We start from the raw sequence: 72089 nt of genomic DNA on the forward strand, positions 1-72089 counted from the left end.
GGGCTAGAGAGATGGCTTAGCAGTTAAAGCATTTGCCATATAATTTGGTAGTATACACAAGATGGGTGAGATAATCCCACTGAAAATAATTTAAAATACTAATATGGTGGCAAATATTTGGCTAACCCAAAAGGCAATTAGCATTCTGCAAATCTGGACATATTTTTTTTTTTCAAACCTGGTTTGCTGTCACTTTTCTCAAACCAGCATCTATCATTTCCATTATATTCATTAATATATTAGCAATATATTCATTATTTTCTATTTCAGAGTCTTTAACAAATCCTGTCCATGCTATGTACTAAATAGTTCTCAGGCCCATGTCTTCCTATCACCACTACCATTATTATCACTACTGCCTCAAATGACAATCAGCTTTTGTCAACACTTCTATAATAACTTCCTGTTGGGCTGCTGAGATGGCTCAGCAGTTAAAGGCACTTTGCTTGCAAAGCCTGTGACTTGGGTTTGATTTCCAAGTATCCATGTAAAGGCAGATGCACAAAGTGGAACCTGCATCTGGAATTTGGTTGCACCATTATGAGGCCTTCATATTTTCCATTAAAAATAGTTTTAAAATATTTAAAAATTAACTTCTGAGCCGGGCGTGGTGCCACATGCCTTTAATCCCAGCACTCGGGAGGCAGAGGTAGGAGGATCGTGGAGAATTTGAGGCCACCCTGAGACTACATAGTGAATTCCAGGTCAGCCTGAGCCAGAGTGAGGCCCTACTTCAAAAAAAAAAAAAAAATTAACTTCCTACTTTCCTTCTTCAATACTTAGTCATTACAACAGTAGCCTTCTGAAAAGCCACTCAGCCCATGCTTCTTACATCAGTTAATCCATTGTTATTCTTAATATAAGTTACTTTAAGTCACAAGATCACCTAATGTGATCTGACAACATCTTCCTTTACTTTCAACTACTTTATTCTAGCTTTGTGTGTGTGTGTGTGTGTGTGTGTGTGTGTGTGTGTGTGTGTGTGTGTATTTTTCTTTGTCATAGTCCAGGGGTGAAAATCAGTGAAAAGGCTGAAAATGTCAGAGCTTGCCTTCCACCTTGTTTGAACCAGGGTCTCTCTACTACTAGAATTCATTGTCAGCCTAGCTGGCCCATGGGCTTTGACATTTTCCTAAGTCTGCCTTCCATTGGCAGACTTGTTGGGTTTACAACTGCATGCACCACCACACCATTTTGTGTGGTTTGTGGTGATGTAAACTCTGTTTATGAGGTTTCCATGACAAGCACTTTCATCCACTAAGCCATTTCCCCAGACCTATTCCAGCTTTGTAGTGAAGATTCCTTATCCAGTGTTTTTCACTCTTGGGTCTCCTCTACTTCAAGTCACATTTAGAACTGTGATATCCACTACCACTCACTGTGCTGGTGATTAAGTCAAAGCTACTTCTCCATATCTCCATCTGGGCTATCTCTTTCCTTTCTATTCTTCATCATTGCAATCCTGAGTAGATATATTTCCTTGCATCTACACCACTCACTCCAGTGGATTATTCTTAGGTTTAAATAGGTTTAAAGAGGAAGGAGGAAGTGGTGACCTTAGAAAATCAATGTAGCCCAGACTTCAGGCAGTCATCCAGTACAGGGAATGTCACAGGGACAAAGCATACATTTTTATGACCAGCTGCTCTCTCAGCTTCTCCTGAATAGGTTCTTGAATCAACATGAGGAAGAGATAGTCATGCTGTGAAGGGCATGCCTCAGCCTGTTTAGGACCTCCTCATGTTTTCCACACTGCTTGCTTTCTCCTGCCAATAGACCATTTTTTCCATGTTTTCTTCCACGTGGGCACTCTTCCCTTCATTCATCACTTCTTACATCACCTTAAATGTTTTCTTTCTTTCACTCACCAAGGCAATGCCTTTTCGCTTAAGCTTTCTCAGCAGGGTGGTACTTATTATGGTGACCTCTTCATAGGATTTTTGTAATGATTTGGATTATTCCCATCTTTTTGACCATTTGAAAAACTCAATGAAGGAAATATCTATGTTAGTTCACCATTAAATCCCAATTACCAGCACCTTGTTCCATCAATATTTGTTGGGTTGAATGAATGAATAAATTATGCCAAGCATTCATGAGTAACAAAGAATTTAAAAAAAAAACTCAATTTCATTTTACTACTTATTACTCCATATACTATAAATTTAACCAACAGAACTCAAAGGTTGGGAGAAAATTGAATGCCATCATATTCACCAAGTATTTTATAGCTCAGACTTTCTTTATTTGACATAGCTCTCCCTACATTTCATAATCACTTCATTTTAATAATTAAATGTGAGGAATGTCACAAGAGAGGTCTAGGGACCACTTCATCAATGGATTCATAAAATATTTGCTACATACCTATCTTGCATTTGGATAAATTGCTTAATTTCTGACAGGTGAGATTTATTTCTTCAGAAATGAAGATAATGCTACATCACACGACAACTCCTGGGATTAAATGTTCCTTGTAGCCACTCAGTGATCTTCCTTTCATGTTTATTATAAACATTTCACCATAGAATATTTGATCTGAATAATCACTAGGCAAAAGAAAGAACTATTTTCATTTTCTCTATTTTACATACCAAAAACTTCTAAGAATTTAAGTAGTTCTCTTACGTCACCCAGAAATTAGAAACAGAATCAAGGATAAAAGTTAGCCATGGACTAGGGAAATACATAATACATAAAGTGCTTGCTCTGCAAACCTGAATACCTTATTTGGACCCACAGAATCCACATAGAGTCCAATGCTATAGCTGCAGCATCTGTAATGCCAGCATGCCTACAGTGAACAGAGAAGTGCTGATAGGAGAAAGAGGACAGGGGCAGAGACAGAAGCATCCTCCCAAAGCTCTTTGGGCAGCTAACCAAGCAAACATGGTGGTGAACAACAAAAGACTCTTCCTCAAACAAGGTGAAAGGTGAGGACCAACACACAAAGTGTTCTCTGACTTCTATCTGTGTGTCATGACAGGTGTAGGCCAGAACTCACATGCATTAACCACAGGCCAAGGCAGCTCTGATACCTTCTCCACTGTATGATGACATGTACCAGGGATACATGGCCAGTGGCAAAAGCTCAGTTTTCTGAATGGAGGGATTGCTGTCCAGTACTATGGACATAAGCATGGATGGAGGGATCATTGTCAAATATGTATGGACATAACCTTTGGGAACAATACACCACTCTGAACTTTGAAATTACTTGGGTTATCACTCTTTTTCTTAATTTAAAAGGTTTACAAATAAAATACCATACACAATTAAACCAAAAACAAATAAACAAAAATAATAACTCTATTTCAGTAGCATGAAGTTAAAAGAAGAAATGTGATGTACTGGGTTAGAGAGATGGCTTAGTGGTTAAGACATACATTGGCAAAGCCAAAGGACCAAGGTTTGAGACCCCAAGAGCCATATAAGCCAGATGCACAAAGTGGCACATTCTACTGGAGTTTATTTGCAGTGCTGAAGGCCCTAGAACAGCCCTTCTCTTTCTCTCATAAATAAAAATAAACTTAAAAAAAATACTGTCATTTACTGGGACACGTTACCCTTAATTCTTTTGCCTTCCCTATTTAGCTCTTGAAATACTCTCTGGTATGCATAGCCATTTTATCCCATACATTTGGTATTTCTTCCATCTGAATGATCTTACACCTCCACATATTTTTGTACTTGCCACCCTCCCACTTTCTACCACTACATTATTCCAATATTGTCTACCTTCCCATTACTTCTCCTAATTTCCTTGGCATCTTCTTTTCTGTGTCCTTAACAAGGAAACTTTTTTGGTTATGCATTTGCTTAATTTATGTATATTTTACACAGCATTCCTAGCCAAGACATCTGACTCCTTCTAGTCATTAGAAACATGAGGGAAAAAAAGAATATTTTCTTCTCAAATCAAAATAACTTAAAGAGCCACAATTTATAAATTAATTGAAAAGTCTCTATTCTTTTCTGTTCCTTTATTCCTAATTTTATACACCATCATTTATTCTCCAGCCTATTTTTTGGCCCTTTCTTCTCCAATGTGAAGAGCTGGCTATGTTCAAGGAACTTGCCTCTTTAAGATTATAAATGCAACAATATTAGATCATAGACAGGTGGGTGGGTAGATGTATAAATGATAGATGTATACAGAGATAGTAGACAAATAAAAGTATGTATATAGAGTTGTATGTGTATATGCATGTGTGCAAGAATTTGCATGTGTGTGTGAGCATTTTCTCTGTCCTCTAAGTCCAGAGACAAACAAATAATTACAATTAAAAATATCAATGAGAATAATTTATACCATTAGGCAGTATCTATTAGGCTGAACCATATGCCATTGCAAATATTTCACTTTTTATGACCACACACAGAAAATGGGCTAATCCTGACATCCAACAAAATGAAAGTATGAAAACTGTTTGTCAGAAAGTGAAAGATGCAGTCCTCCATCTAAATCTATCTTTTCTGTCATTATGAACACAGGTAGCTGAATTCTTTCACTTTTAAAATAAATTAATATAATTGACCTTCTTGGGCTTCCACAGAAACACTTTAATTTAAGCAAACTTTTCTTTCAATGTTATTTTACTTGCTTTTGGATTTTACTTAATATAAAGTCAAATGACAGTGACCCTCTAATTGCCACCCTCTCTTACCTCTCCAAGGGGAGCAGGATACGCAGAACTAGAGTAACTCCACCTGCCTGCTAGTGGAACACACTGTTGCAATCCACTTCAACTCACCCCTATACCTGTCTCTCCTTGCTTCAAGGCAAGCTTAAGGAATGGTTTGCTCTCCCCCTACCCTGAAAGTCAGGAAACATTTATCCTTACCAACATTTACCCAAATCAATACATTTTAATTGAAACTAATGGCAGTTAGCTTAAACCAACAGATTTTTCACTAGACTTAGAACATTAAATCAATGTATTTCTCAAAATTGCTATATCTTATGTAAAACAATGCATTTTCATTTTATCCAGGACACATTTTTATTCTACTCTAATCTGCCAAGAGTCAGACTGAAGCAATAGATTTCTTTTTTTCATACCAGCCCTAAGATCTTGAATGAAAGAATATATATTAATCATTCAGATATATGAATTCGATTTCATTCAGTTTAATGTAACAGACATTTATTGAGCACCTACTGTTTGTGAGATACTATATTTGACATTCTGGAGGGTATGAAGTGATTAAGATAGAGTTCCTGCCCATAGAAGCTCATAATTTAATGGAGAGTACTTCCATGGACAGAATTAATTATAACAAGACAAATAGCTTGGGGCTTGTAGTGAAGGAAGATATTAACTGTGATGGAGGAATTCAGGAGGATATGTGAAAAAGGTGGCATTTAAACTCATTTTTGAATAATGGATATGTGCAGTAATGAGAACATGTTAGATAGAGTAAACAGTACAATATACTAGGTAATATATTAGGTAAAGCCAGGCTCTATAGCCAGTACAATGTGATATTTTTAGTGATTTAGCAAAATAGAAATTAATTTTCTTTATATAGCAATCCTCAATGATTGCTCCTCATTAGAGATTAATTGTCCTTAATTTGATGATTCTATAACAAAGCACCCTTTGACTTTGTGACACCAGCATCCTCTTGGACTGTGTTCATTCTGCATCTTGCTAGAAGTAAAGAGCTTAAAGAAAGCTTGCTTCATAACAGCTGCTTCTAAAACAGGTTGAGAAATAAACCCTTTGAAAACATTTCTCCTATTTCTTGTTGTCTATGATAACTTGTAAAGACAAATATCTTTTGATTATCTCTTTCTCTTTCAGTCCAAATAGAGGCACTTTTACTAGTGTACTTCCATAAACTTTTATGAGCTTCTAATTCATCCTATTTGCATTCACATTAACTCCAAAGTAACACTCACAATGTCTACAGAGGCATCTTACTTTCTCTAGACCTACTTCTCAGAAGATCTGCTTCTGCAGTGCTTTTTATTAGGATTCCTAGAAGCCCTTTTGTTGATTAAAGTGAGTATACTAGCAACTGCCTCAATTCTTTTTTATAAGCACAACCCTATTTCAGTCCCTGGCTCCATGGTGTGTTTTTCTTTAAGGTCCTTTGCCTAAAAAAGAGAGGAGAGATAAGAAAAATAGTTCATTTTCCAGTATTAAAAGCTCCAATTCTGCCTGAAAACTTCCTACAACTTACCACACTCTTCTACTATGTGGTAAGCAAATAATGAGATTAAGGTTCTACTTTTAACATTCTGCATTGCAAGCTATCTGAGATGCAAAAATTAGAGTTGGAGAGGTGACGCAGTGGACAAAGTGCTTGCTGTGCAAGTGTGAGGACCTGAGTTTGGGACCCCAGAAAGTAAAGACAAGTGTGGTATCAAGCACTTGTCATCCTACTGTTCCTATGGCAAAATGAGAGAAAGACACAAGAGAACCCTAAGAAGTTTGTGGGACAGTTGGCCTGGGAAATGTAGCAGCAAACAAGAGATCATCCTTCAAACAATGGGAAAGGTGAGGACTATGACTTTCTGCTGACCTCCACACCTGTGCCATGGCACAAGAACAACCATATTCAAGTACATGCACACACACACACACACACACACACACACACGTGTGACAAAAATGCAAAAATTGATACCATTGTTTCATATCACCATAAGCAATGATTTTGCCAATATTTTCCCAATTACCTAATACAGACAACCGCTTTCCAGCCTTCAATAACAACTCCATCACCTTGTTTTCACATCTGTTTAATCCCCAAAATAACATTGCACATTTCATATTCAATATAGAGCTTCACTGTCTTGTAACACAAAAATACCAAACAGGATTTAATTGGAATAATAGACCCATCATAGCAATAATAGAAATGAGGGATTAACACACATGGAATTGCATGAATTGAAGGTTGGTTAAAAGAGAAGCCAAAGGATGAGAAAAGGTAATGTTCTCTAAATTCTGATTGGCCAAGCACAAATTGCTTCCACAATTAAACAAATAAAGGTCAAGTCACCTATAATACCTACCACCTATGTCTTTACAATGTTAATATTACTCTGTATCAACATATGACAAGCATAATGACTGCATGCTAAGACATATATTCTACACATACATATATAATACAAAACTAAGTGGCACATTTCCCTTGTCTTGGATTTGTGTCTGAGGACAAAAGCTGAAAACAACTTGAAAATAGTTTCCTTGCATTTTCTTGTGTGTGCTTGGGTGTAGTATGTGTGGTAAGGGTGCATATAGTGCAGGCACAAGAGGAACTCTAGGCACATGCCACAAGAGGGCATAAAATGACATTATGAGTCCTCCTCTATTACTCTCCCACCTTATTTCTTGAAACAGAGGTTCTCATTGAACCTGGGGCTTACTGTTTTTCCCCCCTTTGGAAGGCTAATCCAAGTAATTCTCCTTACTTTGCCTGCATCATCACTGTAGTTACAAGCATACAATGCTATATTTATCTTTTCACATAATTTATCAGTTATTTTCTGGTTGCTGAGACAAAATACCTGAATAGAAGCAGCCTATAGAAGGAAAGTGGTTTAATTTGGCTTATAGTTTCAAGAGAAAGTTACATTATGGCAGGAAAGGCATGACAGGAAGAACAGGAAACCCATGTATTGTACTCTCCTCAACATGGAGAAAGAGAAAATGAACTGTACTTGGAGTTAGGTAATAACATCTCAAGTTCTACATCTCAGTGACCCACTATGTTGCAAGGCTCCATCTGCTAAAGGTTCTACAACCTTCATGAATATCACCACCAGATGGGGATTAAGTATTGAAAATATGAGTATATTAGGGGCCTTTCACAGTCAAAGCATCACAGATTGGTACTTGGGTCCTCCAGCCTTGTGCAGCAAGCACTCTTCTCCACTGAGCTATCTCTCCAGTCCAAGTGTCCCGTATTTTAAAAAGAACATCCAATAATTATGCCTTGAATACATTGGCTGAGTATTCCAACAAGATTCCCAAAAGAGAATTTTTTGCAATTTTTTTTTTCTGGTTAAAAATAAGACTGGGGAAAACAGATGTGAAGAGTGTCTAATGTCCCAAGGAATGCAAAGACAATAATTTAGAAAGGAAATACTCCTCCACCCTGAAAAGCTAAGTCATGCTTTAAAGAAGAGAATGCCTCCTTGAGATTGGCAATGTCTGATAAGGAAGAAAAAACAACAACAACAACAACAAAAAAAAAAAAAACGCTTGCATTCATTTACAAATAAATAATGGATGGACTACAGAATAAATCAATGTGGAAATAAAAGAACTTTTGGGGGAGATGGAATATATTCTGAAAGTTAGGGACTTCCACAAATCTAGAGGAGCCTGAGGTCAAGTTATCAGCATATTTCTAAATAGTAGAGACTTATTTTTAAATAATAAGATAAAAAGACAATACTGAACTACTGGTTAAGATGGCAGCTTAGGAACCACATCAAAGCAGCTTATGGGAGAAAAAGCCAAAGAATACCCAGAAAAACACACACTTTTACTAAAAAGTGAGGTGTATAAGAAATTAAAATGGCAGCAGAGAAGTAGGAGAGATCAAAGGCATCCAGAGCCCAAACAGGCAGGCCTAAGGGACTCTGGCAGCTGCAGCTCTGGCTCCAGCTCCCACAACAGTGGCTTCAGCTCTGGCAGCACTTGCTCTGGCAGCAGTAGCAGAAGCGGCAGCTCCACCTCTGGCATTGGCAGCACCAGCTCCAGCAGCAGCAGCAGCAGCAGCGGTGGCGGATCCAACAGCAACAGTGGTGGCTACAGCAGTAGATCCAGCAGTGGCAGTGGCAGCAGGGGCTCCAGAAATGACGGAGCCAGGTCTGTGGGTCCACAGCTGCAAGGCTTGACTTGCCCCACAGGAAAAGCCAGTGCCCAGCTCCAGAAAACAGTGATCCAACCAGTCTACTTGAACCCACAGGGCACCAAAGAGGGATGCATAACTGAGACCAAAATCATACAAAAACGTAACTGGAATTGTACCAGGGAAGGGTCTCATTTGGTCACAAGCTGACTTGGAACCCTCAGCAGACCACAAATCTTAACCTCTTTGTTGATAGAGGATCTGGTTGTTATAATACCTACTTTTGCATAAATACTTGGTACTGTTTTTCATTGAATGTGTACATTGTTTAGTTATATTTTAAGATCTATCTGTATTTTGTTCCACTGAGCCTACTTGAATACTCCCATAGCAGGCAAACCCAACCCCTAGGAACACCTCTGTAGATACTCTGAGAGTCTTAAGAGCCACACCTAATACCTTAAGCTCCTACCAGGAAGATCTACAACATCAGATCAATTGATACAGCTAAGAATACCCAGCTAGCTAGAAAATCCAAGCATTAACTTAATCCAAGATGCAAAAATATATATATTATGACACAAGAAACACTAAAAATCAAGACAATATAATGCCACCAAAAAGTATTAATGTATCAGAAATGACCTCCAGTGAGAATGAGTTTGAGGAAATGCTTGAGAAAGATTTCAAAAGAATGATTGTAAATATGGTCAAAGAACTAAAAGAAGAAATCAAAGGCATCAAAGAGGAAATCAAAGGAATCAAAGAATACACAGGACACCAATTAAATGAAATAAAGAAGTCAAAACAAGACATAAGTAAGGAAACAGAAACAATAAAGAAAAAACAGTCAGAATTACTAACAATGAAGAACAGTTAATGAAATAAGAAACTCTGTAGAAAATCTCACCACTAGAATGGATGAAGGAGAGGACAGATTATCTAAGCTAGAAGACTAGGTGGCAGATCTAATATAGTCCAACAAAGAGAAAGACAAACTAACAAAATGTATGAATGGGAATTTCAAGATATCCAGGACACTATGGAAAGATCAAACATAAGAATTCAGGGCATAGTAGAAGGAGAAGAATTTCACTCCAAAGCCATAGTAGGCATCTTCAACAGAATCATAGAAGAAAACTTCCCCCAAATTGGGAAATTGCCAAGGCAGATACAGGAAGCCTTTAGAACCCCAGCCAGACAAAGCCTGGAAAGAACCTTTGCTTGCCATATTGTAATCAAACTACCAAACACACAATCCAAAGAAAAAATATTGAAAGCAGTTAGAGAGAAAAATCAAGTTACCTACAAAGCAAGCCCATCAGGATTACAGCAGATTAATCAAAACAAATTGTAAAAGCCAGAAGAGCTTGGTGTGATGTATTCCAAGTTCTGAAAGATAACAACTGTCAACCAAGGTTACTTTATTCTACAAAGTTATCCATTCAAATAAATGGATAAATAAGGAAATTACACAACAAAAGCAGGCTAAAGGAGTATTTGAAGACAAAACCAGTTATACAGAAGACAGATTCTACAATTTTTTGTCTTCAAGAAACTCACCTTTCTACAAAGGATGGACATTACCTTAGGGTGAGAGGCAGAAAAACAGTGTTTCAAGCAAATGGGCCTAGAAGAAAAACAGGGGTTGCTATCCTAATATCTGACAAGATAGACTTTAGTCCAATGTTAGTCAAGAAAGATAAGTAAGGTCACTTCATATTGATTAAGGGTACACTCTAACAGGAAGACATTATAATCCTAAACATATATGAACCTAACATGGGGGCTGCCAAATTCATCAAACAAATGCTATTAGAACTAAGATCACAGATAACACCTAACACAGTGGTAGTGGGGGACTTCAACACCCCACACTCATCAATTGACACGTCATCCCAGGAAAAAATAAACTGAGGCATCTGGACTAAATGAGGTCATAGAAGGAATGGATCTAACAGATATATACAGGACATTTCATCCAAATGCTGCAGAATACACATTCTCTTCAGCAGCACATGGAACATTCTCTAAAATAGACCATATAATATATTTAGACACAAAGTACATCTTAACAAATACGGGAAAATTGAAGTAATCCCTTGCATTCTATCTGACCACAATGGACTCAAACTACAAATCAATAGCAAGAAAAGCTATAGATCATATACAAAATCATGGAAACTAAAGGATACACTACTAAATGATGAAGAGGTCAATAAGGAAATCAAGATGGAAATCAAAAGATTCATAGAGTTAAATGATAATGAGAACACAACATACCAAAATCTCTGGGACACAATGAAGGCAGTTCTAAGAGGTAAATTTATAGCTTTAAGCACCTATATTAAGAAATTAGAAAGGTCACAAGTAAATGACCTAATGCTTCACCTTAAAGCCTTGGAGAAAGAAGAACAGGCAAACCAAAAATCAGTAGATGGGAAAAAATAATAAAGATTAGGGCAGAAATTAATGAAATAGAAACAAACAAACAACAACAACAACAAAACTATCCAAAGAATCAATGAAACAAATAATTGTTTCTTTGAAAGGATCAACAAGATTGATAAACCCTTAGCAAATCTGACCAAAAACAAGAGAGAAGAGACACAAATTAATAAAATTAGAGATGAAAAAGGCAACATCACAACAGACACGAGAGAAATTTAAAAAATCATATGGGCATACTACAAAAACATATACTCCACTAAGTATGAAAATCTGAAAGAAATGGATGATTTCCTTGATTTATATGACCTTTGTAAATTAAATCAAGATGAGATTAATAACTTAAATAAACCTATAACAAGTATGGTGATCCGAGCAGTTATCAGAAATCTCCCAAATAAAAAAAGTCCAGGCCCATATGGATTCACTGAAGAATTTTACAAGACCTTAAGTGAAGAACTAACACCATTGGTTCTTAAGCTTTTCCAGGTAATAGAAAAAGAAGTAATTCTACCAAATTCCTTCTATGAAGCCAGCATCACCTTGATACCAACACCAGGCAAAGATAGAACAAAAAAAGAAAATTACAGACCAGTATCCCTCATGAACATAGATGTAAAAATTCTCAACAAATATTGGCAAACAGAATACAAAAGTACATCAGAAAGATCATTCAGCCTGACCAAGTAGGCTTTACACCAGAGATGCAGGAATGGTTTAACATATACAAATTGATAGATGTAATACATTATTTAAATGGACTAAAGCGCAAAAATCATATGATCATCTCATTAGACACAGAAAAAAGCATTTGACAAAGTCCAATGTCCCATCATGATAAAAGTCCTACAGAGGGTAGGAATAGAAGGATCATATCTCAATATAATAAAGGCTATTTATGACAAGCCTACAGCCAACATATTACTAAATGGGGAAAAATTGGAAGCTTGTCCACTAAAATCAGGAACAAGAAAAGGGTGTCCACTGTCCCCACTTTTATTTAATATAGTACTGGAAGTCTTGGCCATAGCAATACGGTAAGAGATGCACATAAAATGGGTCCAAATTGGGAAGGAAGAGTTTAAGTTGTAATTATTTGCGGATGACATGATTCTATATATAAAGGACTCTAAAGAATCTACCAGCAAACTGTTAGAGCTGATAAACACCTATAGCCATGTAGCAGGACACAAAATAAATATTCAGAAATCAGTAGCATTCCTATATGCTAACAACAAATACATAGACAATGAAATCAGTGAATCACTCCCATTCACAATTGCATCAAAGAAAATAAAGTACCTTGGAATAAACCTAACCAAGAAAGCAAAGGACCTCTACAATGAAATCTATACAATACTCAAGCGAGAAATGGCAGAAGACACTAGGAAATGGAAAACCATCCCTTGTTCCTGGACTAGAAGAATCAGTATTGTGAAAATGGCAATCTTAGCAAAAGCAATCTACACATTTATTGCAATCCCCATCAAAATTCCAATGTCATTCTTCAAGGAAATAGAAAAAACAATCTAAAATTTCATTTGGAATCACGAAAAACCTCGAATATCTAAAATAATACTGAGCGACAAAAATGAGTCTGGTGGTATCACTATACCTGATTTTAACCTATACTACAGAAACATAGTAACAAAAACAGTATGGTACTGGCACAAGAGCAAATATGTAATTCAATGGAACTGAATAGAGGACCCAGTGCAAGTCTATGTAGCTAAAACCACCTGATATTTGATTAAAATGCCAAAAATACTCATTGGAGAAATGACATCCTCTTCAGCAAATGGTGCTGGGAAAACTGGATATTCATCTGTAGAAAAAATGCACAAGAAGTAATTCCAAATGGATTAAAGACCTTTACATCAGACCTGAAACTCTGAAACTGCTATAGGAAAATGCAGAGGAAATCCTTTAACATATTGGTCTTGGCAAAGAGTTTCTGAATATAAACCCAATTTCTCAGGCAATAAAGCCACAGATTGACTGCTGGGACCCCATGAAATTACAAAGACTTTTTTTTTACAGCAAAGAACACTGCAAATAAAGCAAAGAGTCAACCTATAGAATGGGAAAAAAATCTTTGCCAGATATACATCTGATAGAGTATTAATATCTAGGATATACAAAGAACTCAAAAAATTAAATAAGAAATCAATCAAGCCAATTTAAAAAATGCACTATGGAACTAAATAGAGAGTTCTCATAGAAGAAATGCAAATGGCGTATAAGCATCTAAAAAAATGTTCTTCATCCTTAGTAATCAAGGAAATGCACATTAAAACTACAGTGAGATTCCATCTCACTGCTATCAGATTGGCTACCATCATGAAAACAAATGACCATAAATGCTGGTGAGGATGTGGAAAAAGAGGAACTCTTCTACACTGTTCTTGGGAATGCAATCTGGTCCAGCCATTGTGGAAATCAGTGTGGAGGTTCCTAAGACAGCTAAAAATTGATCTACCATATGACCCAGCTATAGCACTCCTAGGCATAGATCCTAAGGACTCATCTCATTTCCTTAGAAGTACACGATCTACCATGTTTATTGCTGCTCAATTCACAATAGCTGGGAAATGGAACCAGCCTAGATATCCCTCAACTTATGAATGGATAATGAAGATATGGCACATTTATACAATGGAGTTCTACTCAGTGGTAAAGAAAAATGAAGGTATGAAATTTGAAGGAAAATGGATGGATCTGGAAAGGACTATACTAAGTGAGGTAACCCAGACCCAGAAAGCCAAGCATTGCATGTTCTCTCTCATATGTGGATCCTAGCTACAGATGATTGGGCTTCTGTGTGAGAAGGAAAAATCTCAGTAGCAGAGGCCAATAAGCTAGAAAAGAGATAGAAAGGGAAGAGAAAGGAAGGGAGGGAGATACTTAATAGAAAGATATTGTATATACATAAGTAGAAGAATAGATTATGGGTGAAAAGGCCCAAAATGAGGTCTGGAAAGAGATTGAGTAAAGGAAAGGTGGAGGGACAGCTATTCAAAATCTAAGATGATATAAATAAAACATATGTAATCTTACTTTTTTGGACAATGGAACACTCAGGAGCCATAGATGGTTGCTAGAAAATTTTCAGTGCCAGGAATAGGATACCTTCCACTGAGTTGTTGGCCAGGGAGATCCCTGATGTCCCCCAAAACATTATAGGCCATTGCCGAGGTCCTTGGTTTTTCACCAGGATTAGATGGTAAGACCCTGTTGCTGAAGACTCTATTTACTTGGGCTGCAAGGACAGTGAGAAATCTCACTGGAACTGAGCTGATAACTCCCTCCAAGTAGACCAGCAGACAGAAAGCTAGAAGAAGCTATTCTGCATGCAGTTCAATGGGAGAAAGAAAAATCACCAGTGAAGATACTCATCAGTGGACACTGCAAGCCTTATAATTGGCTAGCCAGGCCAAATGAGCCAATGGGTGCAATAGTGGCATGTCTGTCATGGGGGAAACCACCTGCCCTCTAATTGGACTTGAGGCCTGCTCCATGGGAAGTGAATACATCCCTGATACTGAAAACTTAAAACAGGCATAGTCATGAGCCCTAGGGGTCTAACATCTGCTGCTGTCTAGCCAAATATATATACTATGCTTATCAAACTGCCCAGTAAGCACTTCTGTTAATGTTCACATCCTAATATTAATGTTACTCTCACTTTTGGTTGAGAATCTTCTCTTTTCACATCGCAGTGACCTTGGGATGACTCAGAAGGTATCATGGTGATGGAAAGAAATGACTGCAATATCTGTATCACACTTTCCAAGGCTCAGAGTCTAATGTGGAAAAGGTGGCAGAAAGAATGTAAGAGCCAAAGGAAGGGCAGGACTCCATCCAACCTCCTCCCTCCAGACACAAAATGGCCTGGATATTCATGGCCTCAGAGTGTCTGACATTACCTGCATAAGACCATCATAAGAGGAGGAAAAAATCAAGACAACAAAAGTAAAAAAGAGACTGATTGAGATAGGAGGAGGGTATGATGGAGAGTGGAGTTTCTAAGGAGTAAGTGGGGGGAGGGATGGTGTCACCATGGGGTATTTTTTATAACCATGGAAGTTATTAATAAAAAAATTAAAAAATAAAATTAAAAAAAAGTTTCACAGTCAAAAAAAAAAAAAAGACTTAATACTACCTTAGGTAGAAGATGCATCAACTCCCCACCTCATCTCAGTTGATTAGTCATTTAAGTATTGAGGTATTCCCAATTCCAAAGAGTGCTTTAAGATGGAAGCAAGTATGTTGACAAGCCATCAATTCAAAATGGAGAGAGCATGTTGAAAACATGGGCTGCTTGTAATTTGTAGATGCCGCCAACATTAAATGGGGTAAACCAAGCCACAGTGACATCAGAAAGACTTCATTGCAGCCAACAAATGGAAAGGGTGTCTTTTTCTCACATCTTCCCCTCCTACAAATGGAGAAAGAAGCTTACAAAATGGCCAGGAATTAGTGTGACATGAAAAAGGAAGATGAAAGCCCTTCTAAGCTCAGCACTCTTTGAGCCACAGCTTAGGTGTGAGATGATGGAATAAATTTAACTACCCTGAAGTGACCTAGGAAATGGAGCCGACTTGAGGTTTAGTGACTGACTCAAGTGAGTAGCTTCAAAGAAACACAGCTGGTAGATGATGGTTCTGGAATTCAAATCAATAGACTCTGGATTCAGAATATGTGTGTCTTATAGGCAAGTAAAAAAATTATATTCTGGGCTGAATTTATCATGATAAAAATCTAAACAAATTCTTACCGAAGAAACTCAGAGGTAACTTTGACATGGGAGGTTAAAAGACAGAGTTTCAAGACAAATAAAATCATTGCATGTTGATACATCAGTAAGTTAATTTTATAGACTCTTAATAATGTTTATTTTAAAGCACAATCTATCATCTATCTGTCTGTCTGTCTATCTATCTAGCTAGCTAGCTATCTATCTATTTACCTACCTACCTACTTACCTACTTATCTATATCATGTTAAAAATCGAAGGTTTAAAAAAGCTACTAATGGGCAGGAGAGATAGCTTAGCAGTAAAGGGCTTGCCTGTGAAGCCTAAGGACCCTGGTTCAAGGCTCAGTTCCCCAGGACCCACATTAGCCAGATGCACAAGGGGGCACATGCATCTGGAGTTCGTTTGCAGTGGCTTGAGGCCCTGGTGCACCCATTCTCTCTCTGTCTCTCTCTGACTCTTTCTCCCTCTGTCTGTCGCTCTCAAATAAATAAACAAAAATAAACAATTTTTTTTTTTAAAAAAAAGCTACTAATAGCCAGGCATGGTGAAACAAACCTTTAATCCCAGCACTTGGGAGGCATCGGGCATTATGTGGGTAGTTGGGGAATTGAACATGGACCAATATGCTTTGCCATCAAGAGCCTTTAACTATGTACCCAGCCTCATGTACCCACTGTTTGTAAATAAAGTTGCATTGGAACAGCAAGAAAAAGCAACTAATAAAAGTTTATTATAAAATAACACTTACTATTATAACAACTAATGTTATGTATAGAGTTATATAGTTCCATAAAATTTTTCCCAATCTTTAACAGTAAGTATTGCTGAACATTGAAATTATTGATCATAGCATATTGGATTCATACCTATTTCCATTGTATTTACTGTAATCTTTATTTATTGGCAAAAAGCAAAGAATAAACATAGATACATTTTAAGAAAACTCACAGTTCATTCTTCATATTTATTTCATTACAATGGAAATGGTAGATGCTTGATCACAGGGGAAGTTTAATATTAGATTAAAGGAAATATTAAGAAGTACATCAGACTGGTTATAAAGCAAGTCTGTACTGGCATGGGGAGGGTACTGGTGACATCCTAGGCCTTCTCCATATCTAATTTTGATAATATGATTGATGATGTGATTTCTCCCAAGTGCTGGAAAGAAACAACATCAAAACTAATTACATTATGCTGGCACTTGGAAGTCTAAATAAAAGGTATGTGAACTCATTACAGGAAGATATTTTTTCATTTGAAATTTAAATTTGCCATCCCACCCATATTTGTCTGAGAAACTTATGAATTTGTTTATAGATGAAAATGACCAAAGTCAAGTAATCAGTTCCAACTGATTACTGTTTATGACAGACAGCCCAAGGACTTCCTGGCAGCCACAGTTCTGCCTTTACAAATCTCAAAAACTATATTGGAGAATGTGATGCCCTCCTTCTCTATAACCAATTCCTGGTGGGTCCCTTCAAAGGAATAAGTGACATGCACAGCTCCCCTGTCTGACTGGCGCTGATGAAATTTCTCCCTAAAAATGTAGCTTCCTTGGTGGTTTTAGTTTCCTTTAAAACCTAGAAACATTTAGAAGTATTAAAATAGGATAGTATGCCTTTATTTTATAATATTTCCTCGATATAGTCCTAGCTGTGAGGCAGTCTCTACCAAGGGGGAAATTAACTTTAATAAAAAACATGCACTTGGAGGGTTTAAAAAGTCTATCATTTTTTTTCCAATATGCAGTATTGAAGCCCTACAGTTGCACACCCTACACTTAAGCTATCAAGAAATTTAGGCTATTTGGAAAGTTATTATGTTAGATGGGCAATACGATTTATAGAAGATATAATAAATAGAGGGGGAATTTAGTATGTTTGTTCAATACACAGTAGGTAATTGAAGGACAGAATCCAAAGTAAAACCATAAACAATAATTAGATAGTGAAGATGTGGAGACTTGCCTGTGACCCACATACTAATACAGCTGAGCATCAGCAAAGACAGAAGCTGTCTTGTGGTTGGAAGCAGATGATAAGGGAGTGTATGCTTAATAAACATCTGGAGAAATTGTGATAATATCTGAAAGGGAGCTTTCTGAAGCAGGGAGTTCTCTCAGCTTAACCTTACAATCTCCATTTGTAGAGGAACATATGATTACGTAGATGTTATTATGTACATCTGGAGTGGAGTTAAGTCTAATGCCTCCATCAGCCTTGGCTTTGAGCTAATTGCAATAAAAATGTGTTGTGATTGCTTAGTACATCTACCCTCATGGAGAGTTTGCAAGCTAATTCTCTTTGTGTTTTCTGTGGCATGGAAGTACTTGGGTATAGATAACAGAAAAAGATTCTGTTATAAGAAAAATCCCAAATTATTTGAAGAACTTGAGCAGCTCACAAGATGATCAGGGATTTAAGAATTATGTAGAAAATGGAGCAGTCCGGGCAGGAGAAACATCTTGGAAAACATGTCATTTCAGCTGCATACATGCTCTCTAACCAGTGTCTGCCACATGTTTGAGAGACAGTGTACCCACAGAAAATGCTTGAGTGGGTAATGATGTTTGTGTGTCTTCCAATTATACTGGGATAAGGAGAGGTGGAATATGTCCCATCGAACTTTCCTTAAGAACTGTGTGCTTTTCAGTGCCTAGAAAATATCATGTCTTATATAATAGACACTCTGCAAAGCACTAGAATACAAGTGCAATAAGCCTAGGATGTAACAGTTCTGGATTTTAGGAATTTTTATATACATGAATCTTCGCAGAAGGTATGGAGAGAAAGAAGTACAAAATAACACCTAGAGAAATTGCTAGTATATAAAATGAGGATTTTATATAGCAGGAAAGAGAAGCACATAAGTATAAAATAATGTGCTATGTGTTCTATGACTTGAAAGGAGGGAAGTGAATATCATGACTAGTATGCAACAAGACATGAAGGTGGCCATAACTTATTGACCAAACTAGAAAATGCTTGAGAGTAAAAGAGTACAGTATTAATATCTATGCCAAGACAAGGCTTAAATAGAAGTATGCATGACATAGGAGATGCAATAAGCCAGTGAAGAACAGCATTACATAAATGACACTGTTTACTTGCCTTGCACACACTGTCTCCAAATCTCTTAGAACTCTACCCACCAATAGAACTTTTTACAGCCATCACCTGAGATAGTTGTGGTATGACTATGGCACTATTTTTAAATTGTTCAATATTTAATATTCAAATTTTAAAGATATAAATTGCCATATATATATATATATATATATATATATATATATATATATATATATATCTCCATGAAATATCATAGAAAGGGACTGTGATATTTATCTTGGAGTTCATAGAATTTATACAACTATTTGTAGCAACTCTGTACAAGGTGTTTTATTTTGGAACTTTGGCAATTCAGAAGAGGGCTTAATGATTGCCAGAGATGGAAAATGTTATGCAATTGAAATCAATGAAAAGTACATACACAGCATATTACAAATAATACATACAGAAATACTCTGATATTTATTTATAATTCCTATTTAAGAATCACAAAACAATGGATATCCATAGGTGATAGAGGTTCATGTGGAATTTCTTATTGCTGGTTTTGTTTTTTACTAATCCATGATAGTTGCCTGATCCTGTTTTGAATGCATTGGTATTCTCACCTAGGGTAGAAATAGATGCTAATTGCTTTATCTGGGAGAATTCTCTACTAAAATGATGCCAAAGACCTCAGCTCTTTTTATTTTAGATCAGCTGCTGTGTACGTCTGCCTTTCATCTGTTGCAGAAAGGAGATTTATACCCCATTCCTTGTCAGGAGGAGTTCCCTGTACATCAACAATAACATGGTTGGAAGTACATGCCTAGTGCTAAGCAGATTGTATCTGCAAAGCAATTCAGACCACTACTAGTTGGAAGATTTTGTGAAAATTATTTAATCTCTATAAGTCTGTTTCTTTAAATATCAAACAAAATTTAAAATAAAATACTTTACTTATTATTATGGGACTGGACACAGAAAACATCGAGCACATTTAATACATTTTACAATAATTTAATCAGGAAAATAAGTTTTTCTAAGTCTCTGTCAAATGTGCTATAGGCTAGGCCATGAAACTTACACTTTAGTGGATGATGCTTTAAGATGCAAACCCTTGCTTCTGTAGTGGCGTGTACTACAACTGGGCAAATCAAATTTTCTGAAAAGATGTCAGGACGTCAGCAATGGTGACTTGAAAACTGATGAAGTGGTCTTCAAATTCTACTCGTATCATTTTGAGATCTCCATATATAATCAGGTCCTTGGAGAAAAGGATTCATATTCACAAGTGAATTTAGATGTTTTATTTTTTGTCTTATCTTTCCTTTCACTTTGCATTTTGGATGTTTGCTGATTTTAGTAATGATCAGGTGCATGCCCTATTTTAAAGTGGAAATATTATGAAATCACAAGTATTCTGTCACTTATTTATATATTTAATCACCAAGGATTTACACAGCATCTAAGACATGAATGCAATGGTCTGTATGTCAAATTTCCCTTACATCAATGCTTAATGCCCAGCTGGTGGTGCTGTCTGGTAAGTTTGCAGAGCCTTTGGGAGGCAGAGGCTTGCTTGAGGAGGTGTGTTGCTGGGGGTAGACTTGAGGTATTCTACTCTAGTCTTGCTTGGTGCTTTGGAACTTTCCTTTTTAAAATTTTTATCTATTTGAGATAGAGAGGTAGATATGGAGGCAGAGTGAGAGAATGGGCATGCCAAGGCCTCTAGCCACTACAAACAAACTCCAGATGCATGTAACACCTTGTACCACTGGCTTTATGTAGATACTGAGGAATTAAACCAAGGTCCTTAGGCTCTACAGTCAAGCACCTTAACCACTGAATAAGCTCTACAGCCCCTCCTCTGGTACTTTCTACTTGCACCCTCTTGATGTGAAGATGTGACACAGTCTCTGCTTCTGTCATGCTTGCCCTGTCATGACAGACATGCACTCAAAACCGTAGGCTGAGAATAATCCCTTCTATTCATAATATGCTTCTAGTTGGGTACTTTGCCTGAGGAATGAGCAAGTAACTACTATAGAAACTTAGTACCAAGAAATGTAGTCATTGCTGTGACATTCCTGCATGTAGTACTACTTAGTCTTTCAGAACTTCTTTGCAAGAGGAATATGAAATAATTTTGAGCTTCTTACTAGAGAAGCCATGGAATGTAATAGGCAGAACTTGATGTGCCCTTCTTGTGAGAGTTTAGAGGACCAGAATGCAGAAAGAAATATGGAAATGGAATCTCAGTTAATGAAGACTTTGGAACTAAGGGAGAAGCACTTCATATCACATTTTGGCAAAGAATCAGCCTTTATTTTGCCATGGTCCTAAGAACTTGATTGAAGTTGAATTTAAAAGTTATAGACTGGTGTGTTTGAGGGAGTTAATTTCAAGACAGAAAAGAATATACTGCATGGTTTGACTTCTTTTTGCTGCTCTTATTCAGATTACAATGAAAGAGAGAAACATATAGAGTAGGATATGAAACATACAAAGATAGTCACAGAAAGAAATGTGGGTAAGGATGAGCTTTTTGTTAAGATGGTGGCATAGGAACCATGCCAAAGCAGCCTAGGGGATAAAAATCAAAAAAAAAAAAAAAAATGCACTATTTTACTAAAAAGTGAGGTGTATAAGAAATTACCCATTGTAGCAGAGAAGGAGAGACCCTGAGCACCTTTGGTCCACAGAAGCAGGCAGAAGTGGCTCCAGCAGCGGTGGCACCAGGTCTGAGGAGCCACAGCCTCCAGGCTCGGCCTGGGCTGCAGGAAAAGCTAGTGGAGAGGATTCTCCACTCACACCGGCCTCTTCACAAGCTCAAGAAAAGTGAACGGAGGACAGCATGGAAGAAAGGAGGAACAGCTCATGAGGAAGAGGATCATGTGGGAGACCTAAAGCCACCATCCACAACCTTCCTCCACCACCAGAAGCACAAATGCCAGCAAGCACCAGAGACCTGGGGAAGGGAGCTCACCTGCACAGCACCCAGAACCAGTGACCATAACAATGATCCAGTGACTCAGCCAGTCTACCTGAACCCACAGTGCAGCAAAAAGGGACCCAAGCAGAAGCATAACATAACTGAGACCAAAACCATCCCAAAAGGTAACTGGGATTACACCAGGTCAGTACCCATCAAATAAGTCTGGTAAAAGACTTGAATCAGAAGTGCTAATTGCATGTTCTATGTCAGGATAAATTATATGTTAAATCTAATGGATGGCCAGATTTGCCATTCTTAAAAAAGCTATCTTTTGGGTTTGTCATTTGTTGTTTCCTGATTTGTAGTGGCATTGTTTCCTCTTCTGTTGTTCAGTAGGAAAGGGTTTCACTTGGTCTTAAGCTGACTTGGAGCCCTCAACAGACCAGAAATCTTAGCCTCCTAATTAATAGGATTAAGGATGTGGGGCAACACACATACTAAGGAACTGTGACTTTGTTAGAGGATCTGGTTGTCATAATACCTACTTTTGCATAAATACTCTGTGCTGTTTTTCATTGAATGTGTACATTGTTTAGTGAAATTTTAGAACATGCCTGTAGTTTGTTCCACTCAGCCTACTTGAATACTCTCACAGCAGGCAAGCCCAACATCTAGGGGTCACTTCTGTATATACTCTGAGAGTTTTAAGAACCACACCTAGCACCTTAAGCTCCTATCCTGAAGATATATAACATCAGAATGATTGATGCATCCAATAATACTGTAGCTAATTAGGAAATCCAAGTATTAAGTTAATCCAAAATGCAAAAATATGTAAATTATAACACAAGAAACACCAAAAATCAAGACAATATAAATCCACCAAAAAGTATTAGCAGTGAAATTAATTTAGAGGAAATGCCTGAGAAAGATTTCAAAAGAATGATTATAAATATGTTCAAAGAAATCAAAGAGAAAAATAAAAGGAATCAAAGAAGACACAGGAAACCAATTTAATGAAATAAGGAGGTCAATACAAGGCATAAATAAGGAAATATACATAATAAAGGAAAACCAGTCAGAAATATTAGCTATGGAGAACACAGTCAGTGAAATAAAAAAAAAGAAAAATCTGTAGAAAATCTCACAGGTAGAATGGATGAAGGAGAGGACAGATTATGTAAACTAGAAGATGAGGTGGCAGATCTAATACATTCCAAAAAGAGAAAGACAAACTAATAGGAAAGTATGAATGGGAATTTCAAGATATTCAGGACACTATGAAAAGATCAAACATAAAAATTCAGGGGATATTAGAAGGAGAAGAATTTCACTCCCAAGGCACAGTAAGTGTTTTATAAAAAGAAAATTATAGAAGAAAATTTCCCCCAAATTGGAAAAGAGATGCCAGTGCAGATAAAGAAAGCCTTTAGAACACCAAACAGACAAAACCAGGAATGAACCTCTCCTCGCCATATTAAAATTAAACTACCAAACATACAAACCAAAGAAAATATATAGAAAACAGTTAGGGAGAAAAATCAAGTGACATATAAAGGCAAGCCCATCAGGATCACAGCACATTACTCAACACAAACTTTAAAAGCCAGAAGGGCTGGGAGTGATATATTCCAAGTTCTGAAAGATAAAAACTGTCAACCAAAATTACTTTATCCTGCAAAGCTATCCATTGAAATAAACAGAGAAATAAAGACATTCCACAACAAAATCAAGCTAAAGGAATATTTGCAGACAAAACCAACTATACAGAAAATAATTGAAAGAATCCTCCATGCTGAAGAGAAAGAAAAGCACACATATAAGGAACCGAGGAAAAACAAACCATAGTCAAATACTAGTTAATACAAGACAGTAAAAGGTGAAACTGGAAGAACTACAAAAAGATGGCAAAAGTAAACACACAGCTTTCAATAATATCTCTTAATATCAACAACCTCACTGCCCCAACAAAAGACATAGGCTTGCAGACTGGATTAAACAGCAGGATCCTTCAATTTGTTGCCTCCAAGAAACTCACCATTCCACAGAGGAAGGACAATATCTTAGGATAAAAGGTTGGAAAAGGGTGTGCCAAGCAAATGGGCCTAGAAAACAAGCAGGAGGTGCTATCCCAATATCTGACAAGGTAGACTTCAGTCCAACACTAGTTAGGAAAGAAGAGGAAGGTCACTTTATATTGATGAAAGGCACATTCCAATGGGAGAACATTACAATCCTAAACATATATGCACCTACCATGGGGGGCCCCAACTTCATCAAACAAACACTATTAGAACTAAGGTTACAGATAACACCAAACACAATTGTAGTGGGTGATTTTAACACCCCACTATCATCAACTGATAGGTTATCCTGGCAAAATAAATAAATAAATAAACAGAGAGGCATCTGGGTTAAATGTGGTCATAGAAGAAATGGAACTAACAGATATATACAGGACATTTCATCCAAATGCTGTAGAATACACATTCCTCAGCAGCACATGGACAATTTTCTAAAACAGACCAAATAATAGGACACAAAGCAAACCTTGACAAATACAAAAAAACTGAAATAATTCCTTGCATTCTATCTGATCACAATGGAATCAAACTACAAATCAATAGCAAGAAAAACTATAGACCATACACAAAATCATGCAAACTAAACAATACATTCCTAAATGATGAATGGGTCAATGAAAAAATTAAGAAGGAAATAAAAAAGTTCATACAGTCAAATGATAATGATAATACAACATACTAAAACCTTTGGGACATAATGAAGGTAGTCCTAAGAGGGAAATTTGTAGCTTTGAGTGCCTATATTAAGAAATTAGAAAGGTCTCAAGGAAAAAACTTAATACTTCACCTTAAAGCCTTGAAAAATAAGAAAAAGGCAAACTGAAAAGCAGTAGATGGGAAGAAATAATAAAGATTAGGGCAGAAATTAATGAAATAGAAACCATAAAAAATGGTCCAAAGAAACAATGAAACAAAGAGGTGGTTCTTCAAAAGGATAAACAAGATTGATAAACCCTTAGCAAATCTGATGAAAAGAAAGAGAGAAGAGACACAAATTAATAAAATTAGAGATGAAAAAGGCAACATCACAACAGACACCAGAGAAATTCAAGAAATCATAGGGACATACTGTAAAAACATATACTCTACTAAGTATGAAAATCTGAAAGAAATGATTTCCTTGATTTATATGGCCTACCTAAATTAAATCAATATGAAATTAATTACTTAAATAGACCTATGGCAAGTATGTAGATCCAAGCAGTTATCAAAATTCTCCCAAATAAAAAAAATTACAGACCCAGATGGATTCACTGGTGAATTTCACTAGACCTTCAGGGAAGAAATAACACCAATACTTCTTAAACTTTTCCATAAAACAGAAAAAGAAGGAATCTTACCAAACTCCTTTTATGAAGCCAGCATCAGCATGATACCAAAACCAGGCAAAGATAGAACAAAAAAAGGAAACTACAGACCAATCTCCCTCATGAACATAGATGCAAAAATTCTCAACAAAATATTGACAAACAGAATGCAAGAATATAGCAGAAAGATCATTCACCCTGATGAAGTAGGCCTTATCCCAGAAATGCAGGAATGGTTCAACATACACAAATCAATAAATGTAATACATTGTACAAATGGACTGAGGGCAAAAATCACATGATCATCTCATTAGATGCAGAAAAAGCATTTGACATTTGACAAAATCCAACATCCCTTTATGATAAAAGTCCTACAGAGACTGGGAGTAGAAGGAATATATCTCAACATAATAAAGCTATGTATGACAATCCTATAGCTAACATATTACTAAATGGGGAAAACCTTGAATCTTTTCCATTAAAATCAGGAATAAGACAAGGTTGTCCATTGTCCCCCCTTTTATTTAATATAATACTGGAAATCTTAGCCACAGATGTAAGGCAAGAGACACACATAAAAGGGATACCAATTGGAAAGGAAAAGTTCAACTTATCATTATTTGCAGATGACATGATGCTGTATGACTCTATCAGAAACCAGTTAGAGCTGATAAACCCTGATAACCATGTAGGAAGATACAAAATAAACACACAGAAATAAGTAGCCCTTTTATATGCTAACAAAAAACACACAGAGGATGAAATCAGATATGCACTCCCATTCACAATTGCATCAAAAAAAAAAAATAATAAAGTACCATGGAATAAACCTAACTAAGGAAGTGAAGGATCTCTACAATGAAAATTTTAAAATACTCAAGTAAGAAATAGCAGAAGACAGTAGGAAATGAAAAGACATACTTGTTCTTAGATTGGAAGAATCAGTATTGTGAAAATGGCAATCTTACCAAAAGCAATCTATACATTTAATGCAATACCCTTCAAAATTCCAAGGTCATTCTTCACAGAAATAAAAAAAAAAATCCAAAAATTCATTTGAAAGCACAAAAAGTCTCAAATATCTAAAATAATATTGGGCAACAAAAATAAGGCTAGTGGTATCACCATACCTGATTTTAACCTATACTACAGAGCCATAGTAACAAAAACAGTGTGGTACTGACACAAAAGTAGACATGTAGATCAATGGAACAGAATAGAGGACTCAGATATAAGTCCGGGTAGCTATAGCCACCTTATATTCGATAAAAATGCTATAAATAGTCATTGGAGAAAAGACAGTCTCTTCAGCAAATGGTGCTGGGAAAACTGGATCTGTTTCTGAGAAGGGTGAAAATGGATTCTTTTCTCTCTCAATGCTCAAAGAAATAAGTCTAAATGGATCAAACACCTTAATATCAGACCTGAAACTGCTAGAGGAAAAAGTAGGGGAAACCCTTCAACATATTGTTCTTGGCAAAGACTTTCTGAATATAACCCAAATTGCTTAGGGAATAAATCACAGATTAACCACTGGGACCTCATGAAATTACAAAGATTTTGTAAGGCAAAGGACACTGTGAATAAAGTAAAGAGGCAACCTTCAGAATGGGAAAAAAAAGTCTTTGCCAGCTATACATCTCATAGAGGATTAATATCTAATGTATACAAAGAACTCAAAAAATTAAATAATAAGAAATCAAGCCAATTAAAAATGTGATATGGAACTAAACAGAGAGTTCTCACAAGAAGAAATACAGATGGCATACAGACATCTAAAATAAGGTTGTACATCCCTAGTCATCAGGGAAATGCAGATTAAAATTACATTGAGATTCCATTTCATTCCTATCAGATTGGCTACCATCATGAAAACAAATGACCATAAATGCTGGCGAGGATGTATAAAAAGGAGAACCCTTCTACACTGTAGGTGGATGGGAATGACATTATGCACAGAGACATTGCCTCTTCCCCATAATGAATGGCTACCCCCACAATGCATGACCCACAATCTCCAATGAGGAGGGTCCCTTCTGAGGGAGTAGAACAGGGAGGAGGCTAATGATAGTACCAAAATGGCTGTTTACACACTGAGTATGTACATAACTAATGAAAAAAAAAAGACTTAATGGTTAGGAGAGTGCCTTAAGTCTCGGATAAAACTTTTAGAAATTTGAATAGTGTTGGAATTGGTTAAAAACAATGAATATATTTAAAGCTTGACTGACTGCATTGTGCATCATGAGCATACCAAAATCTATGAAGGCCAGGAGTAGAATGTGGAGGCTTGAATGTAAAATGTATGTCATCTGTGTGTTTCAATGCTTAATCCTCAGCTGGCAGCTCTTTTTAGGAATGGAGCCTTTTTGAAGTACACTTTGCTGGAAGAGAGGTGTCCCTAGACAAAATTTTTGGGGTGTTATTGTTCAGCTCCACTTGCTGCTTTGGCACTTTTACTTTTTTCCTGGTGATGTGAAGATCTTATGCTAGCTGTCTGCTCCTGCCATGCTTTTTGCCAACCATGATGAATACTTTCACTAAAAAAATTAAGTGATAAAAAATAAACAACAACTCTTCCTTCCATAAGCTGTTTCTGGTCAGGTATTTTGTCCCTATAACCAATATACCGATTTTGTCACATTAAATATCCAAAAGTTATGAAATAGGTTATATAATAAACCTCTTCTCATGGCACTTATAATTTAATAAGTAAGTGCTCTTCTAGATTTACTGTTGTTATGGATAATTGTCTTTAATTCCATCTGAAATTGTATTTTATGCAATTTTCTTCAATATGTGTGGAGGCTAGTGTTTTACAACACTACTATAAATGAAATTAAAGAACAGTTTTCCCCCAGTATGTTGCATTAATACTCATACACAGCTATTAGTACTACAACCTACTACACAAGCTGAGTATACTAAAACTCATCAGTGAACAGTGCAAGGAAACAAGTCTACCAACTATGAGCTTGGATGCAACAGAAATGGCACAATGTCATAACAGTACCTGTACACACATATTCTATCTGGTTAATATCAAGAAACAGTGAAAACATCCATTCTTCCACAGAGCATATAGAGAAAAGGACTGATACAGGCTACAATATTCAGAGTAAGTGATAATGTTCAGAGACTGATACAGAGGACAAAGAGGAATATGCATAGGAGAAGGCAGATTACTTTTCCATAGACATTTGTTTCCATTGCAGTGAGCTCTGTGTTAGACTGCATAGCATTTGGACCTATTCTAACTGAGATTTTCAGAATTACACATTACAACTAAAACTGCTATCTTCAGTTCCAGACACTCCTACCCAGTGAATGAAGATGTTAACAGCTGTGCAGGTAATAAGGGTGGAGTTGAGAGAGGACATTCTTAATTTCCTTAATGAATTAATCAGATAAGAAAATAAATGGAAAATATTTAGTCTTCTAATTGGGAGTGGGGTAAAGATTTAAAGATAACAGAAGATATTTGGTAGTAATTTAGGATCCTGAAAGGGAAAAAATGATAGTCACTTTCCTGGCAAAAGTCAATATACAGCTGTTATAGTATTTAACTCTCAAACATCGACTTTACCAAGTCAGGGCATATTCTATTGGCTACCATTTATTTGAAAAAATATATATATTATAAATACCATTAGCAAGAAAAACATTGTCTTAAAATTTGTTTTATTATAAAATCAAGGTGAAATGGATATTTTTATTATATTTACTGACTAGTTGCCCACAACATTAAATTTATGCCATAATATTTGGAGATGTCCACTATTTCCCAACTTCTTTTGTTTATTTTTGGTAATTTTATACTTCATAAAATTATGTTTTTGTAAAAGAAATGAGAAAATTAAAGATATAAAAATCTAACATGATTCATCATCCCACCTTCACCCTCACACACATAATTTACTTTGGGATGTATTCAGCTTTATTCTTTCAATAACACAGGTTTTTGTACTTGAAATAACCAGGTCAACACAGAATCTCTGTTTCTCATAGCAATACATACCTGTACCAAATTTGGATTCATACAATAGCAAACCCCATGTTGAAACAATTACCATGAAGTTTGACTATGTTGATTTTGTGAATAAAGCCCTTATAATCACAAAAGCAGAAATTATCTGGCACTTTCTAGATCAGCAAGAATCAATGTTAAGCAAAATTTGAATTTCTGTAAATTTCAAAATTAGTGAGGTCCAAGCTAATGAGGTTTGATTGCATGCTGGGCTATTGATAAAACTGCAATGCAGCAGATCAGATGCAGGGACTCCCACTGAAGTCAGTCATATCTTCATAGTTGCTTTCACAACAGTTGAAGAGGGCAGGTTCTGTCTGGTACCCAACATCAGCACTTTTTAATTACACTATTATGTGGTGTAATGTGGACCTATAAGATGACCTTACAGAGGAAGTCAGCACTTTTTCAGTGAGCACCAGCATATATTTTTAGTTCTCGCTGCAGCCCTTTATTCTTTTTCAAATGGATCAGATTTCCTTTCCTTGGATCTTTAGGTTTTGTCCATTAGAGCTTCCCCCAAAGACTATTTTGTCAAACAAACCAAAACACTTTAGAAAAGACTGTAAGTTCTTTGCAGAGTTATAGCTTGTGCTTTGTTTATGTACAGTGAGCACTTACTGAGTTAGCACTCCCCAAAGGAAAATCGAGGAAGATACCAGAAAAAATGTTTTTGGTAATTGCTACTTGGTTTGATCTCCTGATAGTTTGTGGTGTTTTATGCAGCATTAATGCTGTCACCTGAGATTCTAAGGATACAAAATAAGTTCTAAGCACAGGTCTATGTCAGATATAAGGGAGTGATTGCAAAACTCTGAAAGAATCAAGTAGATATTTCAATGCAGCTCTTGGAGAATATGACAAGTACATGCTTTCAGAAGAGTGTTTCTACTTTAATGTGTGTGTGTGTGTGCGTGTGTGTGTGTGTGTGTGTGTTAGTCTATGTATATTTGATCACAAATAATAGGCTAAAGATCTAGTATTTCTATGTCAGACACACAGAAAATTCTAATCAAGTTATATTTTTTGACAAATCAGCCAATTAACTTTCAGTATCTTTCTAATACATGCTTGTAATTTATGCAAATTTTGGAGACACTGAAAAGCCTTTTAACTTCATTTAATTTGGCCTGAAAATTGTTATTTGGAGTCTCTAAAGGTTGATTATTTCCACTCATGAATATTTGGGGATGGAAGAGTGAGAGGAGACAGGGAGAAGGTCATGAAGGAGTTTATAACATTTACCATCTTGAATAGCTCACCAAGTTTGACTGCCTTTGATCCAATTCCTCTCTAAGGCCAGAAAACTACCCTTTAGACCAATGAATATTTTTTAGAATCATATTCATTTAGTGGGCATGTAAGCACTTCATATGCAATGTATTTTTTTTTAAAACTTGTACAGTTTTTTTTTTCCTTCTTTATTCTTAGCTCTGCAAAGTGCATACCTCTGGGCTATTGGAGCCATTGGGAGCTTCTCCATGCAGCTGGTATCTAGTACATCAAGGCTGAAGGCCTACTGCTGGAATCAGCATCTAAATTCTAACTCAGGTGGACAGAGGGTTATTTCAGGGATGAAAGATGTATATGTCAAATGCATGGTTCCTAACCTAGCTATAAAGTTTATCCATCTGAAATCTCATTGAGTCCCTTTCTCATGCATTTGATAAATTTCACCCAGTCTCAATTTTCTGGGCTGTTAAATGGCAAAACAATGTACCTTTCATTACTGCAAAATAATAAAAATCAACTGGGATATTAGAAATCGGTATGGGAATTATAGTTTGAGATAGTTGGCAAAAGTGTTTCAATTCCTGACACCTTTAAAAGGGATAGAGAAGTACAGATACCTAGTCTGATCCTAAAAATGCACTCATAAACTTAATAGATGAGGGAAAATAAGGCTCATTGGTGAATATCACAAAATAGACTCAGAGTTATCTTACGGCATTTATTCTTAGGAATGTCCTCAGATTATGCATTCACTTTACTCATGGTACTTTGTGATTTGGAACATGTGTGAATCAGTATAGTGAATGAGATGAAAACTGCATATCTTTTTTTTTAATTTTATTTATTTATTTATTTATTTATTTATTTATTTATTTATTTATTTGAGAGAGACAGACACAGAGAGAAAGACAGATAGAGGGAGAGAGAAAGAGAATGGGCGCGCCAGGGCTTCCAGCCTCTGCAAACGAACTCCAGACGCGTGCGCCCCCTTGTGCATCTGGCTAACGTGGGACCTGGGGAACCGGGGTCCTTAGGCTTCACAGGCAAGCGCTTAACCGCTAAGCCATCTCTCCAGCCCAAAAACTGCATATCTTGAGTGGTTTCTGAGGGCCAAACAGTGCTCTAGAATTCTATTATGCATTGTCTAATTTAGTAAGGCGAGTATTAACAACAGTAGCAATACTGGTAGTGTCAAGAGATTCATTTAGGTGAAGAAACCACCTGCAATATATATGGAATTATATGCAATTTGAAAATATGAGAAAATAGAGGAACAGATGAGTGCAATTATTTGTGCACTAATGTACTGATAACATAGCAAAATTATCTTAGAATCTTGGAGAGTCAGAATATTAAAAGTATCCTCAAATTGAAAGCCTACCCTAAACTCAATATTTTTAAAACATTTATTTATTCATATTAAAGCAATTACAGAGATAGAATAGAGACAGACAAAAAGAGTGGGTATGTCAGGGCCTCCAGCCATTGCATGTGAACTCCAGATTCATAAGCCACTTTGTACATCTGGCTTTATGTAGGTACTAGGAAATTGAAATCAGGTCATTAGGCTTTGCATATAAGTGCCTTAACCCCTAAGCAATCTTTCCTGCCATAAATTCAATATTTTGTCTGAATCTTGATCTCTCCCTACCTATCTCTTTCTTCATGTGTATGTCTATAATTGTGATATGCATATTTAAATGTGTGACAGTTATTTCCATGGTTAAAGTGGGATAAAAAAAGAATAGAGTTCTTCATGTCAAAAGTAGAAGTATGTTTTAGGGGGATGTTAAAAGGTGTCAAAACTAAGTAGTAATTGATCACTATTGGTATTGAGTCTTCAGTTGCATCCTTAGTTTCAAATTTAGCACTTTGTTCTCATTTTAGCAATTAATTCCTTGTAGCTTCAGTCTCACCTAAGATTAAGCATAATAGTATATTGTTATTAATTCCTCTGGGATAAGCTCATGATCTCAAGTATATACACTAAGCAGAGATATGGAATGCAATGTATATGTTAGCCAAGATGAACATTTGCCTTCACATGCAAAGATAACATCAAAAGGCTGAAGGTGTAGGGAGCAAATATCAACTTTTTAGGAAAAACAAATCTCTTTATGGATTGTCCAAAGATATCAATGGAAAATGAGTCCTTCAACACTGGGAACATCCTAAAAGCCTAGATTTAGTAGATATACTGAAAGATCTGTTTACTCTCTGAATTGCTTTTGGATTAGTTGGCTAGAAACTGGCTTTAAACACAAGATTCTGGGCTGCCTGATTACCTATCCATGAAAGGATTCATGCTTCTCAGTTACGAGAACACAGAAGTAAAAGTAAGATGTGGGGTATATCAGGAAGAGATGGATGTTTCAGAAGAGATGGAGCTTTCAGTTGATTATTGGACTTTTCAACTTGAGAATTTGGAGTTTCTTAAGTTCTTCAAATTTCTGAGAGAGACAAAGAGAGAGTTTGGGAGAAGGAGAACATTGCTAGGATACATCACATCTAACACGCACATAGAGCATAGAACATCGAACCTGCTGCTGATCTGTGCTGCTGCTGCATTTACTATGAGGAGCAGGGAGGCAACAAAGACCTGCAACCTGAACTGCAGACCTCCGCATCTAGAGACAACCCAGTTGTGAGCAGGAAGAGACAGTAGATTGATGCGAAGGTTGGGGCATTCGGGAGTGAAAAGTCAGACTGGGAGGAGGACAGAAGGTACCTCTGAGAAAGAAGCTGGCCCCTGAATAAATCTTTGTCTCTGTCTCCATTTTACTGAGAAACAACTGTGTCCGAGTTTCTCACTGGGTCCGAGTCTCTCAATCATAGCTCCATAAGGAAAATGCAGGTGAAATAAATAGTAAATAGCGTATTTCATCTCAGTCTACAATACTATAGAAGTCACCATTCTTAAAGAGTTTCATCTTTTATTTATTAGCATCATGAAACATCCTGGAGGCAACTGAATTATGCGATCAATGTTAATGCTAATCAAAGTTATCAACGTCGAGTGTTCTCCTCTCCACATGGCATGGCCCTTGCTGCTCCCACGATGCCAATTGCATGATTTGTACGTAGCCCTAATTTGCTGATTACACTGATCTTCTCAGTTCCTGCTCTTTGGAGTTTAACCCTCTTGCTATTTTTGGTTTTAGTTCTGTTATCGATATTAGAAAAATGCCATTAGAAAGGAAAAGGTATTCAAAATGAAATCCAGAGAGAAAACTTTAGAACTTTAATTATGTGACTCTTTAGGGTATCTTTGGGTTAGTATATTTAGTAAATAATTTTGGGCTGAACTGATGGTTCAGCAGTGAAGGCGCTTAATTGCCTGCATAGTGTAAGGACCCAGGTTCAATTTCCTAGTATCCACATACGCAAGATGCACAAGGTGGTGCATGTGTCTGGAATTCATTTGCAGTGGATAGTGGCCCTGGCATGCCATTATCTCTATATATGCCTCTTCCTCCTCTCTCTCTCTCTCAAATAAATAAATAAAAATATTTTACTAAAATAAATAAGTAAATAATTTAACCATATAGCGTAAAATTGATTTAAAAGATATCTATTTGCAAGGACACACAGAGAGAGGTAGGGCTAGGAGAGAGAGGGAGGGGATAGAGGGAGAAAGAAAGAGGGAGAGAGAGAGAGCGCACAAGAGCACAGGTGTGTCAGGGCCTCCAGACAAGGCAAACCAAGTCCAGATACATGTTTCATTCAGTGTGTCTGGCTTTACATAGGAACTGGGGAATCAAACCTGGGTTCTAAGGCTGTGCAGGCAAGCTCCTTAACCTCTGAGTCATCTCTCCAGTCCCAGGAAAGTGACTTTAAAAGGCATAGATTCTGGGTTGGGCAGCTGATTCAGTGGTTAAGGTGCTTGTCTGCAAAGTCTGACATCCTGGGTTTGATTCACCAGTACCCACATAAAGCCAGATGCACAATGTGGAACATGTATCTAGAGTTCATTTGCAGCAGCTGCAGGCCCTGGTGCACCCAATCTTTCTGTCTGTCTCCTCTCTATCTTTCTCTGCTTTTAACTAACTAAATAAAACTAAATAATATTTTTAAAGACAGACAATCTTTCATATATATTTCAATGAAAAATTAACTGGACTCAGTAAGTCATGTGTCTACCATAGGTAAGTACTTTCTAAAATACATTTATCGTATTATATTCTATTCATTCTTAGAGAGTAAGTACAACTAAACATATTCAAATGCATAAAAGTTGATTTTTCTTTGACAGGAGGAGATTCTGGAATCAAGGTAGGCTATATGGGAAGGGAAGGAAAGATACTTGGAAGTAATTATATTAAGTGAAGTGAACATAACTCAGAAGTACCAAAACTGCATGTTGTCTCTGACGTCTCCTAGCTTATGATATCTATAAGTATGTTATGAACATGTATGTATGAGGGGAACAAATATGAGTAAAACATATAAAAGTGGCCCAGGATGTGGATAAAGAGATGAGTTGAGGGCTGGAGAGATGGTTTAGTGGTTAAGCACTTGCCTTTGAAGCCTAAGGACCCCAGTTCGAGGCTTAGTTCCCCAGGTCCCATGTTAGCCAGATGCACAAGGGGGCTCATGCATCTGGAGTTCGTTTGCAGTGGATGGAGGCCCTGGCGTGCCCATTCTGTCTCTCTATCTGCCTCTTTCTCTCTCTGTCCGTTGCTTTCAAATAAATAAAAATAAACAAATTTTAAAAGCAAAAAGAGAGAGATGAGTTGAGCTGGGTGTGGTTGTGCTCACCTTTAATCCCAGCACTCCAGACGCAGGGATAGGAGGATCGTGGTGAGTTTGAGGCCAGCTTGAGACAACATAGTGAATACCAGGTCAGCCTGGGATAGAGTGAAACCTTATCACACACACACACACACACACACACACACACACACACACACACACATAAAAAAATACTGAAAAGGAGAGAAAGAGAGAGATGAGTAGGAAGAGGGATAAGGAAAGAGTGGAAGGACATGTGTATCATGTAAATAGAAAGGCGGGGGGAATTAGGTGAGAGAAGGGGGTTGGGGAGAGAGGATGATTGGGAAGATGAAAGGAGGGATGAGAATCAGCTAAAACAAATTTTGTTTGAAAAATTCTATAATTAATGATATATAAATTTCTATATGCTAACTGATGAAATAAATTTAAATGTAGAAAAAGAAGACATGGCTGCATAAAGCAAGACACATGACTACAACTTCCCAATTAAATGATATAGAGAGCTGCCACTGTTTTGTGTTCTTTGACACTTTATTTTACCACTTTAAGCTTCTAGGGTCTTCCTATAAAAATATTTAAAATAGTGAGGCCATTTAAATTTTAAAAAGTTTATCTGAATAAAGAAAAGGTCTCTCTCTTTCTCTCTCTTTGCTTGGATGCTGGAGTTAGCCAACTTCTTTTGCCATTGATGGTGTTCTTCTGGATTGCATAAGCTTGAGTTATACCTTTCCACCTATAAGTTATGTTTGTCCCAGCAACTTAAAGCTGACTACAACACCTCCCATCACCATTTCTTACACATCCCCCTCTTACTCCTTCTATGAATACCTTCCTCCCTCCAACAAGTACCTCTATTATTTTGATGCCTTTTATGTCCTTCTTCATCATCCATGACAAAATATTGATGAATCCAATATTGTTTAGGCCTTGTGAAGGTAATGACAGCTGTTGTCAGGTAATGAAGCAATTGGCACTTCTTGTCCAGAAGACAGTACTCCAAAGTATGCCACATCCTCTGACACTTGTATTCTTTCTACCCCTATTACAGGATGTTCCCTGAGCCTTGCGACAGTGATGAACATGTCTCAGTTAGCCCTGAGCACTCAGATATCACTTCTTCTCAGCACTTTGATAAGGTTTGAATCACTCCAGTAGTCACTGTCAACAGCATGGTGAAGCTTCTCTGAGCCAAGGTGAGAAAGGCACTAATATATGGATGCAAAAATAATGTAAATAGCCAGCTGTGGTGGTGCACACCTTTAATCCCAGCACTCAGGAGGTCACATGAGTTCAAGGCCACCGTGAGACTACATAGTTAATTGCAGGTCAGCCTGGATCACAGTGAGACCCTACCTCGAAAGCCAATAATAATAATAATAATAATGATGATGATTATGATGATGATGTAAATATTTATAGGGCAATTTGATGGGCACAACATATTCATTCATTCCTATCTAGGGTATGTGATCTTCCCAGGCATAGGCTTTTGACTAATTTTTCCATACCAGGCATGAATTCCCTCCCATGGAGCAGGTGTTAGATTTAATCAGAGAATAATTGGTTTTCCCTAAACCAGTCATGCCACATTGTACCAGTGGGTACCCTCTGCCTGGCTAGCCAGTTGTGTAGCATGCAAAGTGGATAAGCAGTTGAGTAATCCTCTTGACAACCTGTCACCCCCAGCAGGCCTCATAGCATTTTCTATGACAGCTAGCAAGCAGGAAGGAGGCATCTAGCTCAGCTCCAGTTGATAATCACTTAACCTTGCTCAGGTATTCTGATCAACAAATATGACAAACCTGGCCAATGAAGAATTCCTCTTTGTTCTTCTTTCATTATAATCCAGTCTGTTTCTTAGAAACATTCCATGAAGACCATTGTCCTTACCTTATGCCAATATGAAGATAAGAGTTTAAGAAAGCTTTCACCTTTTGCCTAAGAATAAAGGCACTGTCTAACCTGTAACTCTTTTTGTTGGTTTTTTTTCCCAGCAGGTATGTGGTGGCTGGCTTCTGGGTGAACACACAGAAGTATTTCTTAAATGTGGATCTGGCTGGGCTGGAGACATGGCTTAGCTAAGCACTCGCCTGTGAAGCCTAAGGACCCCCATTGGCTGCTTGATTCTCCAGAATCCACGTTAGCCAGATGCACAAGGGGGCACATGCATCTGGAGTTCGTTTGCAGTGGCTGGAGGCCCTGGCGTGCTCATTCTCTCTCTCTATCCATCTCTTTCTCTCTCTGTGTCTGTCACTCTCAAATAAATAAGCAAAAAAATTTTAAAAAGTGTGGGTTTCCTGGTGGTAGTTTCTGCTGCTGGATACCCTTCCCTGGGGACTCCAGAAGTTCATCTGCTTGGCTTAGTCATTTTTTCCCAACTCACTTTTCTGTTGTTATGAAAGCTTCCAGAGACTGGAACACAGCCACTGGGCTGTCCCTGGTCTTAATGATTCTCTTCTTCCCTCAGTGGCAGACAAACCTTTATATGTACAAGTGGAGGAGTGTCTACCTATTACGGTTCCCAAACAGATCATCAACTGTCTTCTTTTTTCACACCAAATCGCTTTGTCACACTCAACCTCTTCACATTCCTTCTACTTGGAAGCTCAGTGTCATGCAGTTCCAGAACGTTACCTCTGGCCCCACTACTCTCATCAATCCCAGATCTTCCAAGTATGGAGGAGTAACACACATGAGAACTTCTCCCAGATCCATAAAAGAGGAACCCATCCGAGCTACTTTTATTTTCCCCTTATTTATTATGTCTCATTCCCTCTGGGAGGGAAGTCAGCATACCTCACCTATCTTCCTCTAGCTCCTCCTTCCTATAAATTGAGGGCAGGGAGAGTCCTCTTTCCATCCAGAAAAGGCATTCAGTGAGTTTTTTTGTTGTTTATTTTTATTATTTATTTGAGAGTGACAGAGAGAGAAAGAGGCAGATAGAGAGAATGGGTGCTCCAGGGCCTCAAGCCACTGCAAATGAACTCCAGACACGTGCATACCCTTGTACATCTGGATAACGTGGGTCCTGGGGAATCGAGCCTCTAACTGGGGCCCTTAGGCTTCATAGGCAAGCGCTTAACCGCTAAGACATCTCTCCAGCCCCATTGAGTTTTGCTTTCTTAGATTTTCTGTTTATTTTATTTTATTTTCTCCAAAGGTCCTAAACTTGACAACTTAGTTGTCTTTGTAGCTGGGATGAAGATGGATAAATAAGCATACAAGTAATGAATAGACTTTCTTGTTTACATTTTACTTTTTTCTTATAAGTGTGCTGAGTATATTGCCACCTTTACCCCTTTACCTTCCCAGTGCTTGCTTTGATCCACCCCCTTAGTCTCTTAATTTAAAGGTTTTTGTGTCTACACATGTACACATTCCTTAAAAGCTAATACTAGAATCTAGATGTATCTTTGAAAATAATCCCAAAGAATCATACAGAGAGGAACTAATGAAGGCAGGAGGGGCCTACAAGAGGGGACAGCTATTCTTGTTTTTCTTCAGCCTGTGACACAACCTAAGAACAAAAGTGCACTCAGATGAGGACACTTAGGGTAAAACAGGCACCAATGACACCTCAATTCTTGAAATAATTGACACGGTTTAAAGCAGAAAAAGAGGTGTGATAGTGATCTCAAGACTGCTGCAATGCTAGGCAGAAGCAGCAGTCTGACTTTGTGTTTTTGTACTGCTTTTATCTCACAGGTCCCAAAGTGAGACACACTGCTCTACCATTGGTTGTTTAGCAAGTCACAAGAGATATGTTACTGAAAACAATTAAAGATCACAAGTCTGGAACTGAGACTCACTTGTTATCAAGTCTTGAAGATATGAGGACACTTCAAAGCATCACATTCTTTCATTCTTTATTGACAGAGACACAGGTGCATTTATATCCAGTATGAGAGGAATTACATACAAACTCAGTTCTCCCCAGGGAATGAGTCTCATATGTGAGCCCCTTTATGGAAAACTTGAGAAGCTTGACTCAATTCAATATAATGATATAGGGTCATTTATTAAAAGGGTTAGAATGTGACCTGAAAAATTATAATTATCTACAAAATGCTGTTAGGTGAAACTTGATTCTCAGTATGGGATAGACCTAACTTTTGGTTCCATAAGGTGAAATTCTTATATAGAAGAAAAGATTCTTTCTAATGTCTAGACCTTATTTTAGATCAATATTTTCTCTTTGTCAATGTTTGTTACATGTAGCCCAGCTTTTCCCTGCATATGAAACATGCATACAGTTTTAGCATATAGATGAAATGTCTTTAGTATGCTGTGTATAAATGTTAAGTCAAACATAAAGTATGATTTCAATCATGATATATCTCCATCTTTAACACAATTTAAATTCTTACTCTTTTTCTTGCACACAAAAGTTTTTTTTGGCAACACTTTTCATTGAAGTTTTATGTGGTTGATTTTTGTAACTGGCTTTATTTTATCAATATAAACTTTTTATATGAAAATATTACATTTACAAAACCCAAACTGATATTAATCAGTATATTGAGTACATTGCACCTTGACTGTTGCATAGGGGGCCTATACAACTGGATAGTTGGGAACACTGGACAGTTTTATTCAATCTCATCTTTCACAGCTAAACACATTTTAACTACATGATGTCTCCTCCCTCCTCATTCACACAAGTGTGAATCACCCTGCCAAGATTTCCTGTAACAACCGCCCCCCCCAGTGGAAAACATGGTCTATTATGTTTTGTTCCTTATTTAGTCTCTTCAAGAATGCAAATTCCTCCAAAGAAAACATTAATGTACCTAAGTGGCTCTTTCTCAGTCAAACGTGCATAGTTAATAGCAGATTTTCAGAACCTTTGGTCAAATAAGTAAAATTTTCCACAAACAGAAACATGATTTGCTTCCCCCCACCTGAGCATGTCGATTTTCTTTCTTCTTTACATAAACACTGCACTGATGCCAACTCATCCTCATTTAGATACTTTCATGCTACAACGTCATTACCATATTCCTTTTTCATATTATATATTCCTCCAATAAATATTTTATGCTTACAAAATGTTTCTATTCCAAGTTGTTGTTGTTCAGTGTTTTTTTTTCTTGAACTCAATTAGTTTTTTGTTTTGTTTTGTTTTGTTTTGTTTTGTTTTGTTTTTTTAGTTTTGAACATACTTAGTATTTAAAGAGCAGATGTTGGTACCATCCTTTACCTCATCCCTGCCCCTTTTCCAAAGGGACCCTCTTCATTGGGGAAACAGGTCATCCCCATGGGGGTTGTGGGTAGTGCATTGTGGGACAGCGGTTAGTTATGGGGGAGAGGCAATGTCTCTGTGCAAAATGTCCCAACTTGTGGCTCTAGCACTCTTTCTGCCCCCTCTTCCACAAAATGTCCTGAGTCATGTTGGGTTCATTTTAAGTCTAGGCTGGATGTGGTGATTTAAATCAGAGGCATCCCTTAAATTCATTTGTTTTAAATGTTTGATCCCCAGCTGGTGACAGATATAGAAGTGGAGCCTTGTTGGAGGGGGTATGCTGTTATGGTAGCTTGGGGGTTTGACAACCAAGCTTCCCCCTGACCAGAATCCAGATTACTCTTGCTACTATGTTCCAACTACTGTGTCAAAAAAAAAAAAAAAAAAAATCCAGCCTCTGCTCATGCCATGCTTTCCTCTGACTGAATGAAGCTTCCCTCAAGACTGCAAGCCAATATAAACCCTTTCCTCCAATCAGCTGCTTTGGGAGGGTGTTTTTGTCTAAGCAACATGAAAGTAACAACAGCACCAAATTAAACATACCATTAAGTGCATTCTATTATGTGCTCTTCACTCATTGATAAAATGGCCAATACTGTAAAACTGAGCAGGTTGTAATATTGGACAATGCTAAGCAGAAAAGGAAATGGACACACTAAGAGTTTGCTTTAAAGACCTGCATGTAGCTCTGCACTTCAGTATTCTAACCTATTTGTGTAACAAATACAAATTCATTTAAGAATAAATAGAACACACTACCTTAAGTTGGTTATTCCTCAAGTTATAAAAGTGATTAAGAACTAAGTTTATGCTTAGTGTATAGGATGTTGCATTTCCTGTTAGAGATCAGCAGAGTTTTCCATACCCCACCACGTCTACAATTTCCATGCCATGTTCCTGAGATCAGGGCTTGTGTACTTTATATATTATGACTTTGACTAAAGCAGACTACCTTTTGTTTTATATTTCCTTGTCACTTAGTTTGGAAGTGCGGTCTACTTTCCCAAGTAACAGTGACTATCCCTTCTACGCCTGAAGTGATATGAGTGTTTAAAGATCACTCCTTACTCTGTTCTGTTGACCCTAAATACATCTAAACTGACAAAGCCATCACAGGCCTAGCAGCTAATCTGCCAGAATTCCCCTCCCTAAAGTGACGCCTTATCTCACTTTTCTTGTTTCAGATGTGGCAATTCATCTTTAAATAAATGTATTTTGTGACTTTAAAGCTTTTTCTTCCTTTTCACAGACTCTACTTGTTTTATTTCTCTCCTCTATGATCTGAGATAAGAATGAGAGCCCATTTCTCATGGGAAACATTTCAAGAGTGAAGAAACTAGAGTGCCATCTTTAAAGCACTGGGGGAAAAAACTGTCAACTTAGAACTTTATATCCAGTGAATGTGTTTTAAAAACAAAAGCAAGATTTCTGGTTATAGCATAAGTATGGAAACACACTCAAAATCATCACTCTCATTCTCACAACTAGAAAAAAAAAAAAAAATCCAAACCCACTGAAAATCAGCAACTTTCTCTGAGCCATCAGAGGACTGAGGTGACAGAAAAGTTCCACCCTCCACATCTAAGCCCAGAGTGACAAAAAAGCCATAGCCAAGTATCCAACCTACAAAGGACACTAGAACCATAATGTCATAGGGCAAAAGATAATAGAGCTATAACATCATATGACAAAGGATCCTAGATCCATCACATCATGGGACAATTATGAGGTAAATGGAAAAGTCCCCATTATAAAAGAATAGGTAAGTGGCTAGAACAAAACTCAATTAAAAAAAAAAAAACTAACAGAGCTTATGATATAACTCAGTGATAAAGCAATTTCCCTACAATGTATAAGGCTCTGAGTTTGATCCCCAGTGCTACTACAAGAGGAAAAAAAAAACAGTGGAAGGTACATGATAAAATGAAACACAACATGACAGAAATAGAGACTCTTTGGATGAACTCATCAGTAAACTCAAAATGGTCAAAAAATCAATGGTTAAGCCTGAAAATATGTGAATTGAAATGTCTTAACTGAAAGATAAAGTGAAAAAAAATGATTGGCAAACAAAATAGAATACATACATACAATGATTCTGGGATTATTTCAAATATGCCATCACCTAGGCAAATCAGTGCAAACAAAAAGTGCAGAAAATCAAAGGTGGAGTTAAAAGTCTTGAAAAATGCCAGATTAGAAAAAAAAGTTCTACTTATAAAGTAATTTGGTAAGAACTACAGTAGACTTTACACCAGAAATAAAAATGAGCATTCCTTGGAAACATGGAGGGGCATGGAGTACTTAAACAACAGAAACAACAAAATCCAACTATAGAATGTATAATTCTATAAGATGAAACTACCTGTCAAAAATGGAAGGGAAATAAGGACTTCCTCATACAAACTAGGAAATTCATATCACTAAAACTACCTGAATGTTAAAATGTATTCTTCAGAGAAAAGGAAAACAATACATATCTGGAAGTGGATCTAGATAATGAAAAGAACAGTTGTGACAGAGGAACAAGTACAGAGAAAATACTTTGCCTTGTTCTTTTTTTTTTTTAATTTATTTATTTGAGAGCGACAGACACAGAGAGAAAGACAGATAGAGGGAGAGAGAGAGAATGGGCGCGCCAGGGCTTCCAGCCTCTGCAAACGAACTCCAGACGCGTGCGCCCCCTTGTGCATCTGGCTAACGTGGGACCTGGGGAACCAAGCCTCGAACCGGGGTCCTTAGGCTTCACAGGCAAGCGCTTAACGCTTAACGGCTAAGCCATCTCTCCAGCCCTACCTTGTTCTTTATTGACCTAGTGTATGATTATTCAAATAAATAAGTATAAAGTATACATATGGATAGTTAAGAATATTACAGAAATACTCTAAGAAACAGATGAGAGAAACTGGTCACCCATTCTCGCAAAGTAATCACATAGCCCTGATGCAAATAGGTGCCATTGGAAACGAGACTTATGTTATTTTTAAATGTATATTGCAAACTCTGGGGCATTTGCCATAAATGCTTCAAAATAGTATATTCACATATTAAAAGAATGGAATCTATCTCAAACCTGGAAAGACAGGAAATGTAGAAATTTAAAGATATAAAAGACAATTATAATGCATAGATTGCCATTATCAACATGATAGATACTGATAAAATGTGTCCATCAGTCTGAGAATGACATAAAAGACATACTATCAACAAAATCAAAACAAAGAATCAGCAAATATTAGCCTATAATACATTTATTTCTTATATTAAAAACAGGTAGATTAAAATCAAAATATATCACATAGAAGTAGAAGAAAGAGGAAGTAGCTCTATTAATTTCAAAGGAAGTAGACTTCAATATATGGCAAATTGTTAGGACAAAGTAGGAAAGACACATAACAATGATAATCCTCCACGGGTATGAATCTATAAACAAATCGTCAAAATATTAGAGGTAAGGGCTGGAGAGATTGTTTAGCCGTTAAGGTATATGCGTGTAAAGCTAAAGGACCCAGGTTTGATTGCCCAGGACCCATGTAAGCCAGATGCACAAGGTGGCACATGCATCTGGAGTTTGATTGCAGTGGCTGGAGCCATGGCACTCGTATTCTCTCTCTCTCTCTCTCCCTTTCTGCCCCTTTCTCTTTCTCTCTCTCTTTCTCAAATAAATAAAAATAACTTTAAAATATTAGAGGTAATCAGTAAGAGAAAACATTGATTGATCCAAAAAATCAAATCTACACTTCAATAACTCTCTTTATACATAAATATCAGCAGCAAAATTTTAATTACTTGACATTTGCAGAATTCTTTGTGTTGGAGGGGGTGTTATATATGCAATATGTGTGTGATGTGTGTGTGTGTGTGTGTGTGTGTGTGTGTGTGTGTGTACCCTGTATGCATAAATGAGGAGGCAGAGGAGAACTTGGGCAATGTCCTAAATCACATTTCCATGTTGCTTTCTTGAGTTAGAGACTCTCGTTGAACTTGAAGTTGCTGTTTTTAGTCAAACTGCTGACCAATGAAACCAAGTGATTCTCCTGCCTCCATCCTCATACTAATGTGGAGTTACAAATATGTATCACCACACCTGGCTTTTAATGTGGGTACTGAGGAATTGAACTCAGGATCTCTCAGGACCTCATGCTTGCATGGGAAGCACACTTACCCACTGACCCATCTCTTTCCATCTCATTTACAGAATTCTTAATGTTATAACAGTGAAATTCACATCTCTCCCAAGATCAAATGGAACATTCATCAAAATAGAAAACAGTCTGGGTCATAAAAATACCATAACAAATTAATAGAATGGACATATCACAAAGTACTCTATCAGATGCAGATGAATTTAAATAGAATTCTATAAGAGAGTGCTGCAAAACCTAACATAATAATTTCAGTTCCAACAAGACAATTTCATGCAATAATTATGGGAAATCACCCACAGCACCACAAAATCGGAATAGAAATTGTATATTTGAATTGTATAAAACTTGCTAAAATTTGATCCAGGCATAGTGACACATGCCTATAATCCCAGCAATTGGGAGGCAGAGGTAGGAGGATCACCATGAGTTTGAAGCCAATCTGAGACTACATAGTGAATTCCAGGAAGCCTGGGCCAGAGTGAGTACTTACCTTGATAAATAAATAAATAAATAAATAAATAAATAAATAAATAAATAAATAACTTGCTAAAATTTGTAGGATATAAGAAAAGTACAGCTTAGAAGGAAATTTATGATATTGCCAGCATATGTTAGAAAAAAAGAAAAAGGAAACGAGTATATGGCAAGACTACTCTGAATGAGCCAATTTCAACTGTCTCAGAAGTTAATCAGGGTTGATCATGGTTAGTAGTTGGACAAGAGGAAATAAGACAGGATTAAAACACAATAGCCTAAGCCCCACTTAAGGAAACTGATGAAAGATGAGTAATTTAATCTTAATGCAAACAGAAGAAAATAAATGGCAAGAATTAGAGTAGAAATCCATGAACCTAGAAAAGAAAATAATATTTCCTCCCATTCTGTGGATAATCTATTGGCTATGATTATTGTATGTTTGTCTTTGAAGAAACTTTTCAGTTTCATGTGATCCCATTGGTTGAGTGATTGTTTAAGATCCTGTGCTACTGGGATTTTATTCATGAGGTCTTTTCCCATTCCTATATCATGGAAAGTTCCTCCTATATTTTTTTTCCAGTAGTAGCTGAGTTTCCAGTCTTATATTGAGGTATTTGATCCACTTTGACTTGAATGTTGTGCATGGAGCGATACATGGATTGAGTTTCAATTTCCTGCATATGATTATCCAGTTTGTCCAGTACCATTTGTTGAACTGAAGAGGGTGTGTTTTTTCCAGCCTATATTGTTAGGGCATTTGTCAAGTATCAAGTAGCTGTAGTTACTTGACCCAGAGTCCAGGACCTTGATTCTATTCCATTGGTCTATACTCCTGTTTTTATGCCAGTGACATGCTGTTTTTATTACTATGGCTTTGTAATATAGCTTTAGATCAGATATGGTGATGCCTCCAGAGGTATTTCTTTTGCTGAGGATATACTTGGATATCTGAAGCCTTCTGCCTTTCCATATGAATTTTGAGATCATTTTTGCCATCTCTGTGAAGAACAATGTTGAGATTTTGGTTGGTATTGAATTAAATATGTACATTGCCTGTGGTAGGATTGTCATTTTCACAATGTTAATTCTGCCTGTACAGAAGAATGGGAGGTTTTTCATTTTCTTAAGTCCTGCTCAATTTCTTTTTTGAGTGTTTTTATGTTTTCATTGTATATATCTTTTACTTCCTTGGTTAATGTTATTCCAAGGCATTTTATTTTATTTATTTATTTTTTAATTTTTTTTTACTTTATTTTTATTTATTTATTTGAGAGACAGAGAGAAAGAGGCAGAGAGAGGGAGAGAGAATGGGCGCACAAGGGCCTCCAGCCACTGCAAATAAACTCCAGATGCATGCACCACCTTGTGCATCTGGCTTACATGGGTCCTGGAGAATCAAACCAAGGTCCCTTGGCTCTGCAGGCAAACGCCTTAACTGCTAAGCCATCCCTCCAGCCCAGGTATTTTATTTTTTGTTGTTGTTCTTATTGCTATCGAAAGTGGAACAATGTCACTTAATTCTTTCTCTGTAACTTTGTCATTTGCATATAGAAAGGCTACTAATTTTTTTTTTTTTTTTTTGCATTGATTTTGTATCTTTCTACTTTACTGAAGGAGTTAATCACCTTTAAGAGTTGTGGGATGGAGGGTCTTGGGTCTCTTACATATAGAATCATGCCATCTGAAAATAGAGATAACTTAACATTTTTCTTTGGAAATTGTATTCCTTTTATTTCTTTCTCCTGTCTTATTGCTTGAGCTAGGACTTCCAGTACTATACTGAAGAGCAGAGTTGAGAGTAGATACCCCTGTCTTGTTCCTGATCTCAATAGAAATTCCTTCAGTCTTTCTCCATTAAGTATTATTTGAGCATTCAGAGATTTCTATATAGCCTTTGTTATGTTAAGATATAAACTAATCATGCCAATTCTCTCCAATGTTTTGATCATGAAGTGCTGTTCTATTTTGTCAAAGACCTTTTGTGCATCTATTGAAATGATCATATGGTTTTTGTGTTTAAACTTGTTTATGTGGTATAGTATATTGACAGATTTCCATATGTAGAACCACTCCTGCATTCCTTGGATGAATCTCACTTGGATAATTCTTTTGAGGTACTGTTGGATTCAGTTTGTGAGGATTTTGTTCACAATTTTTATGTCTAAGTTCATCAGGGAAATAGGCCTGTAATTTTCTTTTCTTGTAGCATCTCTGCCTGGTTTTGGAATTAGGCTGATACTAGCTTCATAGAAGGAGTTGGGAATTTCCCTGTTCTCCAATTGTGTGGCACAGTTTGAGAAAGATTTGTTTCAGTTCTATGAAGGTTTGATAGAATTCAGCTGAGAAGCCATCTGGTCCTTGACTCTTCTTTTTGGGGAGGTTTTTTATTATCTTTTCAATATTGATGAGTGTGATAGGTTTGTTTAAGAGATTAATCTGCTCTGAGTTTAGCCTTGGTATTCAACTGACAGAGGCCTAATCACTAGAATCTACCAAGAAATCAAAACTTAAACAATAAAAAGTCAAACAACCCACTTGCAAAATGGATCAAAGAACTAGACAGGCAATTCTAAGAGAAAGAAACACAAATGGCAAATACACACTTAAGAAAACGTTCATCACCCCTAATCATCACCTTCCCCAGTTATGGATAGCAAATACAAAAAAATCAAATGAAAATAAATGCTGGTGAAGATGTAGGGAAATAGGAACCCTCATCCACTGTTGGTGGGGATGTAAGATGGTACAACCACTTTGGAAAGCAATGTGAAGACTCCTTTAAAAGCTAAATATAGAGTTACCAATAAACCCAGTTATTTCCTTACTAGGCATGTACCCTAAAACCTCCAAGCCTCAGTCTAGAGAAATTTGCTCAACCATGTAATAGCAAAGAGCTGGAATCAAACCAGATGTCCATCAGTAGATGAATGGATAACTAAGATGTAATGATGGAATTCTACACATCAGTAAGGAAAAATGACACAAATAAATTTGAAGAAAAATGGTTGAACCTGGAACAGATCATTCTTGGTGAACTCACCCAATCACAAAAAGATAATTGCCACATAGTCTCACTCATCTACAGCTCCTAACCTGAATCTACCCAAGACTCTGACATACCTAGTAAGCATCTTGAGGACCAGGTAATAGGGTGGGTGGAGAGGGTGTGGAGGACAAAGGAGGGAGTGGGGGATACAAAACTGGATCCAAACAGTAATGGTACCATAAAATTCTACATCCCAAATGGATGAACCTTCAACAGGCCCTTAGAGGGAACATGTGAATCACAAGGCCCTGGAGAGGCTACAATGAAGACTGACCTTAATGTTCTCCTCTTTCTATTTGTCTCTCTATCTCTCTCACTCTCTCCCTCTCCCTCTTCTCTTTCTATCTGTTTTATATTACTTTATCTTTTTCTTCCTTCTCTTCTTGAGTGCTGACTTGTAACTCCCAGTACCAGTATGTGGCTATCATCCATAATGAGTTCTTGATCAGAGAGAGACCTACAAGGTTTCTCAAAAGAAAACAGATTTCTGTCAGAGTACTTGGTATCCCACCAAAGGTTAGTGGTAAGACCCTACTTCTGAAGACACTATATACTATTGGCATGTAGCATTGAGTGACATTGCTGGAAACTGGAAGGTGATTAACTCATATAGCAAAGTAGCAGTTTACAAAATCAATACACAAAAATCTGTAGCCTTTCTATATGCAAATGACAAAGATGCAGAGAAAGAAATAAGGGACATGATCCCATTTTCAATAGCAACAAAAAAATAAAATAAAATACCTGGGAATAATGTTAACCAAGGAAGTTCAAGATCTATACAACAAAAATATAAAAACACTCAAAAAAGAAATTGAGGAGGACTTGAGAAAATGGAAAGAACTCCCATGATCCTGGACAGGCAGAATTAACATTGTGAAGATGGCAATCCTACCAAAGGCAATATACAGATTTAATGCAATTCCAATTAAAATCCCTACAGTGTTCTTCACAGAGATAGAAAAAATGATCTCAAATATATGGAAAGGCAGAAGGCCTTACATGTCCAAACATATCCTCAGCAAAAGAAATACCTCTAGAGGCATCACCATACCTCATCTAAAGCTATATTACAAAGCCATAGTAATAAAAACATCATGGCACTGGCATAAAAACAGGAGTATAGACCAATGGAATAGACTTGAGGACACAGACTTTAGGTCAAGCAACTATAGCTACTTGATATTCGACAAAGGCCCTAACAATATAGGCTGGAAAAAAGACAGCATCTTCAATAAATGGTGCTGGACAAACTGGATAATCATATGCAGGAAACTGAAACTTGATCCACACATTTCACCATGCACTACACTCAAATCCAAATGGATCAAAGACCTCAATATAAGATCAGGAACTAGACTAGTACTGGAAGAAAATTTAGGAAGTACCTTCCATAATATAGGAATGGAAAAAAACTTCCTGAACAAAACCCCAGTGGCTCAAGTTCTTAAACAGTCACTCAACCATTGGGATCATATGAAGCTGAAGAGTTTCTTTACAGACAAGCATATAATAAGCAAAGCCAATAGAATACCCACAGAATGGGATCAGGTTATCCAACTGATAGAGGCCTTAACTCTAGAATTTACAAAGAACTCAAAAGTCTAAACAATAAGGCAAATACCCCACTCACAAAATGGGGCACAGAGTTAAACAGGCAATTCACAGAGTAAGAAATACAAATGGCAAACACACACTTAAGAAAATGTTCATCATCCCTAATCATCAGAGAAATGCAAATTAAAACAACCATGAGATTCCACCTTACCCCAATAAGGATAGCCAACATCAAAAGGTCAAATGAAAATAAATGCTGGCGAGGATGTGGAGAAGCAGGGACACTAATTCACTCTTGGTGGGAATGCAGGATGGTACAACCACTTTGGAAAGCAATATGGAGACTCCTGAAAAAGCTGACTATAGAAATACCAACAGACCCAGTTATACCATTACTGGGCATCTACCCTAAAACCTTCAAACCAAAAGCCAGAGAGATTTCCTCAACAATGTTTGTAGCGGCTCAATTAGTAATAGATAAAAGCTGGAATCAACCCAGATGTCCATCATTAGAAGAATGGATAGCAAAGATGTGGTATATCTACACAATGGAATTCTATACAGCAGTAAGAAAAAATGTCATAAAGAAATTTGAGGAAAAATGGTTGAATCTGGAACAGATCATTCTCAGCTAAAATAAAATATTTTTAAAAAGTAGTTTTTTGGAAAATTCAGGGAAGCCTGAAGTGCATATGGTCCTAGGAGCCACTGAGATGTGGCAAATGATGCCAGGTTAAAATCCCTGTATAGAACCTAATAATGCCATTTTATGAAGATGAACATGGGTTGAAATGGAATCTCAAGGAATATAGAAATGTCAGGTCTGTGGATCAGTTATCAAGAGAGCTTCTGACTAAGGATGTAGTTATTCTGTGCTCTAAGAAGCCCAGCTGGAGGGCCAGAATTGGAACCCCATAGACTTCATTACTGGTTATAAATGCTGAACTGGAACTGCAAATGTTTGATGGCTGCCCACTGGTTACTGACCTCACATTGATGTAGTCTCTCCTTATTATGTCTTCTTTTTGCAAGGAGAATGTTTACTCTGTGCTATTATGTGTTGGAAGTATGTAATGTGTGTTTTGATTTTACAGAGAACACAGGAAAGAATGCTTAGTAGTTAAGCACTTGTCTGTGAAGCCTAAGGACTCCAGTTCAAGGCTCATATTACTCAGGACCCACTTAAGGCAAATGCACAAAGGGGGCACATGCATCTGGAGTTCGTTTGCAGTGGCTGGAGACCCTGGTGCACCCATTCTCTATCTGCTTCTTTCTCTTTCTCTGTATGTTGCTCTCAAATAAAAGTAAATAAATAAATCAACAAGAGTTGAATCTTGAATCTCAGATGAGACTTTGGATTTTTGAACAGTGTTAAAGTTGGTAAAGACAATAGAACTTTTGAAGTTGAATGGAATGAAGTCTACATTAAGAATAGATGTTCAAGTAAAGTTCCTCTGGGGAATCTCAAGCACATATTCATCTCAGACAGGGCTCAGATGACAGACTAAAGCATGATTGAATGAACACCAGTTTGATGAACCAATAAACGTACTTGGGTTTCTAACAGAGCATTGATAGGGGTTATTTACAGGAACATGGAGCCCCCAGAACAGTCACTTTGATGCACCCTTATGAGTCAAAATTACTCCTCAAATGCTTCTCCCTTAGCAGCAGGGTGAAAGCTCACTTACAGAGAATAGGAACCCCCAAACAGCCACAACACTGAGAAGTCTCATTCCATCCTGAATGACAGCTTTCCCACAACTGCTTCAAGGACCTTCTTGGTTATGTCAAGGAATATGGAGACCCCAGAGCAGCACTTCATTTGGGCTCACTAGGTAAGGACTACTTCAGCAAATGCTCCACCACCACCCTTAGGGTAAGGGCTTACCTACAGAGCATGGAGTCTCCAAAAAAGAACTTCAATGGAGTTCACTGTTCCTTGATCTTTTACTTTCATACACACACACATACACACACACATACACACACACACACACACACACACACACACACACACACATATTTGAGGCAAGCCCAACAAACTGGCTTTCTTTATTTTTTCAATAAAAGAGAAAGAATTGGCATGCCAGGTCCTTCAGCTACTGCAATGTAACTCTACATGTGTGTGCCAACTAGTGCACATATGGAACTTTACTTACTGCAACAATTAAGAACAAAAATCATGTTAAATTATTAATTGATGCAAAAACTTCATTAGACAAAATTTAGGACACATGCAAGACACTCTTAGAAAACTGAAAGTATAGTAAATTCCTTATCTCAATATCATCAATGTATCCATTGATCTATCTATTATTTACCTATCTACCATCTATCTAAAATTCCCTCATCATAGAAAGTAGGATTCACAATCAAGTATGATATTGTCTACTAGTAACATCAGTAATATATACATATATATAATATATGGTATATTATATATATTATATCAGTAATATATACATATATAATATATATTACAATTTTATATAATTAATATAATAGATAAATATATTTCATATAATGTTGTATAACATATATATATATATATATATATATACATATATATATATATATATATATATATATATATATATATATATATAAAACTGATAGACAATATCATACTTGATTGTGAATCCTACTTTCCATGATGAGGGGAAAGATAAAAATGTCCCTTCTCAAATATTAATAATAAACTTTAAAAATTTTATTTATTTATTTCCAAGGAGAGAGAGAATGGGTGCTCTAACTATTGCAAATAACCTCCAGATGTATGCGCCATTTTGTGCATCTGGTTGTATGTGAATACTGGGGAATTGAACCTGGGTTGTTAGGCATTGCACTCAAGCACCTTGATCACTGAGCTATTTCTCCAGCCCAATAATGAATTGCTTGGAAAGTGTTTAATAACCTTAGCCATTGGGTAAATAAAAAATAAATAAAACCTACTTTGAGATTCCATCTCAGCATTCTCACAATGCTTATCATTAGGAAAACAAGGTCATCCATGGTGGTGCATGCCTTAAACCCCAGCACTTGCAAAGAAGAGATAGGAAGATTGCTGTGAGTTTGAGGCCTTGGACTACATAGTGAATTTCCAAGTCAGCCTGGGTTAGAGAGAGACCCTATCTCAAACAAAAACAAAAAAAAAAAAAAAAAAAAAAGAAAGAAAGAAAGAAAGAAAGAAAGAAAATAAGGGCTGGAGAGATTGCTTAGTGGTTAAGGCATTTACCTGGGAAAGCCAAAGAACCTCAGTTCAATTCCCCAGGAACCACTTAAGCCAGATTGCACAAGGTGTCACATGTGTTTGATGTGGCCAGAGGTCCAGGTGCATCTATTTTCTCTCTTTCTATCTCTCTCTCTCTCTCTCTCTCTCTCTCTCTGTCTGCTTTTTCTCTCTTTGCCTCTCTCACTCTCAAATAAATAAATAAATAATTTAAAAAAGAAAACAAATGACAATAAATGCTGGTATGATTGTGGGGAAAGAAAAATCTTTATTTGCTGTTGTTTGGGGTGCAAAATGTTACGACCACTAGTGAAATGAATGTGGAGGTTTCTCAACAACCTAAAAAAAATACTGTCATTTGTTTTTCCCCCATTGGGGTTTTGATAATAGATTGGTAATACAATTAAGTTCTCTGGTCACAGTATTCCTTCATTCCTGGCATTCTTTGGACTCTTAAACAATTTTTTCACATGACATATCCTTTGGGTTTTAGAGTACTATAGGTCTTGATAATGGCATGTGTTCATCTTTATAACATCATAAAGAACAAAATTCTAATCCTAACAATAGGCCATGTTTCACCTCTCATCTCTTCCTAACTCTAATAATCACTGATATTTTACCAATTTTATAATTTTGCCTTCTTATGAATGTTTTATTATAGAAACTTCAAATTGAAAGCTTTTTATGACAGGCTTATTTCTGTTAACAACCTGAATTTCTGGTCCCCCCCCACCATGCCATTTCTGGTGTGGCTCATTATTTGTTATGTTCAGTTGTGTTCCATTGCATAGCTATATTACCTTTTTCCAAATTTTCCTCATTTCCTTTTGTTTTACTAAGTAACATTACAGCCTATATAAAGTATGGAAATACTCACTCTACCACTAAGGTATAACCCTAACCCTGTGTGGTGGTTTGATTCAGGTGTCCCCCATAAACTTAAGTGTTCTGAATGCTAGGTTCCCAGCTGATGGAGATTTGGGAATTAACGCCTCCTGGAGGGAGTGTATTGTTGAGGGCGGGCTTATGGGTGTTATAGCCAGTTTCCCCATGGCAGTGGTTGGCACACTCTCCTGTTGCTATTGTCCATCTTATGTTGGCCAGGGGGTGATGTCCACACTCTGCTTATGCCATCGTTTTCCCCTGCCATCGTGGATCTTCCCCTCAAGTCTGTATGCGAAAATAAATCTCTTTTTCCCAGAAGCTGCTCTTGGTTGGGTGAATTCTACCAGCCATGTGAACTGAACTGCAACACCCTGATACTGGTTTCTGTTACTGTTTTCAATGAAATGTACCAGACCTTCTTGGAGAAAGAGGTGACACTTGAGCTGAGTCCAGGAATGTACAGAAGGAGCCTGGTGCTTGCTGAGACCGCAGAAAGCAATCTTAGAAAGGAAAGTGGTCAGGGAGCCAGGTGGGGTGGCATATACCTGCAATCCCAACAATCCAAAGGCAGGAAGATAAACCAAAAGTTTGAGGCTACACAGTCATATACTGTCTGAAAGTAACAACAAGAACAACAAATGATTGGAACACCATAGTAGTCATTTATTTGAAAGAAATAAAATTTACAAATAATGTACTAAAAGTAGAAATGTAGGCACATGAAGGAACATATGAGATAAAGGAATTCGTCATAATAATTCTACAGTATCAGGAAGCTAAAGGAAGCTATCAGACAGATGGGTAATGCCACAATGGGAAATATGAAACTTGACAAAGAAATGCAATATCTGTGAAGGGGTAAAAGCATGAGAAAACAGAATGCATAATTCCTTATTTTTAAATCTTCAAAATAAGAAGTGGCTTTCTGAAAATAAAATAGACTCTTCAGGTGCTATTGAGGTGCTTATGACATGTAGAGCCAAAAGATAAATGGCAAAAATAACACAAAGTATGGCAGAGAGTAGTGAAAGTGTTCTTATTTAAGCTTCTTTTGCTTTATGTGAGATTATATAATATTAAGCAGCATTAACAAGAGAAATATAATGTAAATGTTAGAACTATTTATAAATAAAATAATAATTTAAAGTTAATATTTATATTTCAAATAATATTAAAAATAATCTTTATCAGTTGGGAAATGAGTGAAACAGAAAAAAATTAAAAGTCATAGTTTGCAGATAAAAACAAAAAAAGTACTAAATATAAATTGTATAAATGTTAAACTAAATGGCACAGTTTGTCAAATAATATAAAAATAATTCATAATATATGCTGCCTAAAATGCAAGCAATGTTGAATTTAAAAACTAAAAAGTACAAATAATTTACATGTATTGTATTTGTAACAAAAAAAGATTAACATTATGAAAACATGGATGAATTTTTAAAGAACCACACATTATGAAGCTATAATGAGCAAGACATTCTGGAAAAGATGAAACAACTGATACACTCACCAGAGAAAGGTGTCTACAGACCAAATAAACAGAGAAGGGAGAACTACAGCAAGAGGAACTACAATCCAAAGTAGAAATATTTTTATCTGTTGATTATATGATTACAATTGATCAATTATTAAACTACAGGAAGTTGGGAAGCTTTTCATGAATTTGTATAATCTGAAAAAATAAGTTTCTTAAACTCATCATATATTATTCAGTTGGAATAAGCTCTCAGATTTCAAACTAATAAAATCCTACAATCCCTTTGGTATATATGAGATTGTTTTAAGGTAACTCATAAATCATCAAATTTTATATTTTTCTGTGTAATTGTACATTTTATTAATAACCTAAAATAAATAGAAATTAAAATATTTTTGGGGGGGTTGTGAGGTAGGGTCTCACTCTAGTCAAGGCTGACCTGGAATTCACTATATAGTCTCAGGGTAGCCTCAAACTCACAGTGAGCCACCTACCTCTGCCTCCCAAGTGCTAGGGTTAAAAGCATGCACCACTGTGCCTTGCTCTACAATAATATTTTAAAATTTCTTTCATATCTGACTTTTTATGACCAAATGTTGTACAACTGCCCAGACTTATTGCCTCTACTATCTTTGCCAAAATGTTCCCTACTGAAAAAAGCTCACAACATCTAATATTTTAGAATGACCTAAAAACTATTCAAGAATTTTCTACTAAACTTATTTCACCAGAATCTCAGAGCTTAGAAATTAAGATTTTTCATATGTTAAAAAGACAAAATAAATATATTTGATATTTATTTATGTGAACATTCTTTCTGTTTTGACCTCACCAACTTTTAAATTATTTTTAATATTTATGTCCTTGTCAATATATCATGTCCTTTGACATGGTTCTATCATGGTAATATTTGGAGGGTTTTTTTATATTTTTTCTTAAAATTTCCTAACTTATTTACTTATTTATTTATTTTATTTGAGGTAGGGTTTTACTCTAGCTTAGGAGGACCTGGAATTCACTATGTAATCTCAGGGTGGCCTCGAACTCACAGTGATCCTCCTACCTCTGCCTCCCAAGTGCTGGGATTAAAGGCATGTGCAGCCACATCCAGCTCTAATTTATTTTTAAATATATTTTTGTTTATTTACTTGAGAGAGAGAAAGAAGCAGAGAGAGAGAGAAAGGCAGATAGACAATGGTAATGAACTCCAGACACATGCACCACCTTGTGCGTCTGGCTCATGCGGATTATGGGAAATCAAACCTGGGTCCTTTGGCTTTGCAGGGAAGCACCTTAACCACTTAGCCACTGCTCCAGCCCCAAATTTCATATTTTCTATCAGCATAAACAATCTAACAGAATAATCCACCTCTTCAGGATTCCCTGGTTCTTATTCATAAAGAATGCTATTTAGGAAATTATTTCTAAGTTTTAGAGATAATTGTTTATACAAAAACATGTTGCTTCTAGACAATATTAGCTTTCAAAACAAGGAAACATGTCTGAGAGTCTTGACTTATTTATACATGCATACCTATCATGATATTCTCTCTCTTCTCTTCTCTTCTTTCTCCATTTATGATGAGTATCACATAAGGTAATCAAAGTCAAGGACAGTCATAGAAAGTGTCCCACCAAGAACAAGCTAAACAGCATGATGGCTATATATTGAATAGACCTCAAATGAGATTCTTGATTAATAAGCGAAGAGAAAAAAATCTGAATTAATGGTAATATATCTTTGGATCATTAATTGCAATAAATGTACCATTAAATGTAATGCATGTAAGCTGTTGGTATAGCAAATTGTTCAGCTTATATGAAAACTTCCTTTACAACCTTTATAATGTCTCAACAGCACAAACAGAAAACGTGTTTAAAATTAAAATGTTATGTCTAATTTCTATTTTTGATATTAAAACTAAAATGATTCCTTATATCATTTTTTATTTTTCCCTTATAATCAAATAATTCTGATTAAGATTTATTAATTCATAGAAGTACTGGGATGTTTGGGACCTGTGTGCACAGGGTAGGTGAGGTGCAGAGTATTTGGTGCCTGTGCCATTGCCGGTGAGTTGCAAGCTGGTTTGGGGCCTGTGGCTCAGACCAAATGTGGTGCCAGCTTACTTGGTGCCTGTGTCCTGAGTGGGGGGGGGGGAGGGAGGAGTGAGGTGTAGCTATGTTTGTGACCTGTGCACTGGGACTGGCTTATTTGGGGCCTTTGTACTGGGACAGGTGAGGTGCAGGTGTGGTTGAGAACTGTGTGTTCAAACACATTGAGGTACTGACATTTTGAGGACTGTGTGCTCCAGTCTGGTGAAGTTCAGGCAAGTTTGGGGCCTGTGCGTTCAGATTGGGAGAGGTGCAGTCGTGCTTTGTGCCAGGACAAAGAGAGGTGCAGGTACATTGGAAGTCTGATTTTGATTGGGACCTGTGGCTCAGACCAGGTGAGGTGCCAGTGTGCTTGGGTCCTGTGCACTCAGTGCAAGTGAGGGGCATGTGTAATAAGGGTCTATGTGCTCAGGGATGGTGAGGTTCAGGTCTATTTGGGGCCTATTCACTGGGGTAAGGTGCTGGCCTCATTGGAGCCTGGGAACTCAGACCAGGAAGGATTTCCAACTTGCTGAGGGTCTGAGTGAGTTAGAAAATGTTGAGGACAAGAATGTTTGGGACCCCATAAAGGAGGTTCCAAAACTTCTCCAAGTTTTGAGACAACATATTAGATTGGAATACCTCAACTGCCAAGCCTATGGTTACAGCCCAAGTGCCTACATGTTCTTGTGGCTGATTGCATTTTCAACCTCAAAGACCTCCACATGTGTGGATACAATGCCAACTCTCTCCAAGCTAGTTCAAACCCAAAACAAAACACTCACTGAAGATCCTACATAGACATATTCTTGCTTCCTCCTTAATAAATCAAAAGTTTTACCTGAAGATGGACAGAGCCCAAAGCAAAAATAATCATAATAAAAAAAAACACAAAACAACAAACTCCAATAACTTCATCAAGATTTCCTAGTCCCACAGTGGAAGTCTCCAATAAAAATATAGAGGATACAAAAGAAATAGAAACTCAAAATAAAAACACAATAAGCTATGTGGTACTAAACAAGCAAATTATTGAAATGGAGTCAAAGCATCAAAACACCAACAATTGTATAAATGAAATGCAACTGAATCATCTCCTATAGCACACAGCTTTTGTCACTAGGCTTAGCTTAATTGTGGAAAATCAGAGAAGCCTCAAAAGAGTTAAATGAATTGAAGGTGAGTGAGCAAAAAGCAGATCTCAATAACGAGCTTATTAAGCTCAATGAAGATATGATTAAACGCAAGAATGAATTCCAAGAAGCATCAAGAAAATCAAGCCATAACCTGAAATTTGACCTTAACAAAAGGATAGACAAGATACAGAAAAAGTACAACATAAAACAAATAAAATAGGGCTTGTTGAAGCCTCTCTAGAAATCCTTTCCATTAGAGTTAATCATGTGGAGGACAGAACTTCAGATTTGGAAGACAAGACAAAAGAAATTGTTTAGGAGCCCAGAAACTTTGAAAAATTCAAAATATCATGCAAACATAATATGAAGGAATTGTGGGATCCATTAAAATGACTGTACATCTAGATAATGAGTATACCAGGATGGGAAGGCATTCAGGCTAAAGGCATGAAGAACATGTTCAACAAAATTATTGAAAAAAATTTCCCACAGTCTCAAAAAAGAGACGCATCCAGATATAAGAAGGTCACAGAACACCAAACACACTGTACCAAAGTACAAACTCTCCAAGACACATCTCTAAACAATAAAAACAAAGAGAGAGTGCTAAAACCAAACAGCAATAAAGAAACAATTCATTACATACAAAGGTACTTCAGATTTTTCAAATGAAACCCTGGAATTCCAGAAGGGCTTCGTATGGAAAAATTAAAGGTCTAAAAACTACAACTTTCAACCCAAACTACTGTACCCAATGAAAGTATCCTTCATAATCATGAATGGAAAACTTCCCATAATAAAAGCCAGCTTTCTAATTATATAAACACAAAGCCATTAGGAAATACTCCCCACAAAAGTCATACAACTGACCTCAGGAGCCTAAAATAGGAAGAACACAACAAACAAAACAAGACCAGACACAAAACATACAAAGCCCAAGAAAACATCAAACCCTGGAAACTCTCCAACATGGCAGGGATTAAATTGAACCATACAGTTATAACTTTAAATTTTAATGGCCTTATCTCACCCACCAAAAGGCACAAGTTAACAGGGTGGATCAGAAAAACAGACCCTTCTATCTGCTCTTTTCAAGAAACCCACCTCACTACTAAGGATAGGTACCTCCTGAGTGTGAAATGATGGAAAATGTTTTGCCAAACAAATACAATTAAGAAAGAAGCAGGTGTGGCTGGATGAATATCTAACAAAATAGACTTCAAGCTAAAAGTAATAAAATGGAGAGAGAAAGCCACTTTTTTCTCTTAAAGGAATGATCCAACAAGAGGATATCAAAATCATGAATCTATATACACTGAACACAGGTGCACCACATTTTGTAAACAAAACCTACTTGGTAGAAAACAAAAACTAAATCCCAATACCATCATAGTAGGGGACTTAAATACAATAGTATCATCATTAGACAGATCATCCAAGAAAAATATCAATAGAGTTTAATAATACCATAGATCAATCAGATTTAACAGACATATAGAGAACCTTCTACCCAGTTCTACAGAATAGACATTGTTTTTAGCAGTCCACAGAACCTTCTCCAAAATAAGTCAAATATTAGGGCACAAATCATGCCTCTATAATATCAAGGAAATTTATATAACTTCTTGCATCATATCTGAACATAATACACTAAACCTAGAAATCAACAAGTAAAAGAACAGAAATTGAACCAGTTTTTGGAGATTTAGCAACACATTATTAAATAACAAATGGGTCATGGAAGAAATCTAAAAATAAATTATAAAAAAATTTCTAGAACCTAAGGATAATTAAAATATAACATATCAGCCAGGCGTGGTGGTACATGTCTTTAATCCCAGCACTCAGGAGGCAGCTTTAGTAGGATCACCATGAGTTTGAGGCCACCCTGAGACTACATAGCTAATTCCAGGTCAGCCTGGGATAGAGTGAGACCATACCTTGAAAAACCAAATATATATGTTCATATCAAAACTTCTGGGACACAATGAAGACAGCACTAAAGGGAAAATTCATAGCACAAAATGCCTTAATAAGAAATACAGAGAGATCTTGTCTAACCATCCAACCAAAGGTGCTGGAAAAAGAACATCCAACCCTAATATTTCCAGAAGAAAAGAAATAATTAAAATTAAAGCATACATTAATGAATTAGAAACCAAGAAAAAAGTTAAGAATGTTGACAAAATGAAGAAATTTAGAAACTAAACATAATTTTTAAACCCCTGGCCAATTTGCTCAAATGAATAAAAGAGAAGTCTCAAAGTAACAAATTAGAAATTAAAAGGAAGCAGTCCAACAGACATCAATGAAATTGAAAGAATCATCAGGAAATATTTCTAAAACCCCTACTCTGGGATGGAGAGATGACATAGTGGTTAAGGCGCTTGCCTGTGAAGCAAAAGGACCCAGGTATGATTCCCCAGGACCCACATATGCCAGATATACCATGTGTTGCATGTGTCTGGAGTTTATTTGCAGTGGCTACAGGCCCTAACATGCCCATTTTGTGCCTCTATCTCCCTCTTTCTCTCTCAAGTAAATAACTAAAAATATTTAGAATTTAAAAAAAAACACCTCTACTACATAAAGTTGGATAACCTGGAACAGCTTTTGTTTCAGGCATATGTGACAGGCAACTAGTTGATTTGTCTTATAATTTTATCATTACTTGGTGGAAGGCAAAAGAACATATGGAAGAAGGCAAGATATTCAAAATAAGAAATAGTATACTCAATTATTTCAGGAGGAAACATTTCAACTTTTACTAACTCTACTGTCTTGAATTTATTTGGTTATTCCTCTTAAGATAATAAAATACCAATATATCATATAATAACATAATGCATTGATAGTGTCAAAGAAATAGAGCAATTGGGAAAAACTAGTTTGAGAAGATGGAAATCAACAAGTGAATATATGAATTAATTTTGATGAACAATTTAGATAGAATGCATCTATGATTAGGTTGAGGGTCTCTTGAGTAGAAAATTTAGAAAGAAAATGAGCTAGGTTTCTAGGAAGTTCACCACAAATATATAGAAGAAAACTCTGGTCACACTAGAGTTTGATATAAAACTAAAGTCGGACTATGGTATTAGTTATGAAGTTTGCTGGTGCTAACACTGCATAGGAGTTGTAACATCTTTACTAGTGTGGAAAACTTTACTCTTTTCTTTGGTAGCTCTTGGAATCTGGGCTGTGTGACTGGGTTTTTTTGGGGGAGGTATATTAGTTACTTAACTCATCACTGTGACCAAACACCTGATAAGAAACAACTTATGGAAGGAAAGGGTTTATTCTAGCTTACCCTATCATGGTGATATATTCTATCGTACCATAGAAAGACTATTGGTTCATGGGCTGAAGGGATGGCTTAGCAGTTAAGACATTTGCCTGTGAAGGCAAAAGACACAGATTTGTTTTCTTTTTTTTTTTTTTTTTTGAGAACAAAGGTTGTGTAAGAAAAAGATTTTTTTTTTTTTAATTTGATTTATTAGTTTTCTTTTCATCAAATACAGGCAGTTTGGTACCATTGTTTAGGCTCATCTATTATCTACCCCCTCCCATTAGACCCTCCTTGTTGATGTAAATGGGACGTGAATTGTGGAGTTAGTCTCCAGTTATTGGTATGCTGAATGTCTCTGCAAATCATGACCCAACATGTGACTCTGACATTCTTTCTGCCCCCTCTTCCGCAAAATTTCCCTGAGCCATGTTGGGTTCATTTTTGGTCTGCTTCAGTGCTGAGGTGTTGGGGGCCTCTGAGGCTCTGGCTCTCTGATTTGGTAGGAGTTGATTTTTCTCTGCGTTGGTCTCCTTCCCCTTTGTGCTGGTATCCGGTTCACAGGAAAACATCACCCTTGCTTGTTTCACCAATTGTCCTTAGTTTTAGTTGGGCCCCTTTTGAGGTATGTTGGGGAAGCTCTCTCCATAGGATCTGCATCTATCTGAAAAAGAGAAGCAGATTCTCCAACGGAGAGTAAGTTAGCACTCAGAAAATTGAAATAACACTTACTTTTTTGATAGACAGATTGATAGGTGTAGGACCCAGATTTGATTCCCCAGGACCCACGTTAGCCAGATATACAGGAGAAGCATGGGTCCTGAATTCTTTTGCAGGGGCTAGAGGCCCTGGCACACCCATTCATTCTCTCCCTCCATCTTTCTCTGTCAAATAAATTAATTAAATAATTAATTAATTTAAAAAGACTATTAGTTCTCAGAGTGTTTTTGTTTGTTTGTTTTTCATTGTGGAAAGGCTTTTGTATGAACACAGAAATAAAGTCTGCAAGAGAGAAGATACTGAGATCTGGTTTTCTCTCCCCTAGAGAATGGAAACCTTGTCTTGGAAAATTTTATTATTAATAAGTGAAAGGAACTCACTCCAGAGCGCTCATTTCTTTGAACCTATGTGCTCACAATGTCATCATAATACAATGCACAGATGACCTAAATATTTCTTTTCAAAAACTACACTTATATTTTAATATCTTGATAAAAGCTAATCTATGGCAAGTTACTTGGCATTTTCCTTTGCAAAGGAAGGGAAGGAAATGCCTCTCTCTTGTGGAGCCTTATGGTTTACATCTTTTCCTTCCTGAATTTACTTTCTTGCTACTTAAAGCACTTATTACATAAAGATTCATGTTTGATTAAAATAAGTTTTCATTGCACTCAACACCTTGAATACAGGAACCTATGATACTCTGATGGATGTGCACAAAACTTGAGGTTTTAGTGACTCAGTCCACTGAGGGTTGGGATTTTTCTAAGTATGCTAAAATATCTTTTGTCATGGAAGTCATTGTAGAGTGTGGGGTGGAGGGTCTGCTATTTGAATCAGGATCAGGTGTACTATGATTTTTTTAATATATATAAAAATGAATCATGTGCAAGCTGAAGTGGTTTCTTTTCCATCTGTCAGCACATTCTTTACAATCATGCATAAACCTTATTATCACACTCAGTGTGTTACTGCAAAATTATCCCTGCCCTCAGAACCATCTCACCACAGCTTGGAGTGGAATTCAAACTTCAGTGCAGTTAATATAAAGGCAAGCAACCTAGTGAAGGACAGGGAAAAGCAACAGGCAGTTTCCCTTGGCTGAAAATTTGTTACAACTCCTTCATTTTATCATATGTACAAGGGTAAATATTTCACATTGAATAAAATAGTTCCTGATGACACACGCTTGGCCTTGATAAAATTTTTCTACTGTATTCACATATATTAACCTTTGATGAAAAGACCACAGGAAAAAAAGGCATGAGATGAATATGGCATAATTTCAGATTTTTTTTTACATTAACCTTTGAGTTCTGAACTGTCTTAGTTGTGTGTTTGGTGGTTATTTGGATAGAGACATTACTGCCATCCTGTTCATATTTATGGACCTGACCTTTGTATTATAGTAGCCTGCTTTGAAGCACAGTTATTTTTAATTGCTTTATGTGTCTATGGAGACTGTTTGGTGCCTCTGTGGGTTATATACTGTACCTTGACACATATGTTTGCTTTGTGAATCTTACAATGACTACTGGATATTTATAACCATAACTGAATACAAGAGGGCGAATTGTTATATCTTGGTGTGGTGGTGGTGGTGCTGTGCGTGTGTTTGTGTGTGTGTGTGTGTGTTGTGTGGTTTGGAAAATGTGTTTTATTGTCAATGTGGCTATATACTTAATGAGGTGACAGGAAGAATTAAAAGTGACAGATTGTTTTGGCTGCACTGGGGCCATCTAATATAGTCTCCTATCATGTGACTCAATAAACCCAGCCTGTGTGAAGCCCTCAGCATATGATTCATGGCTGCAGCAGGGCTACTCACAGGGGTTTAATGAGAGAAAGAGTCACAGGCTGGGCAGCAGGAGTCTGGAATTGCTCTTGAAAGACAATAAAATGTGTGTCTAAAAAACTACATCTGAAATTTTCAGGGTGCTTGGATCCTAAATATCCCCAATAACATTATTCTCTAATTCCTGGTTGAGAGGTGGGCAGATACAAGAAGCATGCATCTCAGGATGGCTACCTCAAATAATGAAGTATACCCCTTCCCCACGGCCTACAGAAAGCATGCCTTTGTCATTTAGGTTATGCATGGGTTACAAGATTATGACAACCATGAGATACTAAGGATGGTGAAAATAGTAGAGGCAGTTCTGGCCATAATGTTGCCCCAAAATGAGAAGTCTGCTCATCTTCTTCTACCCCACCCCTGGCCCTTTGAATCAGAATTCTAAAAACAGGAGAAGAAGGGAAGAAAGGAATCTATATTTGAATTCTGGATAACTGTACTGTAAACAGCCTTTACTGGATGACACAGGTGACTACAAGAAATGAGAAAGAAAAAGTCATTCTATTTAGCAGACACCACTGGATTTGAGGTAAAACTTCAGCTAATGAAAGTGAATGAAGTGGATTCTTGACCCCACCTGCATTCTTACACTGTTGTGCATTAGCTGAAACCTTCTTCATTCAGCAGGTCCCTTAGCCTATCCCTGATGCAGCCCCCTCATAGATAAAATCAGAACCATAATGCTACCTATGCTTGGGATTCATGGGACTCAAATGAAAAGATATATATGATTATACTTTGCATGCAGTGAAGTTGAGGCAAATGTTAGTTGTACTTAATATTAAATAGTCCTCATTGTACACTTCATCTGAAGACAGATCACAAGGAAACAAGTTTACAGCAGGACTGGAATAATGCCAGCTATTCCATATATATTAAATTCTCATTGTATGCCAGACTCTGAATTAAGCCTAGTACATCCATTATCCATCTTAACACATTTAATTCTCAAAGTAACAATACTAAGTAGGTTATAAAATTGTACTATCATAAGTTTTTTGAAAAAATAAAGTGAATAAAACAATCTAAGCAATTTCTTGAAGTAAACAGCTTGTAAGTTACATTCCTGAAATTTCCACTCAGGGATGGCTGACTTGACATGCTTTCTTGGCCCAGACACAATTCCTTCTCTTAGGAAAGAAGGCAATTTTACAGTGTTCTCCAGCATGATAATTCTGTCTAGCTCTTGGTCTATAGTACCCAAACTGATGAGCAATAACAGAATAATACCCACAAGTTCTAAAATGGCACCTTGAAATTAAAATTTAATAATATTAACTGCTATGGCAATGAAATTCCAATGCTCAAAGCTAAGAGGTAACTTTAAGAGGTGGAGTCTTGAGAAGATAATTAAGTCATTAGGACTCTTAAAGAAAAGGATGGGTCCAGCTATTGAGACCCTATTTTATCCTGTCATACCTTTTCCCATGTAAAATGTTTAAAGGTGCAATCTTGGAAGTATAGACTGTTCACTTCCCAGATGCCACAGACACTGGTGCTTTGATCATAGGCTTCCCAGCTTCTAAAATGATGTGAACTATGTTTTTAGTTTGCATAAATTATCTGGTCTCTGGCATTCTGTCATAGCAGCACTAATAAAGTAAGAAAGATAAAAATCTTAAAAATGTGGTCATTATTCTCTGAGTGATGAAAAATAATATCAAGTAATTTTTAAGACATTGTAACAGTAAAGGTAGATAACAAGAGAGTTTTTTATGGCTCACCACTGAAAATTACTGCCTGATTTGAAGGCATCTATTTTTTCACATTCTCACTGTCTTGTATAGCTAATATAATGCACATCTGAGAGAACATTCCAACAACCAGGAGCCAGTGTCTAAATTAATAATGTTTCCATTTTGATATATCTGATAAGTAAACATAAAATAAAGATTGATAAATACCTAAATGTGAGACAATTCATGCATTTAGCTATTCCATAAAAAGTTCATAACCTTGAAAATATTAGCTCTTTCGTGGTCTGATTTTTTTCAACATCAGGCAGAATAATGACTTGGTGTGTTTAAAGTGATTTTGTGTTGAGTCAACATCACTAGCAAATACTTGTTCAGGGCTGACACCGTTTTCTTCTCTTTCCCTCTGTGTGTGTTGGGGTATCCAGGATGGACATCTTCTCTTTTTCCTAAAGAAGCTGGTCCAGACATTGCTACTAAGTGGTTTCTTTGTAGACCAGGTATTAGAAAACACTACAAAAGGCAAAGGGATGGAAGAGAAACAGAAGGAACCGAAGGGCACAAAGACAACTAGTGTCCTGAAAAGAGCTGCTGTGTGCCTCACAACGGCCGGACATTCCAGTGGCCAGAGGAGAACAGAGCAAACTGAACAGTCCCTTGCTCACATCCGGAAATGTGAAAATGGTTGTCCTAGTTTCTGTCATTTTCTTTTATTTCTCCACTCAAAGGGAGCAATGAGACAAAAAGCCAGTCTATACCACCACTGTTCCCTTTGCAGGCTGTTGGGGAAGTGACATTTCCCTCCCTATTCCTATTCTCAGGTTGTTACTGAATCTGAGGAAGTATCCCTTGTGGCGAGACAAAAGCTTTGGGATGACAAGTCCATTTCTAATATGTTCTCAGATTTTCTAATAAGGACCAGATGAATGCCATATAATTTACAAGTTAGTAGTGATGGAATTAATGCAGGTTACATCTTTTTTTTTCTTCATAAGGGACACTGAAATTTCCCATGCTTGCTCTCTCTCTCTCTCTCTCTCTCTTTTTTTTTTTTTTTGTTTGGTTGTTTGTTTGATATGCAAGATGCAATATAAGCCACTACTGAGTAACCTGATTAATGAAGGGGAGGCAACTTTTTGGTGCAATTGACGTTGAAAGTCCTGTAAACTAGAGAAATGTTTATAACCTTTTCTAGCATCAAGTTCATATGTGAGCAGAATAAGAAAGTAATTCACAGAAGGAGAGGTTTATGGAGTTCACATTAGATAAAATACTAAACAGTTTCTTCACTCCATTAATTTGACTAACATTTGGTGCTTGCTACATTCTAATGCTATGTACAAAGCGCAACAAGCCCACTCATATGCAAAGATATTCTGAATCTTAAAGGTGGATTCTAGAATTCAGGTTTTCCATGGATTTAGTATAAAATAATTATTACATCATTGCTTCTAACTATCTTTAAATAAAATTAGCATTAAAAAGATGATAAACCATAGTAAAACTTTATTAAAAGTAGAAAACATTGGTATCATATCAGACTGGCTAAAATTATCTTGAAATGCTGATTTTACCAATTATCATTTCCAAATTACAATACTTAGGTGACTTACTCTAGACCTCCCTACCTAATGCTTGATTGAATAAACTCTCTAGCTTTCTCTGCCTTTCTCCCTATATATAAATATATATTTTATTTGTGTGTTTCATATCTGTATTTCATTATTATATGTTCTTCATAATTATTCACATTTTATTCTGCTTGTTAAAGATAGATGTATTTTATATGTTTTTTGGTTTCTAGACTTTGTCACATTTCTGAAGAACTACATGATATGAAAAATAAGAATCAAAGATTTTAGAAGAGATATCTAAAGAAATCATCAATTCTAATATATTTAATAATATTGTAAGAGTATCATGAATGCCAAGGTAGTGTTGCATGATCTCAGCCTGAGTCAATGGGTGTGTGTGATTGCAGTAGAGATTTGTGTAATAAAACCATGGTTTGTTAGCCAAGGAAGAATCCCAAGTTAAATACCACTTCAGCTAAGTCTTGAAGGAGGAATTTAGAATGAACCAGGTCAAAAGTATATGTCCATATAAAAGTATGATATAGAGTAAGTTATGAGGGATTGCAGGTGGTACTGTATAATATACACAAAGGTATGCTTGGGAATCTATATGGCTAAGACCAAGATACCTGTGGAATGATATGGGAGATGGAGCTAGGGAAGTGGCAAAATAACAGACCTGTGGAAAGTCTGAATGCCTCACTAAGGAGATTGATCATTATCCCAAGTGTGTGGAACCACTGGAGTATTTTTCACAGAATGCTCTCATGATAGTTTGGGTTTAGAAGATTACTCCAGCTGCATTGTAGAGGATGGCTTATTGAGAAATGGCCATTGTATGGGTGGTAGGAGGCAGCCAGGGGAAAAGAGACAAGTTACGAATCCATGGTAGTAATTCAAGCAAAAAATTATGAACCACTGGACGACAGCAGTGGTAGAGTGTGAAATTACTTTGTAAAGTATAAAATTGCTACTGTGGAGTTGAGAGCAGGAAGAAGGAAATGAAGGACAAAGGGAAAAAAGAAGGAAAAGGAGCCAAAATGGAGAGTAATGAAGAGAAACTAAACAACGATGAGGGAAAAAAAAAAGAAAGAAAGAAAGGGAAGGAATTGTAGTCTTTGGCTAAATAGACATTTGAAGGCAAAGTGTTTCATTAAACACAATCACAACTGTTAGTCTGCCCTGGAGGTGAGATAGAATTACTGGTACCCCAGGTCTCAGCCAATCAGCCAGATGGCTGCTGATTGGTTCAAATGAAAACTAATCAGAGCCTTTCTTCAATAGCTCAATTGATGCACAAATAGCCATAGCCAAGGTGAAGTCGGTGAAAGGAAACTGCTGCCAAGTACACAGCCTCCAAAAGGCAGTGGATGTGGAGGACAGCATCATTTCTTCTGTGCCAATCAGGATCACCTAGTTATTTTCAAAATCCCAGAGACTGACTACACACACACACACACACACACACACACACACACACACATGTGTACATGTACACATGTGCATGCACCTGGTAACACCCTGAGCTTTGAATTTAATAAACAGAGGCTGTTTTTTGTTTGTTTGTTTGTTTGTTCTGTTTTCTTTTTTATTGGTTCACTTTAGAGTTACAGGAATGCATCCAAGGGAACAATTTGACCCAGAACAAGCAAATCAATACATTCCTACTTTAGCATGCAAAATGAAGATGGGAAAAAATGCTAAAAGCAACCAGTAAAAAATCATATCAGACAATAGATTCAAGAAAAAAAAAAAACTTTTATAGCACTCAATTTCCAGTTTTCCTCTTGTTCTTTCCCCTTTTTATTATTTTTTAAAAAACTAATTATTGTAGTAAAGCTAGTATTACCCATGAGATGACACTAAAGCTATGTCTAGAAATTCTGAGATATTTAGATCAGTTCATTTTTTAAATTTTTTTTAAAAATTTTTATTGTTTATTTTTATTTATTTATTTGAGAGCAACAGGGAGGGGGAGAGAGAGAGAGAGAGAGAGAGAGAGAGAGAGAGAGAGAGAGAGAGAGAAAGAGAGAGAGAATGGGCACGCCAGGGCCTCCAGCCACTGCAAATGAACTCCAGATGTGGGGGGCCCATTGTGCATCCTGCTAACGTGGGTGCTTGGAGTTGAGCCTTGAACCTGGGTCCTTAGGCTTCACAGGCAAGTGCTTAACCGCTAAGCCTTCTCTCCAGCCCTAGATCAGTTTATTTCTATGACTCTTCCAAATGGTAATCTATGTTCATCTTGACGAACTTCTAAGTATTTCTCCACAAAAGGGCAAGTTTGGTTCTGGTTTTGGAAAATATACAAAGTCAGACACTAAGAGGGATTCCTCACTAAAAATTTGTGGTTATACAATATCTAATGTTACATATTATTCTAGAAAAGATATTATTTTAACCATCTTTCCACATGGCTAAGGACTCTGTTCCTAATTCTCAAATAACAAATCCAACTCTACTTTTCAAATGGTTGTTTTTATATAAGGGAGGGTGGAATGAAACAGGTTACGTAAAATAAAAAAATGAAAAGTGGGCTGGAGAGATGGCTTAGTGGTTAAACGCTTGCCTGTGAAGCCTAAGGACCCCGGTTAGAGGCTTGTCTCCCCGGAACCCACGTTAGCCAGATGCACAAGGGAGCACATGTGTCTGGAGTTCGTTTGTAGTGGCTGGAGGCCCTGGCATGCCCATTCTCTCTCTCTCTTTGCCTCTTTCTCTCTCTGTCAGTCGCTCTTAAATAAATAAATATTTTTTTTTTTTTAAAATGAAAAGTATGGCTGGAGAAATGGCTTAGCAGTTAAGGTGCTTCCCTGCAAAGCCTCAGGACTTATGTTCTACTCTCCAATTCCCATGCAAGTCAGGCTGCACAATGTGACCCAAGTGTGCAAGGTCAACGATGTACACAAAATCGCGCACATGTGGGGAGTTTGATGACAGTGGCTGGGAGAGCCCTGGTGTAACAATTCTCTCTCTCTCTCTCTCTCTCTCTCTCTCTCTTTCTCTCTCTTGCATGCTCTCTCTCTGATTTAAAAAAAAAAAGAAAGAAAGAAAGAAAAGGAAGTAATTACTATGAAAATTTATCTGACAAAATGGCATCACAAATCAGAAAATCAAACTTTAAAAAGATGTGAAGACATGTAAATAGGCTGTTTGGGGATAGAGATTATGTAGAGAGTGTTATTATCTTATTATTAAGTAGATTAACATTTAAAGCCATATTTTGTAAATTTTTGATTGTACAAAATTTGATCCTTCACATCTAAAGTCTCTTGAATTCCTGTTCCTAAGATATATATTTCTATACCAAAACACTCTCTGTCTTGAGAAGCTGATTTGTGTGAACATTTGCTAGGCCAACAGAAAGAAAAGCTCCGTTTTTATGGTTTTCATAGAGCTAGGAGTATTTTCCAACAATTCCATGAGCCCTTAATGATACTCCCTCCAGTTCAGCCTCCTGAAGGTGAGTGCATAATTAATGAGGTGTTGGAAGTTCTCTGGAATTAGTTTTCATCTAAGCAAAGGTGCCCGATGTTTATCTGTACCCTTTGTACTCATTGTTGCGGTGAATATACCGAGCCTTCTGTTGGTTCAAGGAACTATCGATTTGCTGACTAATCTTTTTATCTGATCATTATAGATTGTAACTCTCAGTCTATAACCTTTACACATACTGCTATTGTGGTTAAATAAAACACAATACAAAATAATTAACATCTTCCCATATTGACATTTCTCTTCTAGGCAAAAGCAGAAGCAAGACTTTGATTTGACAACTGGACATTTGTATTTTTAGAGGAAAGTATAAATAGAAGATGAATATACAATCTTTAGTTCTTTAATATAAATTACACAGGAAGAACTCGCATGTGGCCTTGGGGAAATCAACAGCTTCTTCAATTGGATTGCTTCTGTCACTGTATGGACACAGTCTTGTTTGATGTCTTCCGACCATTTGTCTTGTATGGAGTCTTTTATCTAAGTCCAAAGCAATGCAGTCATCAGGGCTAGGATTCAATAATGGCTCTGCAGGAGCTGTCATCCCCAGTTTGCTATTCATCTTGTAAAAGGCTTTGAGTTTTCAAAGTACCAACTAAGGTTGGCATTTCAATGCCATGGACAGATCACTTCAAGTTCTTTTGTGTTCACAAGAAAGGGAATGAAATTGAGAATGGGGGGGGGGAGATTAAATGGCCAACCTACTACCCTACCTGACTTCCTAGGAGTAACCCCCAAGGCACCCAAGGGGGTGAGGACATTAGT

This window comes from Jaculus jaculus, chromosome 11 (genome assembly GCF_020740685.1).
Source record: "Jaculus jaculus isolate mJacJac1 chromosome 11, mJacJac1.mat.Y.cur, whole genome shotgun sequence".
In the NCBI taxonomy this organism is placed as follows: domain Eukaryota; kingdom Metazoa; phylum Chordata; class Mammalia; order Rodentia; family Dipodidae; genus Jaculus; species Jaculus jaculus.